Raw genomic sequence first — 72,089 nt, forward strand, 5'->3', positions numbered from 1 at the left:
GAGGATTTGTCTGCCCTAGAGTGTCATTTGCTGCGGGAAACGAGACGCCGTTGCGTCGTCTGCTACCAGAACCGAAGAAAGGTGGATCATCTGTTACACGCTGTATGCTGCAAGTGAAACGATAGAAAACAAAGTTGCATTTGGAACTTCTGCTATTCAACAAGGGGAGCAATTGATGACCTGTGCTTTACTTGGAAGTGCCAATTCACTCTAAAGCGTCATATGCCTAGGCACGAGGTATCATGTGTCCACAGAGCAGCCACTTGCAGCCAATTTTGTTTTCTATACCAGGGAAAGTGTTCTTAACGGGATTCTCTCCCATTCTTAGACGGTTGATAGTTTAAAAAAAAGGCCGTCCTGAAAGCCCAGAAAATGGCAGTTCCAACAAGGGTACAGGCACCAAGCTAGGCCTATTAGGCACGGACCTATATATCAGATTTTTAAACTGGTGCTTATCGCAGCCAAGCGCAGCGCGTCTCGCGTTCGTCGCCGACGAATCATTATTGTTATTTCCTTTGATTGTCAAAACACATCATAAAACTTTGTGGGAGCATTCATTTTGACCGTACAAGCCAAAACTGTGAAGTTCTGAAAATTGGGGCCATGTCTCCTTTTCAGAAAGTTTATTTGATTAACACTTTTTTTATTATTAAATTTATGAATATTGCATACAAATTATAACGTCTCTTAAATTTTTACAAAAACTTGAAACACTCACTGTGTCTGGCAACCATTTCAAAGCTACCCAAACCATCCGAAACACCTGAAGGTTCAAGCGTTCTTCTGAAACTTCCCGAAACCCAAGATTCTGAAAAAAATTTCTTCGCATCATCAGTGCATAATGTTGATCAGCAAAATGGATAATGCTTTCTTATGCCTTGGTTATCTTGCAGCCTTCGACGCTCAGCTGCTTAGGCCGTGATAGACCTGCACATCCAGAATGGGCACCTACAGCAGCAGAACAGGGAACTGCAAGTCTGTTGGGCAGGTGCTCGGGCACGTGGCGTCTCTCAAGCACCAGGGAGAGCAGGCGAGGCCCGGGGAACAGGCGACGCCCCAGGAACTGGCCAGGCCTGAACCACCCGAGCTGTTCCTGATGCCTCTCCGGAACATGGAACAGCTTAGTGCTGCAGAAGTGCAGCTGAAGAACTTCACCAACAGTATACTGCCGGTATTTATGTGTCCTCTTTTTCACAATATTGAGGGGCATAAGGCTGCGATTCTTACTTTGTGGTTTAACTTGGGTTATCTGAAGATTTATGCAAATGGGGTTGGAATGTGGACTGAAGCCTTTTACCGTAATATTTCAAATGGATGCCCACCCAAACTATGTTTTAAGCACAGTCGGTGGCAAATTAAAAATGAGTAAGTTGCCCTACTTTCAATATGGGCCTTCTGTTATTTATAACAGCAGAGTGCATGCACAGCCAATGCACAATGGAAGGCTATTTATTGTAAGGGGTACCCTTAAACTGAACCCTGCGATAGAATTGTGTCAAGGTGACTCAACGCCAGTTGCACGTTTTGCAAGTCAGCTTTAGTAGCCTGCGTAAAGTTTTTGCAATTGTTAAACTTAGTTTCATAGAGGCTACTGAAGGGAGAAATGATGGACGGTGGCCACCAAAAATGAAATATTTGTGCATCATTACATTTTTGAACAGTTCTTTCCACCCGAAGGTCGTGTAGACAAGAGGCCTTCATGTGCATCCTCATTGAACGGCATTTTATGTCTTTTTCAACTGCCGCTTCTTGAAATATTTTTAAGTAAAACATTTCACAACGGGGGAAGTAAAATCGCCCAACACATTTGCCTTTGGGTGCTTACAATATGTCGGCCTGCAAATAATCATAAATCATGCTGATTTGCTACGACACTTCTGCCCGTTTTATCCTTAGAAGTTAAATTCCGCACCTGCAACAACTCTCGCCGTGAGTATGTGTGCGGAGCACGCACAAACCTGCCTGCGTGCTTTTTGTGTTTAATGCTTGCTTGACAGAAGGATCGAGATGCTGTAGTATATATTGGGCTTCTTTTGGTTTTGTTCCTGTTCTCACTTGAGGCTATAGTCAAGAGATCTAAATATTTAGGGCGATAAATTCATTTGTGCTTTCGGCATCTGCTACAGAAGTAAAGGTACATGCTTGAAAATAACTTTTAGCCTGGTCTAAAATTGCTTTTGAGCGTGCCCACCATATGCGTATGCCCAAACAAATTTGTAAGGGGTTGCCAGGTAAATCTTAATTAATTCCATCTTTACTTTACATTAGTAGTGCATTTCCAAAATGAGATGTTAAGCAGTCCTAACCGAAGGTCACCCTATGAGAGGAAATCACATTCTCCAAGGTGAAAGAGTAACTGTCATTGCATCCGCCACTTTATTCAGGGGTTGTGAGTGCATGTGTAGCTGTGTCTCCAGGCATAGCATACGGTAGTCGCACAAGCGATTATTACTCGAGGCGAGCTTGAGCTGAGTAAGTTGGTTCATTGGCTTACAGGGCCACAACTGAGTCAGCACAAAACAAAAATATGGAAAGGTAACTACTCATACTGTGCTGCTGTTGCCATTTTTCGCAACTATGATGACGGTTTTGGTCAATTCCTGCCTTTTTATGTCTTTTTCAATTCCAGTCTTCGTAAAGTCGCAAAATAGGTGATAAATTTGTAGGGTGACTAGCCGGCAGCTAGACTAAGCTTTAACAGTCAAGATGCGCAGGGTCTTGAATGCACTGTTTTGAGAACCACATACATTATTAAAATTACCGAGTGGATGCTGATGGGCAATGAGAATCCATCAAAACGTTTGCAAAATTTGAACGTTGCAACAAATTGGACTGACTAATGAGATTTAGCGGAGTATGGAGGGAAATATTTTAATCTTTGTGGTTTCGTCTAAGACAGGTAGAGTTGCCATATATTCTTATATTTTTTAGCCTCTCTCTAGTAAATATTGTAACATTTTGATGCATGTATAGTGTGGCTTGCTGCATTTACCTGGGCATTCACATTCTCTTACTTGAGACATGTTCATACCATTGTATCTGCATATAAATAACTTTATTGACATATTGAGAACACATTTTGTCTTTCTAGGAGGAGCAGCTCGTGTCTCTAGGAGACAGCAAGAACCTGCAGAAGGTGGTGCGAGAGATAGTGGGACGCCTGTTCTCAAAGCAAGTCCAGGAGCAGTTCTTCGGTCCTTCTCGGCTACCAAGAAAAGTCAAGGTTCAAGGACGCCATGATGTGTAAGGTGGTCATCGGTAATGCATATTCTTTACTAGCTATTAAATTGATGGTATCTCTATTGGAGCTCAATAGACAAGCACAATCTTTGAAATATGTTGACAATTAAAGGGAAACTAAAACACTTCTTGACAAAAAAAACGAGTTATAGGTGACTTCTGGCATATTTTTGTCCTGTGAATCTGAATATCGCTTTCGCTTTCGTTTTCCTCGAAGGTGTAACTAGACGCGAGAAAACACGAAAAGCTCAGAGCAGTCGTAACGTCGTACTAGGATCTTTGGGGCGCCAAGCACGTGTCGCTCGTGTGGGCGGCGCGTGCAATTGCAAGCTTGCCAGTTGTATTTTTCCACACTGACGCCAGTTGTGGCGTCTATTTCTGACCTTTTTACAAATACAAGAGTTCACGTGCATAGGTTTGACAGGAGCTGAAGATGAGCGAAAGCAGAAATTCCGAAAACTCCCAGCATGACGTCACGCCCCGGGAAGGAGGAGCTTCAGCTGTACTTTAGAAATTAATTTCTGCAGCCTCCGTGCACCAGATTGAAAAAATAAACTGGATATTCGTGATCCTGGAGGCCATATCAAGACTATTTTGGTGTTCTTCCTCAAATACAGAACAGCTTCAGTTTCCCGTTAAGTCTTGCAATATGCAAAATTTAAGTCGTCAATTCCTGTCGTTTTTTTTTTTTTAAATTTGACTTGCATTATCTATTATGAATATCTCCTGTGTTAGCATTCTCGGAACCTTCATACTGAAAAGCAGCGTTTTGAAGGAACTGTGAAAAAAGGTTTTTGTTGGTCTTGTCTTGTTATCCGGTTAGTTTCCAGGTTGAAAATCTAATGACGACCATTTAGAGGCCTTGGTCTGTAGAGTGTCAGTTGGGGAAGTTTTGCTCTTTTTTTTTAACCACTCATCTCTGCACTCCACCCCTTCTCGCCCCCCGCCCCGTCTCGCCCCCCATTTCAGATTAATAGGATGTTGCGTGAAATAACCATATACCTCCATAGAATCTGCACCTTAGCGTGGTAGCCAAACCCACAATCTCCACCTCTGTGGTGCTCTCTTTCTGTTACCTTTGAATTGCAGGCTAGGTGAGGGACCTATATTTCAGTGATGTGATTGCTGCGCCCATTGTGCCAAACTGCGCCAAGGAGCTAACCCTGCTACATCCTGCTACATTTTGCCAAAATACGGGTAATCTGCGCCAAGCCTGCGCCAAAAGACCAATTTTTGTCGTCTTTCAAAACCGAAACTAAACTGAGTACCGTAATTGAGCATGCGTGAGCTAGGTGGCGCAAGCGGCCGCCCGACAAAAAGTACCCTGTATCAATCGTCCATCCGGTCGTACATAGTTTTTCCCGCCGTCTCTCGTTTCACGCTTTCGTCGTCTCATGTGTCTCGTCTCGCGTCTTGGAGCACCCAAAACACTGTTTTGGGTGCTCCAAAAGTCACTTTTGCTGCTCCAAAACACTGTTTTGCCTGCTCCAAAGGCGACATTTGCTGCTCCAAAGCATAGTTTTGGCTGCTCCAAAAGGTTCTCCAAAACGGCTTAGGCCAATCACATCACTGATATTTACACGAAGGAAACGCTCACAAACTGCAGTGTGTGAGCAGCAGCCTGTGTGTAGCTAATATGCAAGATATTGGCTTCCCCTATCCCTCAACTAATCTGTGTGATCTGACAATTCTCTTTACAGGTGCCATACAAAGTTGCACTCGTGCAGCGTGGACGCGGTGCAGAAGTGGCTGACGGGCAGGGAGGCGGGCAATGGCAATAGAGTTAAAAAGACGGACACTCCACTGGTGGTTCCAACCGCCTTTGACGATGAGGGACACTCTGGCTGAGGAGCTAGCTGCTATGGATGCACGAGTCACAATAAAGAATGTCACGGTAAAAAAAATTTTGTATGTTCCCTTCTTGTACTACCCACAATATGCATCTGGGCGACAGATGAATGGGACATGTCGTCTCAACGACTATACAATAATTGCCATGAGTATACTGTATACATGGAGGAAGTCAATTGTTCACACAGAATTGTTTCTTAAAATTGCACAAATACTAAACCGGCTTTTTTCAGTTCAAGTCCAAAAAACATGTTAAAAACGGTCAGCACCTATAAAAGATATGAAAACCAATAAAATAGTTTGGACTGAGAAATTTAGCATTTCCACGTTTAAGTCAATTTGATCTACTGAGAAGTTAGCTGTTCAAAAATTCAGTAGGATGTCATTCCTGGGCTTTAAAGCCCGACACAGCTAGCATTCTGCTGGGTACACTGAATGACGCATACGCTGGTGCTGATCCGCAATTTCGCAGGCACTGACCCGCAAGTACGCTGGCACTGATCTGTTTTTATGCTGGGACTAATCCGCAATTGGACTGGCTCTGACCCGGAAACACGCTGGCACACTGATGGTTTCCTACCGTACCACCGGTTCCATGCCGGGGATCTGTGTCGTGAGCTCACTGGGAACATCCCGTATTCCCGGCATCCCGGTTTCCCAATAAGGTCCCGGTACCGGCCGGATTCCGGCATTGGGCCCGGCCGATGTCGCCCCTTGGGGCGTTTCCGGTACTGGCCGGTATCGCTATCCCGGCAGGCCAATACCGCCCCATCCCCAACCCGGCGTGTTGTACTACTTGGGAAGGCCCGGCCAGGATGATTCAGTCTAGTCGCCCCTCCTTCTACTATCCCCTCCCTTCTTTCACCCTTGTCTCCTCCTCCTTTTCACTCTTCTCATTTCTCTTCTTTCCTTTTCAACTTCTTTGGCGGCAAGGGCTAACCTTGGGTGGTGACAAATACTCTCGTCCAGATCCACACTTGGTTATAGTTTCTGGGTAGCGCTAATAGAGTAATGCTTCCAGCAAAGCCATATTTGTTATGGGGTGTTACCTATTCCCTCGTTGGGCTCCGTGGTGGGCGGCGCGCCACAGATTCTGAACACCATTTGCCTTTTTATGGCTCCCCTATCTTCTAAACCCCGAGCAGAGCGACCCCCAAAAAGGGTTCGCCCCGCTCCCCCTACTTTTGAAAAAGCCAAAGAACCCAACACCTTTTCACGATTTTTTGTACTTCATGCTGCGAACGACTCTCTACCGTTATCAAAGATGTCACCTTTCCTTGTCTTTAAGGTCCTAGAGCAGACGATCGGAAAGAATTACAAGGCAAAAAAACTTGCTGGAGACCTCCTCGTTGAGATAGAAAACAAAACTCAAAGCACAGCGTTACTGAAGTTGAGTAGCTTAGGCGAACACCAAGTTTGTGTAACCCCGCACCGGTCTTTGAATACTGTCCGCGGCGTCATCTCTGAGGATGACCTCCTTCAGTGTACTGAAGAAGAAATCCTTGAAGGGCTGCGTCGGAGTGCTGTTGTGGCCGTGCGGCGAATCACGCTACGACGAGACGGACAGGAGATACCAACCCGACACCTAGTCCTGACTTTTGAACTCCACTCTCTGCCTTCCACTGTGAAGGCAGGGTATCTAAACTGCAGAGTTCGTCCTTTCGTTGCAAACCCACAGCGGTGCTTTCGTTGCCAGCGTTTTGGGCATGGCTCCCGAAACTGCCGCGGCCGAGAAACTTGTGCGAAATGTAGTGCCACTGACCACGTCGCTGACATATGTGAAAACGACCATAAATGCATAAACTGTGGCGGACCACACCCCGCATTTTCACGCACATGTCCGAAATGGAAGGAAGAAAAGGATATAATTACATTTAAGGTCAAACACAATCTCAGCTACCAAGACACTAGAGAACAGCTTGCCTTCAAGGCAAGGGGTTCATATGCCGAGGCAGTGCGAAGGGGACCCCCATTGTCTATGGCATCCGTGGAGACGCAGACTTCCCCGGAAGACCTGTCACCTCCACAAGGGTCCTTTTACGTACGTCCGAAGACAGTGGGCAACCCACTGCCTTCATGCTCCAATGAGTGTATTGTGCCCTCTAAGGAGGGTGCTGCACCCTCCAAGGAGCCAGACGTGTCGTCACCGGCACTAGCTGGCCCTTCTGGCCGGGGTCGGGGGCTGCCTCCCCGTGCCTCTGGCAGCTCTTCAAAGCCTGGGCGGTCAGATTCACCTCTACCGCCCAAAGGACCCAAGGTCTCATTGGATGAGAAGATGGATGTGAGCGTCCCACTCTCCGATGAGGACCTTCCTCTCTCTCAAACAGGCTCTGTTTCCTCGGCTTCCTGCGAGGCTGGAGGACGGCCTAAAGGCACTGCAAAAAAGAAAACCATCCCACGGATTGTGGCACCAAAAGACACATAAACTACATTTCACAATTTTTGCGTAAAACACTTATTGAGGCGTTTACTTTATTGAAGATAAATGTCTTTCTTCCTTCAGTGGAACTGTAGAGGTCTCCTGTCTAACTACGATGATGTGAGCGATCTTTTAGAGGATCACCGGCCCATCGCATGTTGCTCACAGGAAACGCACCTAAAAACCACCCACACCAATGTTTTAAAACACTTCCAGGTGTTTCGTAGGGACCGTACACATGCAGCTCACGCAGCTGGAGGTGTTGCGGTGGTTGTCCAACGTTCAATTCCTTCTAACGAGGTAGCCCTGCAGACTTCCCTTGAGGCGGTGGCTACACGTATTTTGTTAGATCGAATAATTACAGTCTGCTCATTGTATGTACCTCCCAATTATCAGTTACATATGGAGGAGCTAGAAGACCTTGTTAATCAACTTCCTTCACCTTTTTTTACTTTTAGGAGATTTTAATGCACACAATCCCCTGTGGGGTAGTGAGAGACGGGATTCTAGAGGGGCCCTTGTTGAACGTTTTTTTGCTTTCTGCGGGATTGTGCCTGCTGAACACAAATGAATCTACATATTTTAGGTCAGCAACTCACACTTTCACTTCCATTGACCTAGCTATTCGTCACCCATCATTATTCCCATTGCTTTCATGGGAGGTCATACCGAATCCTCACGGAAGTGACCACTTTCCCATCATCTTAGAATTTAACCATCTTCCCATGACAGTCCCAACACGCTGTCCTCGTTGGAAATTCGAAAATGCCAACTGGCCTACCTTTAAAGAATCATCTCTTTTTGCATGCACATCACTTGACGATCTCGATATCAATAAAGCCACTCAACATATCACTCAGCACATTTTACAAGCTGCTATTCTCTCCATCCCCATGACGTCCTCGCATATGCCCAGGAGACCAAAGCCCTGGTGGAACAAAGAGTGCCGTTTGGCCAAAAAAGAACAAAATCGAGCGTGGGGTATATTTAGGCGCTACCCTGCAACACACAATCTTATTGAATTTAAGAGAAAAAGGTCCCAGGTGAGGTGGATTAGAAGGCAAGCTAAGAAAAAAAGTTTTAGAGGGTACGCTTCTTCAATTAACAGCACTGTATCTGCGAAGGAAGTCTGGGATCGCGTACATAAAATTGACGGCTCTTACCGGGCATTCACTGTCCCACTCTTGAGTCGGAATGGAGTTTGTTCTGCAAGCCTTGAGGAACAGGCCAACATCCTCGGTGAACACTTCGAGTATGTCTCCAGTTCGGAACATTACACCCTAACGTTCCAGCGATACAAGATCAATGCAGAAAAAAAAGCTGTTATCACATCAGGTGGCACGCACGAACCCTACAATACTCAATTTACATTATACGAACTTCAAATGGCACTTCTTTGTTCCAAACAAACTGCCCCTGGACCAGATGGTATTCATTATAAAATGCTCGAACATCTTCATCCATCCACTATGGAGCTAATTTTGTACCTTTTTAATAGAGTTTGCCTCGAGGGCCACTTTCCATCCTCCTGGAAGACCGCTGTGGTTGTACCAGTGCTGAAGCCCGGCGAAGATCCCTCTTGTGCATCTAGCTACAGACCAATAGCTCTAACTAGCTGTCTTTCCAAGACATTAGAAAGGATGATTAACAAGAGACTCATGTTTTTATAGAACGAAACAGCTGCCTTGATAAGTTCCAGTGTGGCTTTCGGTCAGCACGGTCCACTGTCGATCATCTCGTCCGCTTTGAGACCTTCGTACGTGAGGCGTTTGTCAACAGACAACAGTGTCTCCCTATCTTCTTTGATTTGGAAAAAGCATACGACACAGCCTGGCGTTACGGCAGTCTGCAAGATTTATTCGATCTTGGTTTCCGTGGCCGAATGTTGAGTGCCATACAGAGTTACCAGCAGCACCGTACGTTCCGCGTGAGGCTGGGAAAAACTCTCTCTATGGAGTTTTTACAGGAGAATGGAGTCCCTCAGGGGGGGTGTACTGAGTGTCACTCTTTTTATCGTCAAACTTAATTCCATTGGCCGTGTAATTTCTTCTTCGGTGCAATATTCCTTATATGTTGATGATCTCCAGATCTCAGTTTCATCCTGTAATCTCTCAATTTGTGAGCGTCGCGTTCAACTTGCGGTCAATAATTGGGTCAGATGGGCCGATACGAATGGGTTTAAATTTTCTCCCGAAAAAACAGCTTGTGTCAACTTTTCTCGTCGACGTGGTGCTCTTCAGGAACCGTCTTTGAACATTTATGGTTCTCCTATTGTTGTAAAAAATGAGCACAAGTTTTTGGGCCTTGTGTTCGATTCCAAGTTGACTTTCGTTCCACACATTAAGAGATTAAAACTCAAGTGCCTTAAATCTCTAAACATCCTTAAGGTCTTGTCACATGCGTCATGGGGCTCTGACCGACTGTGTCTGCTGCGTATCTATCACTCAGTCTTTCGCTCCGAGCTTGATTATGGTTGTATTGTCTATAACTCTGCTCGGGCATTAGTTCTAAAGATGTTAGATCCTATTCATCATCAAGGACTGCGACTGGCTACTGGTTCATTTTGTACCTCCCCAGTGCTTAGCCTTTACGCGGAAGCAAACGAATTGTCCCTTGAGTATAGGAGGTTTTCCCTGGGTTTTATGTACTCTGTCAGGGTTCGCTCGGTCGCGGAGCACCCCGTTCGAGATAATATTGAGACGATCAAGTTCAAACGCACATTTGAAAACAAACCTTCCACAGTCCCCCCTTTTTCTATGAGGAATAATACTGCAGCACAATCCGTTGGGATAGATGCAAAGCCTCAGTTGGTCCAATACCCTCCGTATATAGCTCCATGGAACAACTGCCAGATACATTGCGACCTTACACTGACCAAGTATAACAAAAAGAATGTCCCACAGGAAGTCATAAGGCAGAACTTCTTTGAGCTTCAGACCAAATATCACGAGTATGCCAGTTTTTATACAGACGGGACAAAAAAAGACTCCGTAGTAGGCTGTGCTATGGTGGGACCATCGGCAAATCAGGTGAAGAGAATAAATTCAAAAGCCTCTATACTAACAGCACAGCTTTATGGCTTGTTGTTAGCTGTTGATTACATAATCAAAAAACGCCTTTCTCACGCTGTAATCTACACCGACTCTTTAAGCTCTCTGAAGGCTGTCGCATCAATGAACCGTGTAAAAAACCCACTGGTTTCCGAGTTAAAGTACAAGATAATCCTGGCTGCAACGAAGAATTTTGACATAGTCTGATGCTGGGTTCCTAGCCATGTTGGCATTCCTGGAAATGAAGCAGCTGATAGTGCAGCCAGTTCTGCTAATGATAGAGAAATTGACACACACCAAATACCCTACAAAGACTACCACAATTCTCTGAAACGTTGCATCAAAACAAAGTGGCAGCTGCAGTGGAACGGCGAAACCAGCAACAAACTACATGCAATCAAACCTCTTCTAGGCGAGTGGGAGAGCGCCCGACGTTGGGAGCGCTTTTATGAAGTCGTATTGTGTAGGCTACGAATCGGTCATACTCGTCTTACAATGGACACCTCTTGAGCGGGGAGGATGCCCCTGAATGTGTGCACTGCAACCTACCTCTAAGTATTATGCACATACTCATTGAATGCCCTATGTATGACCAATGCCGGTATAAACACTACTCACTGCTTTATAAAGAACACATTCCACTACACCTTGCCCTACTACTAGGTGACGAACCGCTCATTCCATATAGTTGTGTTTTTAATTTCCTCACAGATATCGGCCTTCTACACCGACTGTGATTTTACTTTCTATCCTAAACTCATTGTCATATTGTTTACCACACTTATACACATTCATGTTCATGGTTTTATTATATATTTCGCTACTATAGCTCTTTCCTCTTCTTAAACCCGAATTGCAATAGTCTAAGCTTGGCGCAATATAGCCTTAGTTGCTGATGCGCCATAAACCCCCAATCAATCAACCATTTTGATAAAGATATCGGATCGGGCTGAAAATTTTGCATCTGGTTGTGACTTCTAGCGCTACCTTTGGGCGAAGAATGAGCGATCGGCGATGCCGAGTTTATTTTTGCGATAAAAAAGACCGTGTAAATTTTCTTTTGTGACACACTGCATATATATATATATATATCTTTCTCAGATTGGTTTGCACGGTATATCGCAAAATAAAAATACCTAAAAAGAGGAGGAGGAGGAGGAGAGAGAGGGTACTGATGAGGAGGAGGGACATACCCTCCTATCCGTACCCTCCACTCCTCCTCAAGAGCTGCGCTCTAATTCGGCGTTACAGGGTGTTGTAAACGTCTTTCATTTTTTAAATATTAATCTTGATCTCCTGAATTTGTTGCTAGGGTCTCCAGAAAAAGAAGATTGAGAGGCTAGTCGTTGTAAAGAATGTTTTGTGTAACTGAGGAGTGCCAAGCCTCCCTTTTGCGCTGGCCAATGCGCGTGAGTATGTTACTGCGGTCGATCTTACCAAAATTAAGACTTTTTTTAGGGAGGGGGGGGGTTGAAGGGGGTGGATTGTGGCGTAGTGAATAAAAAACAACAACCGCATCTCCACATGGTGAATAATGTTGATAGGGGCGAAGCTCTGGTGGTGCTTGTCTGCGCAGACGCTGAGCCGCAGCATGCCGAGTCTTTCGTTCGTTTTCATCCATGTCACGCTCCGGTCAAATGCTCAAATGCGTATATAACCACGTTCCATACCACACATTCTCTTTCTGACATGGATGAAAACGAACGAAAGGCTCGGCATGCTGCGGCTCACCGTCTGCGCAGACAAGCACCACCAGAGCTTCGACCCAATCAACATCATTCACCACGTGGAGATGCGGTTGTTTTTTTAGAGCGCAGCTCTTAGGGGCCCGTTCCCGGATTGAGCGGCGTCGCCGTCGCCGTCGGCGTCGCCGTCGCCGTCGGCGTAACCAAGGTCATCCCAAGGTCACTTAACCCCAAGGTCATCCCAACGTCACGTGACCGCAAGGTCACCCCAAGGTCACGTGACCCCTCCCCAAGGGTCATCGGCGGTCACTTGACAGCCCAAGGTCACACCAAGGTCACGTGACCCCCGGGGTCACGTGACCCCCGATGACGTCATCAGTGACGTCACTGATAACGTCACCGGCATCCGCATCGTCATCGTCATCATCACTGATGACATCACCGGCATCCGCATCGTCATTCTCATCATCACTGATGACGTCATCAGTGACATCACTGATGACGTCACCGGCATCCGCATCGTCATCGTCATCATCACTGATGACGTCACCGGCATCCGCATCGTCATCGTCATCATTGCTGATGATGTCACCGGCATCCGCATCGTCATCGTCATCATCGCTGATGACGTCATCAGTGACGTCACTGATGACGTCACCGGCATGCGCACCGTCATCATTATCGCTAAAGACGTCATCAGTGACGTCACTGATGACGTCACCGGCATCCACATCGTCATCGTCATCATCACTGATGATGTCACCGGCATCCGCATCGTCATTGCCATCATCACTGATGACGTTATCAGTGACGTCACTGATGACGTCATCGGCATCCGCATCGTCATCGTCTTCATCGCTGATGACGACATCAGTGACGTCACTGATGACGTCACCGTCATCCTCATCGTCATTGTCATCATCACTGATGGCGTCATCAGTGACGTCACTGATGACGTCACCGGCATCCGGATCGTCATCGTCATCATCGTTAATGACATCATAAGGACGTCACTGATGACGTCACCGGCATCCGCATCGTCATCGTCATCATCACTGATGACGTTATCAGTGACGTCACTGATGACGTCACCGGCATCCGCATCGTCATCGTCATCATCACTGACATCACCGGCATCCGCATCGTCATCGTTATCATCGCTGATGACGTCATTAGTGACGTCACTGATGACGTCACCGGCATCCACATCGTCATCGTCATCATCACTGATGACGTCATCAGTGACGTCACTGATGACGTCACCGGCATCCGCATCGTCATCGTCATCATCACTGATGACGTCACCGCCATCCGCATCGTCATTGTCATCATCACTGATGATGTCATCGGTATCCGCATCGTCATCGTTACTGATGACGTCATCGGCATTGTCATCGTCACGTGACCTCCCTAGGTCACGTGACCCCCACCCAAGGTCACTTGACCCCCCCCCCAGTACCCTTCCCTCCTCCTCACGAGCTGCGCTCTAATTCGGCGTTACAGGGAGTTGTAAACGGCTTTCTCTTTTTTTTTGCCCTACACGAGCACGGGAGCACGTGGTCACGTGCTCGTGAGCACGTGAGCGCGTGAGCTCACAAGCAGGAGCACGTGCACCCGACGGCGGACGGACATACGGTCATGGCTAGCCCCTAAGGACCTTCGCCCCTAATACAAGGGTTTGCAACGAAACTGTTATAGAAATATGTCAGAAAATTACTTTACATTTACTCTAACAAATATGAAAATATTCCGTTAGAAAATTACTGGTAAATCCCATTTGGAAAAACGTACAAGAAACATACCTGCTGCATGTACAGTTCTGGTATGACACCAACTTAATTTCTTGTTATTACGGATGCAGCCAGTTTGGTTTGGCGTTCTGCATAACTGGAGATATCGCCACCGCTATGGCTCCGCGTCTCTTTATACTGGCAGCCAGTTTGCTTGCAATATGATTTGATGCGGCTGGTATGATTTTGCGTCCGATGACCTAGGCGACCGACATCTTTCCAACACAACGCTTAAACCTCAGGACCATCGGTATCACCAAATCCTACATGCAGAGAGGCGATTGTAATCTTCCAACAAAACGTCCATCATTTACCACCGGTATCGCTACATATACCATACACGTTGAAACGGAACATAGACCGACGTTGAACTCCTCACACAAATTCCTCAGTCAACTCTTCACAGCCACGTCTTGGGGCGACTGTCTCGATAATGTGCACCACAAGTATTCGACAGCCGCACCAGCCGTACCGCATAGCAGAGCCAACGTGCACGGCTACAAACCGATCGTGACACCAAGCCGAGGATACCGCGTCACCGGTCGACAGCGGCAAACGGCCCGTTGCTCCTAGCGTGACTCGTACACGGCCAACTCGGCGTCTTTTCATGGTTCCTCTCGTCGCAACCAGCTGCAACACCATGATTCCTCAAGCGAAACCGGCGTCGGGTAAAAGCGAAACGTAGTGCGGCCGCCCAGTGACTTCCGCTTCCGCTGCTCGGTTTCCCCGCTTCCCGGCTTCCCCAGCTCCCGTTGTCACGGAGAAGATGGCGGAGACGTAGCGGCGTGGGGGACGTCGACTCGTTCGCTGTACGGGACAGACGTTTGGCGGTCCGTTTCTACTGCCTCTCTGGTTCTCAACTCCACGGCGCCTCTCATCTCAGGCAGCACAAAACGTCGTGGGAACGTCGAGAAAAGGTCCCTGACGTCCGTGACGTCCCGCGTGACTTTGATCACGTTTTTTCGATGTTGAGGTGACGTCCTTGTATAAAGTTCCATTAGAGTCCAATAAATGACGTTGTGACGAGGTTGTATTTCAACTCAAACGTCGTCAACGTTCCCACGACGATGATGCACGGCGTTCAGGCAACGTCTAAGGCTCACGTTTCTTTGACGTTCAAGTGAAGTTCATAAATGACGTTCCATTATCGTCCTGTCCATGACGTGCTCTCGACGTCATGTTTCAACTTCTACGTCGTCATCGTCGCCACGACGTCAATACAAGACGTTTTAGCAACGTCGAACACTCACGTTTCTTAGACGTTAAAGTGAAGTCCATATAGTGATGTTACATTATTGTTCCGTCACTGACGTTTCAGCGACGTCGCGTTCACACCTAACTGTCGTAAAAAACGTCATCCAGAACGTACTGGCAACGTCGCCCATACAAAAATGGTCTCTGGACGTCTATGGAAAATCCTATGGAAAGCTATCACCCTCTATGGACATCTATGGCCACCCATAAAAACCCATAAAACTAGCTATAGCCGGCTATAGCAAATTCTATGTCACGAAGGCTAAAAATCTGCGACCTTTATGTTTTCTTTAGGCGGCTATAGAATATTTTATATTCCTGAAGCTATAGCACCGAGGCTATTAAATTTTCTGTAGCCCACTATAGCAAATTCTATGTCACGAAGGCTAAAGACTTGCGACCATTAATTTTTTTAGGCGGCTATAGAAGACTGTATGTACCTGAAGCTATAGACCCGAGGCTATTAAATTTTTTGTAGCCAGCTATAGACAACTGTACTACCCCAAAATCTTTAGACCCACAGCCATTAAATGTTCTGTAGCCAGCTATAGACAACTGTTCAACCTCAAAGCTTTAGTACCGCAGCCATTACATTTTCCGTAGCCGGCTATAAAATTTGTATAACTTTGATGCTTAGACCAGCGACCATTCAGCTTTCTGCAGCCGGCTATACAAGTTTGTACATCCCCAAGCTATAGAACCACGACTATTAATTTCCTGTACACAGCTATAAAAAAGTGTAGATCCCCAAAGCTATAGACCTGTGACAGTTGCATTTGCTGCGGACGGCTATACAAGGTGTTCAAAATCAAGTCTAAAATATTTATATAAATATGTCAAAACTGGCGCGCAAAATTCGTTTTTCCGCCTATGTTATACTCACAGGCTGACACAAATTGCGAGTATAATTACAGCTGTCAATTATCCGAACATAAACACTGGTTCAGTTTTTATGATCACTGAAGCTATAGATACTCTCGGATTAAAGCTGCTTTGGTTACCCATAATAAATCATACACCACCGAAGCTATAAGCCCTCAAGCATATAAAAGCTAGTGGTAAAATATCTTGAGACGAATCTTTGGCCACGCTTTAGTTGTATGTTTAAACTCATATACCGTTTGAGGAATATAGACACTCAAGAATCAGATTTGTTTTAGTCTCCTATACCGACTATTTTAAGAGATAAGCTGGTTCTCCCAATAAAAGCAGGTTAAATAATTATAAATTAAACTTTGCAATGTACGCTTAGTGTTTTTTTTTGTTTTTATCATCACAAAAAACAAGGTCATGAAAAAGGTAGTGTGACAAGTATGGCCTATCCTGGAACCAGGGAAAATTTAACTACTGCATGTAATGATACCCAGAAGGCTTGATGCTGTCATTGTTTCCTGATTTTATTGAACATAATTTTTACACCAATCCACACTCAAATATATTTTAAAAAACACTTAGTCCTATGCATAAACTTTCAGATTTTACCAATATAAAATTGCACAACCTTTCTCTTTCCTTAAAAAAACACAATGAAAGATAAGGATTAAAGGTGAACAGGAAAATGCTGCAAAAACAAGCACCTGAGAAGGATAAAATTAAGTTTGGGTCAAACGCAGATACTGAACACACAAATACGCCACCACACAAACCCAGTCAGTCGTAGAAGCTGTTTCTCTTTGTGGTAGCAGGTGAATTAACAGAATGAAATTAAATTTATAGCATACACATATTGTTTCTCTAGACCACAACTGATTTATCTGTTAAATGCACATAAACTTACCCAAGCCACAAAGAAATGATGTAAAAGATGTTCAGACATACCCCAAAAGGGACAAATGTAACTGTATGCGGATTTTTAGATGTTACTGAAAATAAATTTTATACTGAACCAGGATCCCAAATATATATATGGAACCACTTCCCTAAACAAATATAAAGTGCAGTGAGAAAAAATCTCAACAATGAAAGCAAGCCAAAATGTAAAGAATGACATGCAGTGATATGAAGGTAGTCAAAGCAAGCTATACTTATTTTCCCCTTAACAAAAAGAAAAGCAAATTTCTAATAGAAAAACAAAGCTTTTCACATATGAAGTGTGTAGTTTGAGAAAAAAACTGATCTTGAATGAACATACTGTACTCTTTGGACTAAGGTGCCGGCCCGGTGTACAGTCATCAAGAGTCAATTTCAGCTAAAATTTTTTTCCCTTTTATAGTGTGCACTCAATGTGTATTACGCAGGGCCCATTTTCGGCTAAACGATGTTTACCCCTAGATAATTCAGACCTAGTCGTTAGTTCGCTCGTTGAGGCATCACGACCGTGGTCGAAGAAAGACCGTTGGTAGTCATTATTGCGCTCAAACTTTTTAACAACCAAAGCATGGGCAACCAAAGCCAGACCCACAATTTCTTCTTGAGGCAACGTGCTTGTCGCCAGTCATCCACAAGGGCATTGAGGACAAGAGAAACACAGTGCCAGCATGACAAGCACTAAGTTTTCCTCATTGTATGTACATTTTCCCAAACAATGTGAAATACCAACATTTAAACATGTGTAGTCGGATGACTATAGTCCTGAAAATACAGTACAAATACCTGAATTCTCTATTTAAGTTAGTAATTCTCCGTACGAAAACAAGCTTTTTCTATTGCGATTTTTAGGTCTGAACGTTAAAATAAGTGTACAGTCGCCGACCGTTTCTTCGGACTCCGATAATTCGGGCTTGTTCGATATTTCGGACCTAAGGGAGGAACCGTGAATTACCCCATGGAAATAGTGCATATTCACGACCAACGTTTCGGAGAGCTTGAAGCCCGAAAGTTCGATTATTCGGACAAAGTCGTCCCGAACGATCAGCGGGAAACACCACCGGGAAGCGGCCATTTTGATTTCTATGTTGGCTGCAAATGAACTGACTTGGTTTGGCAGCGCTACTTGAGTACTCCTGAGTCCTATCGCTACGTGACGCTATGCTAGCCCTTTTTTTCATTTAGCTGCACGTCATCATCATCCTCATTATCATTTTGCTTTGTTTCCTTCCATCCCTTCGCGCCTCCACCCCACTTTCGCGTCACCAGGCGCCATTTTGCGCTCGTGCATTTTCGCCTCTGTTCTCGTTCGGAAAACGCTGGTTTGGAAGGTCATGGCCCCATCTGTTGTTCTGCCGCCGCGATGAGTCGTTAAGAAGCACAGGAAGTACTCGTTTGTAACACTAGAAAAGAAAGCAGCGATTCTCAAGCCAACAGAAAGTTGCCAAACGCAAACGGAGGCGTAACGTAAAACAAAGCTTGCAGGCGTAACCTGAAGCACGGCACTATTTACGACTTTCTTAAACCCACTTGGAGGTAATAAAGGCAAGTTTTTCAATCTCCTGATTTTTCGGCGTGCTCTATTATTCGGACAATTTTACGGTCCTTGCGAAGTCCGAATAATCGGTCGGCGACTTAGTGACAAAAACTACATGGTATCTGTACAAAAAATGCACTAAACTATACTCCGCGACAACTTTTCTTGGCAATGCAGTGGAAGGTACAGGCCCGCGTCCCCTCTCCTATTTTGAGTGTACGCAGGCTCTCCTCCTCCCCCATTTCTGGGGAGAGGAGGAGAGCCCGTGCACACTCAAAATGGGAGAGGGGACGCGGGCCTGTACCTTCCACTGCATTGCCAAGAAAAGTTGTCGCGGAGTATAGTTCAATAATCAATGTTCTTTTACAGAGGTGAAGCATACATCTGGCCGTGCACAACAAATGCAACACACTTGTGACTTACACGCTGAATGTCTACGATTCGGTAATGGAACTCAGTAACCAGCATGTGCATGCGTGCAAACGTAGGGCTAAACTTGACTACTCTGGCTTTCACATTCCGCAGGAAAAAATACACGGTCCTTTCACAGTCGCAGCTTGACATACACACACCACACATGACTAGCACACATTCAATGATACCAAATGAGCCATCATCAAGATAAGCAACACAGTTTATACGACTGCACTTATTCAAGGAGTGGGCAATGTACCTTGTTCCCTGAATCAGCACTTTCTTGTATTTCATAACTGTACATGTGGACATGCCCATGCTCCTGATGCAGTCCTCCTCCACAGACACAAGCTTTCGCGACCCAGTTTCAATGGTGACTGCACCGACATGATTTTGAACATTAAACAGTCTCTTGTAACATCGAGTGAGGCTTTCGAAAAATTAAAAAATTTCTGTTTTTGCAAACGAAAGCCCTATGCGAGTTCACTAAGGAAGGCAAGAACTGACAAAGCAGTAGCTTTCTGCAGATTTGCTGGGGCACATATTGGGTTCCATGGAAACTCTTTTTTTTTATAATACGGCTCATGTTTTCAAATGGAAACAAAGAAAAGCCCCACAATGGACCCCACTGTCGCACGCTGTCACACAGATGTAAAATCAAGTGCTTGTTGTCTGTCATTTGAGCGATTCCGTACAGGTTCTGGTACGCTTTAACAAACAGTAAAACCTCAGCTTCAATAGTGGCGAGCCTATCAAGTGCCACTACAGCAGCCAGGAGTGCATGCCTTATGCTACTAAGCCTACACCAGTTTCGAAAGTATTGTGCAGGCAGCAGGCTATTCAGAACAAATGGCGAGCAGTACAGAAGCCACGCCCTCCATTCTGTGGCTTTCCAGAACTTACGCTGGCACAGTGAACGTGGCAGGCGCGAGAACTCGTAGGGCGGGGTCACATTCTTGAGACGAGCATCGATCACCGACAGCTTTTTTCCCATGTGAAAGCTCTTACGCGAGTGGGCACCTTTGAACCAAGGTTTGTGGTGGCCCTAACCACACCCAGACAGACTGCATGCATGTCGTCCACCACGGTGTTGTTGGTAATGCTAAAATATAGCATTAGTGGCAACACCGTGGTCCCAAGCACATTGACTTTGCATCTTTCTCAAAGTCCTCATCCATTCTTTTTCTAACCTTCCTGACCTCATACACACGAGCATGGCCTCTTCCTTGTGGAATGACATGGCCTAGGTGGAAGCACCAAGGACACCCATACTCCCCATCAAATTGTGTTTGGTTGTGCAACATACACCTTGCCACAGTATCCACAGTGCACGGACCGGGATAGGCCTTGGTCAAATGGCTAACACCATCGCTGTCGACCCAACTAAAACCATTGGTGCTAAGGTCATTCATTGCTTGACAAAATGGCACCAAGAAGCACTGCATGTTTGGCTTGTTTGGCACAAACCACAAACCTGCCAGGAGAATGTTATTCAGTCTTTCTTTAAACGGGTGTTAATTTACCATCAACTCTAGTGGCCATACACTGTAAGCTGAAGATTTAAAAATTGGCACCCCGTCAGTGTTCCATGTCAGCGTGACATCATCAGGGCCCAGCGGCAGCTGATTATAAGCAGGGCTCTGAGCGATGTCACTGACATCAAACATCAGGCCGAGGTTCTCAGGCAAGGGGCCTTTCTTGCAAGGAGGTTTCAGAGCTCAGCCTTTCAATCTAAGCTCAGAAAGTATGAGCCTCCACGCAACAGGACCTCTCCTGAGTGCTCGACACCACACACACAATCTAGCTCATCGGTTTCTCCGACTCCAATGTAGCTAGTACATGTAGGGCAATATAAGTGAGTTGTAAGAGGCTGCTCTTGTTTTGTGAAATATTTTTTAAAGAGATACTTTGTCGCAGGTAGTTCGCTGCCTTCTGGAAGATGGTACTGTAGCAATTTCAGGAGGCTCTCCGTTGCCTCTTTGGAGCCATGGTGTCGCAAGACGTGAGCCATAAGCAAAAGGAGGCTCTCCTCGTGGGTCACCAGAGCCCCAGGAAACAAGGGCTGCCTCTGGAAGAACAAAATGCCTTCTGCATTGCACAGTGTTCTGAAATCAATCATGTTGCACTATGCAAAAAGTAGACCTACATCTTTTGCAAAATATTAGCCTCTAATATTCAAAAACCGATGTATTTTGTTTCATCTGTAGCCTCCCAAAGTATGTATATAAGAAAACATGGAATAATATAAAATTAAAAGTTCCTCAGCATTAGGTTATGCACCGACTTAAAAGTCAAAGCTTAACAATAATTACCAAGAAACTGCAATCCTAGGGTGTCTAAAGCAGCTCTGGGCAGTCCCTTAATTATTTTAGCTCCCATTCTCGCCAAACCGATAAAACAATTGTTAGGAAATACACACCGAATCACTTCAATATTTATTCAAATTTTACAAGGGTTCATTCAGTTTTTCACTCAGATTTACTTGGTTTTGAAGCAAGACCTACTTTGTTTTGAGCGGGTCTGGACTTTAAAATTTTGTCTTCACCATGTTTCACTATAAGTCAAAAGCTCACTACAATAAAATATCTTTTAATTAATGCAACAAAATTATGTTTGTTTTCGTGCAATGCCAGAAGTGTTGCTTCAAGCATCCACGATGCTCCGTGAATGGACTTCATTGGTCGTATTGAGAAATGCTATGAATTCAAGCTTCGACTGTGCTCAACAAACATTTTGAGGCAACGCCGGTTGCACCATGGTAGCCCGAGCTCTAGCTGAGGCTACACAATCGCGAAGACACATGTCGAAGCGCATGCACTTTCTATACACCAACTCATGCTTACAAACAAACCGGAGCGCTCCTAGCGGACGCCACCGGCGCCGCGCATGCGCGGTGGACGGTGAGCAAGAAGCCCGCCGTTGCCCATAAACAAACCGTTGAGTTGTGTTGTTTTCGGCGTAGGTGGGAGTCCCTGTGCTCCTTTTCACGTTGGAATTGTTGATTCTACGTCCTCCTAACAATGTCTGACTTCTTGAGCGGCTTCAGCAAAATTAACGAGGCAAAACGTTGCGTGAATAATGTGACTTGCGGCGATTCATTTCACGCGGACGCCGCAGAATGGGCGCTAAAGCCTGACTCGCACAATGATATTCTGCTCGCTACTTTCAGTCGCGACGTCGCTCGGGCTGCAAAAGCGTGGACCGTAGCTGAGATGGTAAACGTCGATACTGAAAACCGCAAGTAGAATCGGGCATTACAAATCGGTGATGGCCACTGGTAACAATGATCAATATCTTCTTGTATCTACTGTTTATACTTAGCCTACTTACCCCAACCAACCTTTAAGAGTGTTTTGAGGCCTGCACTTAGTTCTTATTGCAATTACCAGGTCAACATTTGGTTTACGGGCCGCTGTCGTTTGAACGAGCTGACGACAAAAAGCAGACACGTTTGAAAGAGCAGACGACAGTTCCAACGCTTGCGCAATGGAGTGCGGGCAAGAAGCACCGTGTCCCGCGTCAACAAACCATTGGAATGTCACGTTGTCGGCGTCTGTGTGAATCTGCATATTCTGTTTTGCGTTGAACTTGTCTATTCTACGTCCTAATAGCAACGTCTTACCACTTTAATCGCCTGAGCGAAATTATCAAGCCTCGTTACTCCACTAAACTTTGCGTAAATCATTTGTTGTGCGGCGATTCATTCGCATGAACGCCGCAGAATGGGCGCCAAAACCATGATGAGATTTTTCTAGATATTTTCGGTCGCGACGTCGCTCGTGCTGCAAAAGTGTAGAAGGTAGCGGCGATGATCGAAGTCCATACTGAAATTCGGAAGCGGGTACAGATCAAGCGTAACAAGTCGGTGATGGCCACTGGTACCAATGATCAAAATCTTGTATCTACTCTTTACACCGAGCCTACTTTAGTCATTTTGAGGCCTGCAATTACTTCTTATTGCTATCACCGGGTCAAAGTTTGGTCTACGGGCCGCTCTTGTCTGAACGAGCAGACGACAAAAAGCAAGCTCGAAAGAGGAGACGAAAGTTCGAACGATCATGCGGCCGTGTCAATTTGAAGACTCACTGAACCCACGGGTTCAGTGAGTCTTTTTGACTGGACAACTTGGCAGTTTTCTCTCATTCATGTTGGAACAAAACAAATACATCTGGCGACCACAAAGTGTGGCCCGCACAGGCAATCGTAGTTCGACAGCGTCTGGCTTACCCTTTTCACGGCTACTATCCACGTACTTGGACGAACGGAGCGGGCAGAAACACATGAAAACTGATCCTCAAACCATTCCAGACTCTTTTGGTACAGCCCCCGTCGCAGCATTTTGACGAGAACGCAGGTTTTTTGTCTGGTTTGTGCGAAAAGAACACAAGAATGCATGTCTCGCACGGCGGCTCCTGCCCACCGCCCAAGACCGGAAGTGCGACCGACGCGCCACCGCCGCGGCGTGACTTAGGAGACTTGAGTTCGTGTATACAATAGCTGCGTTTGATTTACTTGCACCTTCTGCACCAGTACAGAAAAGTGTAGGGCAATGTAGGTTGTATCTCAATACACATACCGGAAGTGGACTGCCCCACGTTTTTCTGGACCGGTGCAGGAGGTGCAAGTAAAGCGAACGCAGCTACTGTTCACTCTCAAGGGGCCATGCTGATCTTTAATTTACTTATTTTTCATGTATGATGCTCGCATTTAATATAATGGTGTATTTCTCAGTGGTGACCTCAAATATGCAATTAGTTTTCAGATGGCTTTACTAGATCCTGAGTTATCAATGAATTTGTCATTTTAATTAGGTCCTCCTTACGGGTTGTTAGCGTAAAATTCTTCAGTATATAGCAGACATTTTTTAAGAATTGCATTCACCAAGACATGTTTTGTGCGGTGATGCTATTTTAAGCCTGATGTAATGAAAATTACATTGGTAAAAAAAACATTTGCAATCAAGTTGCACAAAATGGGAGGCTATATGTTTTTGAGACTAATTAATTAAAATTATTTTATGACATATAAAGCAATAAAAATAGCATCACCGCACAAAGCATGTCTTGGTGAATGCAATTCTACAAAAAATTCTGATATATTCTGAAAACTTTTACGCTAACGACCCGTAAAATGGAGCCCATTAAAGTTAAAATTTATTGATAACACAGGATCTAGTAAGGCTACCTGAAAACTAATTGCATATTTGAAATCCTCACTGAGATATACAACAGTATACTAAACTTCAACACGATAAAAAGAAAATAAAAAAAAGTTAAAACTAGTCATTAAAGGGGCGATGCAACAATATTAAATTCGAAAGAATTTGCAGTTTTAAATTTGTACATTGTTTATCTCACCGAAAGGAACAAAAAAAAAAATCGCGTCATTCTGTGGAAATATCGCGATTCCGTTGCGTAATAGCAAAGAAAGGAATTTGAATATTTTGCGATTTGCAGCTGCGTGGTGGCGGCCGCGGGAACTAAGGCACGACACACAATGGGTACGATGCAAGAGGTTGGCAAGATGTGCCATTTTGTGCTAAATCTAATGCCCTATTTGATAAATATTGTCTTTTCAGCATGAGTAAACACGTCAAAAACCTCATGTCATTGACAAAGTTGTCTTATATTCAGCTTTAGTGGCGCCATGTTCTCTTTTGCAAAGCAGTTCGTGCTTTTAAAACGGTGGCCTTACAGGTGGAACTTTGTAGGGACTTCGGTGTTAGTGCTTGTTGTTGTTGACGTCATTGTCTCTGTCGTCGCACTAGAGATGGGTAAAGCTGTCTTTTCTCTCGTCAATGCGGGCACGACCGAACACGCAGAAGGAAAAGATGAAGAGAGAACGACCTGAGAATTAGCGTGAGGACGAGCCGGCCGAGGTTTTGTTGCTTTTTGAAAATTGTTATCCAGTATTTTAAAAGATTGTTCAATTTAAACTGAAACGAAAGCTAACGCAATTGTCTGGCTGTACAAGCAGAGCATAACAGTCCTAACTTCACCTTTTAGTGAGCACTTGTGGCGGTAGTAGATGGCATTCGCAATGCCAATAACTAAGCCCTTTTTTCCTAATCTCTTCTCGCCTGCGTCCTCAGGTACATGACGGCAGCGTTTGGCCCACGTTACATGGACATGACACAGCTACCGCTTTCACTTCTTTGCAAATTGAGGGCGAAAAGGCGTACATAGGGCTCTGCTGGCATAGTCAGAGTATTGCCTTCATTTTCATCCCACTTTAACAGAGTCAATGCCTTAAAACGCTCCGAACCAGCCTTCACCCATCGACTATCACTGCAGTGGAACGGGCTTCTGGTGGGTGCTAGCATAGGTATATTGTTTAGAAGACATAACAGTACCCGGTATAAAGGAAATAAAAAAAATTAACATATTTCTAGTTTCGTGATGTGGAGTAACAGTTCATACATACAACACACTTTATGTTACAGACTAAATAGCAAAAAAGAAATACACCATTGGGTCTTGTTGGGGTGAATCCCTCACGTTGGACCTGAAACAGCAGGTTGTGGAGGTTGTCTCGTAGGAGTGTTCTGCTCAAAGGTGAGAGGACCAGCTTTTAATGCAGGATTTGCAGTGCCTCCCAAATCTTCTCCTTGCCATCCTGCAAGGCTCGTGGAGGCTGGCAACAGGGCAGGCTCAGGACTTGCTGTTGGTTTAGGGGCTACAGCAAGCATCTCGGCATTAGCTGAACTGTAAATAAATTCACCATTTTCACTATCAATGGGGAAGCTATCAGTAACTTGCAAAGTGGCCGACGTAAACGAGAGCTGCAAGCACTTTTAGGGCACCGTAAAGGCACCTACTCGTGTTTACACAAACTGATGCACCCCTAGCGTAGTCGCGCAGGTGCGACACGTTGTTGACAGAAGTATGGCATCCTATTTCAGCAAACCATCGTGATGTGCTATAGCTGACATCAAAATGAGCCGTGAAGTGAAGTGAAGTGGTCAAAGCGATAAGAACAAGGCTCATTAAACAATAAAAATTTGGGTGGTATGGCAAACGGAGGCTCGCACAGCAAGGGTGGCACAGAGCAAGTGCTAGTGAGTCAGTAATGGCCATGAGATAGAGTAGGCAATGCCATGTCACCTTGCATCTGCTCTTTAAATTTTGCTGATTTATATCCACCCACAAGCTCACAAGTCTTTGAAGGCCTGCAGTTAATTTGTGCTTTGCAAACAGGGTTTGAATGTGAAGATGCTTAGAACATAGAGTGTTCCAAATCAGCTACTGGGGTTCGTATGCTCATGATAAAATATCCAAAATATTTTTCACTACAACCAGTATGTCTGCATGAATTAAGGGAATTAATTGAAGAGCTTTGGACAGAGGGGGTCCTAATCTGACAATGACCACTTCATTTTTGTTGCCTTTACTCACATTTTCCTAAAAAAATAGGGATACAGGATACACTTATGTAAGAGCTAGTTTTGTCACCTCATAGTTCTTTTGGTGCGCCCCTAGTCTACTAAACTCTGTGGCATATTGACTAGAATGCAAGTTTCTAATAGTTTTGTCACAACACAAAGGTAATGCCTAGCCTTCCCAATTTTTTTTTACTCAACTTTCAAAATTGAAGGTGCCCAAAACACTACCATTGAGACACAATGTAGAAGAGTATATTGGTATATGCCGGATGTTAACTATGTGATAAGAAAACTGTCACAAAAAGTTAAATATACCAAATGCATCAGCAGCAAGTGGAGGCTATGACCACTTTGCTTCCTTGCTTCAATCCCAATATTATCATTCAGCTTGTAGGAAAAAAGTTTACGATGAACCAATCATGCTTAGGTTACATGATAGTGCCATTTGGAAGTCATAAAAAGCAAAATGAAGTAATAAAAAAATATACTGTCAAGACCGGTTATAACTAAGTCAACAAGAATCAGAACTCGCTTCACTATATCCCCTTCTTCGTTATATCTGAACTCATACAAATAACATGAAAAACAAAGGGAACACGGGCTGTCGCGGGCACATGTTTATCGAGCCTGCTGAAAGCGGTCGAGGATTCCCTGCACGCGTCCTCTGCTACATCGGAGCTGCTTTTCGCCAACTACGAGAAGCTGCGATTGGAAAAAAGATCCTGATACGTACGGACGGTGTTGACCGCTCCGACGGCCACCTCGGAGGACGCCGGGCGGTGGACAGAATTTTTTACGTTTATGTGCACTCTGTCGAGGATGGCACGCTTTTGATTCAAGGAGGTTGCCTTCATCTTTACCGTCGAGGTGCCGGCAGTGCCGAGACTCTCCATCGTTGAGTCGCTATGGTTCACAAAATCGGTACTTGAGCGAAGTAGAGTTTCACGCAAGAGCGACCTCACCGACTAGACGCAGACACGGATCACGAAGCAAACGAAGAAGCGCACACGGCGCCGAGTTCGCACTCAAGCTTGTCTGTTGTCAGTATAGAGAGCCTAGATTTAAGAGATGAGGCAACTGCTCGATCGAGGTGACGTAGTCTGTGGGGCACATTCGCAAAAAGCTGCAGCATACAAGCATTGAAAACTCAAAAGCGTTCGCCTTCTGCAAACGCGTCCGCCTCTGGTGCCACGCGACAATCAAATGCAGGCGTACTTACTGCTCCCTCTCTTTAATCTATGCTCTCTCCGTCATCTCTGCCGGTACTTTGTCGCTAGCGCTCCGCCTTTATAAGCATGTCACGACGGCTTCTCTGCGTGCGATGCAGTAAAGCAGCTTCCCAGGCAAGGAGCGGCGAGCAGACGACGTTGCAACGACTGCAGCCGGTGGCCTTTCCAGCATCTTCAGCAGCCTGTTCTGGGTGGCTTCTTGGCCGTGGCAGTAAAGTGCAGCGGTCCGAGACTTAGTAAACTCCGAATTTTATTATTTTTTTTTAATTATCACAAAATTTTTTTTTCCTATATCCACGGGAGCCGCTCAACTTCCTTCGCTAAAAACAGACACAAATGCATTGAGAAAGTGCAAACGGGAATGGGAAATCGTGATCACTTTGCTGTAGCCGCTCTTTTGTTAATATTAGCTTCGTTATAACCGGTCTCGATAATATACCCAAGAGCAGTTGAAGCTAGAACAAACCTACAAGGCAACTATCTCGCCTCAGAGTAGGTGCAACCATAAAATGCTTTGTGGGTATGGGGAAAGAGGGGGGGGGGGGGGAAGGGGTAGGTTAGCAGCAAAATTAACTTCAAGTAATGTGAAAATATTATCTTACTCTGATGGTAACCTGGATCCCTCTCTCTGCTTCCGAGTGTTGACAAGAAACTACAGCCGTCATGGTTGGCCATGACGGCTGTAGTTTCATAACATTATATTGCAACAGACCATAGCATTAAATTGCAAGCTTCACCCTTGGTAGTGTACGACTGGTGGCAGCTGATAAAAGCCGTTTGCTCTACCAACGTCTAACCCCTGGTTAGCTCAGTTGGTTGAGCGCTCCACTTGTAATGGAGAGGTCCCGGGTTCAATACCCGGACTAGGCGGATTTTTTCGGTCGCGCACCAGTCACCTAGCTGTGTTTGGAGATTTATGTTTGTCCTTTGTTCCCCCTTGTTCCCCTTCTCCAGGGATTATTTTCGTCATGGTTGGCCCTCACTTTCTAATAATGACATGTATACCGAATGGTTTTGTGACAAGCTGATTTGTAACTAGCCCTTAGGCCCCCTGCCCACTTTTTCTTTTCTCCCACTTCACGGAAATCTGTCACTTGGCACGTGACGCTATAGTCCGTTACAACTAAAGAAGGTAGGGTAAGGAAAAGGAAAGTAGGGGAGCGGGAAGCAGACAGAAGGCTAAAGAGAAAAACGTTTCCCCCTATCGTCTCCAGCGCTCCATCTGCTTCCTCCTCTCTGGCTATCCTTACCCTCACCTTAACTTCTTGAGTTGCAACAGACTATAGACGATCCTGGGGGGGGCATGCCTCTACAGTTGTGTGGTATGGGCTACACAAGCTTGTACAATTGCTAGTACCATAACCTTATGTTAACACATAGCCTTACAAGGTCGGATAAGAGTTTTTTCTCATGCCGCAGGGAGATGAGCACAGGGGTCGAGTGAGCATCATTTATTCATAAGCCCTCACACGTTTCTAACGAACAAACAATTAAGTGGTAAGGCACACAACTGCACAAGATGTGCGGACAAGGACTTCACCAGTGCACCGAAACAAGCTCAGAAAGCGTTCGGTGGTGGCTTAGAGGGCTGTAGCACTGCTTCTTAAGCGCCTTGTCGCTCTCGGCTTTGTATGGCATGACACCTCCTGGGAAAACAATACCAACTTCGTTTCTCCTAAGCTTCAGAGAGTCACCACGATGTGTGCTAAGTGGCACTGATGCATTTTTCGTGTTTGGGGGCAGTGAGTATATCTGCGCAAGTATACCTGCCAGCCCGTAGGTACACTTCCCAAAACGAGGCAGGTATACTTCCCGACACTGAGGTTGACAAAACAAGTGTCGATAAAATGTGGGCCGCTTAACCATATATTGACCGCGCCATAGGCTATCGATTCCTAGTGATCGATGGCTGCCGAGCGCCGTCAAGAAATTAAACTTAGTGCGGAGAATTATGTTACACAATCTAGTGGATGGCCGAAGAACTCTAGTTTCGGTTTCAACGTACGCTTAAGCTTTATCACAAGCCGGTAGGCTGTCGAAGATAGTAATAGGAAAGGTGCTGCCACTTGTCTAACATGGCTAACTGCTTGCATCAGTCTTCGTAACAAAGATGACATTATTTACAGAATTCAACTGTATTATGGCATATGTTTTAGGCCAAGATCTCTGGGGATACTTTGAATAATGTTATAAGTGTTGCTAACTGATGGTTGTCGGTATGCATTCCTATAATTTCTAAGGCTGTCCGAGTCGGCGTGGACGTTTTACGTTCCCAACAAGGTGCACAAAATATCCAAATATGAGGGAACTGTAATCGAGGCCATGGCAAACCAAGGTAGAACACAAGGAAAGCATTCTGCTGGAAATGTGAGGTTGAGGTGTACTACCTGTGTTTCACCAATGTAAGCATTCCTTCGTTGAAAAGCACACGATTTTCAAAAGCTAACTCTCCGACAAACCGAAAATAGACAATGTCAGTTAGATTGCATAGAGTACACTACCTTTCAGACATAACAGTCGTGGGTGTGGGGCACATTTTCTGTATTCTGAATTTTTCTTATTTGTTGTTTAATTTGACATAGCTGTAGAAATTTCGGCGTTTATATGCCTTCTGCACATAAACTGTGCTTTCAAAATTCGAAAATCTTTTTTTAACATTATATTAACCCGTCTTTAAAAAAAAAATCTAATTGGCCATGTTTTCATGTGTCATATTGCTCCATACACAACTTAGCAAAATAAAAGCTTTTGCGCGGATCCTTTAAATATTGCTACTTTTCCCATGATCAGGAAACAGCTAAACGTGTGTCAGAGAAAAGCTGATGTTCCAATAAATATTTTTCAATAAATTCCACGGGCCCCATTTTTTAACGTGAAACATTCTTTGGCTCTACATTTGGTTTTCAGTGAAGTCGCGCCGTAACCTCGCAACAGCTGAGCTCCAAGCTGATTGCTTGACAGAAGCCATGTGGTTGTAGCCATGGAGCCATGGAAACGACTCAAACTAGACCCTTCACTAAAGGGGGAGCAAGGCTAAAAAGTGATCTTCCTTCCAAGTACTGATTGTGCCCGATGGTGCTTGGCTTTGGTGATCAGACGAAAACTAGCGTTTTTTTAGCATGGTATGGCAAAGGATAATAAGAGCATGATTGAAGGAAAATGCAAAGATTAAAACTTAGGCTTGCTTCAGACGGGGTAATTTCTCGCAGCAACTCGACGTCGCAACACCAGCAACACGGGCCGCCCACACTCACACGCAGCAACCAATTACAATGATTTGCCATCATCATCATTAAATTTTACTTTTCGTTCACTATTCAAACACACAGTTGCACCCTATAAACACGTTTCTATACCTTTAAATGCCATTGAGAATAGTAGCTCATCTTTCTGAAACGGTTTATTCTCAAAAATGGTTGACTCCAAACACGAACGAAGTCTTTACTTGTCATCACCACCGGTATGGACTTTCACGCAAAAATATTGCATCCCTGATTGGCTGCTCTCGCTTCAAACGTCTCCAAGTTCTCCGAGTCGCTCGTCCGTTTCAAGCCAGACGCAATGTGAGCAATTTGTGTTGCACCAGGGAAAGCTAGGGAGCTCGCCAGCAACACCGAAATTGCTGGGAAAGTTGCCCAGTATGCGTCCTCTTTTTTGCTCTCTTTTTTTTCTTGTGCACTTTTTACTTTATCATGAACCAGTACCAACTAGCTCAGCGTTCAACCCTGATGCTTAGAAATGACCCTATCCCAGAATTACACCCTCTTTAGGCAAATCTAGAAACCCTGCACAGAAATGTGTGCAAAAGGCACCATCAAGGTGGCAAGGCCATTGTATAATGCTGCCTACACCCTCATGTGGTGTAGTACAAGCTCCGCCGCAGGGATGGGCAGCTACCAAAGAGGTGCGGCAAGACCTACGTATCACTGAGCTGCTTTCTTTTGTACAATTTTGAAGAAGAAAAGGTGAACTATATTTCAGCGATCGGCTTTCCATTTTTAGCGTCTTTTGCAGACACAGCTTTGCAGCATTTCCAACTCTGCTTGAAGAGGGCGTAATTTCGGGATGTGTCTATAAGGACACCTGACTGGCAGTTGTGGCAACATGTTTCACATAACTGCCCAACAATTGCCTACAATTTGCCATACATTTTTCCCTGTGGCTGTGACACCATGTCTTTGCATATATCTACAGATTGAAAACAATTACCTGGCCGAGTCATTCAGCACCAGATGCTGCTGTTTGTAGCGATGTGCTGAACGCCTGGGGACACTACCAGTGCCAGATTGGAGGTACATTTTTTACGCCCCGCCTGCTCCATCTAAAACAAAAATCTGGGTAATTTGCACATAATGAATGCACACAACAATCATATGAAAGACCAGCCCACACGCTGAAAATCATTAGCTGCGTTCGATTTACTTACATCTCCTGCACCGGTGCAGAAAAGTGTAGGGCGGTGTACTTCCTGCCATATCTGAATACACATGCCGGAAGTAGACTGCCCTACACTTTTCTGCAGCGGTGCAGGAGGTTTAGGTCAATCGAACGCAGCTAACGCTTCAACAGCAATGCGATATGCACTATGTTGTGCAGCTCCACCAGAAGTTGCTATATGCATGACAGCGCGGAGAGCTCATGCCATTTGGGTCACCCTTTTTGGGATGGCATGTGTCCTCCCGCCCGCATTCACGCCGCTCCGCGGCGACAGCCTGCGGCTGCACATTACAAAACTATAAACCCACTTGCCCCCCCCCCCCCCCCCCCGAACACGCCGCTTGGAGGCGTCCAGCCGACAACCGAAGTCCCGCTTTGGTGCCTAGAACGCGTCTCCGACTGGAGTGTTTACCCCGCCCAAAAAAGTGGTCCCTCCATTCGAGCCTAGTGACATCATAGAAGTGTCTTGATGCCGCCAGTCGCGATCCTGGTGGCGTCCCAATAGTTCTGGTGGATGTGGCAGACGCCTGTTCTGCTGCAGGTCGCACTCCAGGGTGGCAATACATGGAAGCGCCGCAGCCAGAAGTTGGGACACTGCGACGACAGCGACACTCGCGTTCGCTCATGCTTTTCGCCAGCATTTCTTCGGCCAACCGCCAGGATCACGACCTCCGACAGCATGACACTCCGGGTCCTGCGACGTTATTTGTTGCCACTTTTGGACCACTTTTGATGTATGGGCAGCAACAGGACGCTGAACACACCAGACGGAGACGCGCTCCAGGCACCATAGTACCGCTGTCCCCCACTGCACCTCCGGAAAGGGAGTGCCATACCATTTAGTTCCGCAAAGTTTCGTCGACAACGTTCTTTTTCCTTCTTTCAATGATAATTGCAATAAAGAAACGTCATCAATATCGCCGAATGCTCGACAAAAAAAAATGTTAGGAAAGAAGGGAAAAAAAGTAAACCCACTCTGGCTCGAACGTGTATATAGAAGACTCCTTTCCACTACGCTACGCTACAGCTACAAAACACTTCTTCTGAGAATTCGTTTAATACGAGGCCCAACAAGTTTCGCGTAGTGCGTATAGCCATTTCCGGTCGAGGTGCATGGCGTAGTGCGTACAGCATTAAGGCCGAACCGCATGTAAGCGACTTAGCAAGCGACACGACGAGCGACGGCGACAGTGACGAGAGTCGTCAGCGACAAGCGACGGAGATTTCTCACTGTCACCCATCGCGTCGCTGTTTTTTGGATTTCTAGAAAAGGTCGATCATCGCTCCCGTCGTTTTCACGCGGTTCATTGTCGGTCGGTCGGTCACTCGCACGACGAGGCAAACCGTATGAAAGCGACGGGAGTAAGCGACCAGAGCTATGAGCGACGATTTCTAGAAATCCAAAAACCGAGGGACGCGACGAGCGACCGTGAGAACTTCGTCGCTCGTCGCTGACTCTCGTCGCTGCCACCTTCGCTCGTCTCGTCGCTCGCTATATCGCTTACATGCGATTCATCCTTCAAGCGAGTCGTCGCCGTTAGCCTCGTCGCTCGCCAAGTCGCTTGCATGAGTCTTGTTGGCTGCGTAAAACACACCCAGCGAAAAAAGAGCACTCACTTTTGTGCAAGCCGGGAACGTAAACGCCAACGACGTCGAGGATCCCAGCCGTTCTTTTCAAATTGAAGCTGCAGCGTGCAATGCGTTAGCGTAACCTAACGCGAGCATTATTTACTTTAAACGGTCTCAAAACAGGCCTGCTGTCAACACATCACTGTTATCACAACGTGCTGCGAGACGCTGACGGGCTGATGCTGCGGAGCACGTGTTCTGGCTGGCAAAAGAGCTGGGTGATAAACTAGACGCCTCTTGGGACAAACCGGACACCCGCTCCTGACGTCCCGCGTCTCTGACGGATGAAAGCGCCGCCTTTATTGCATGTAGCGACGATTCTTTGAACTGCTTTGGTGGAGCAGCGCCCTGTAGTTTTCACAAGTGGCGCTGCAACATATTGGTGATAGAACTCGCACGGATTCAGGCCGACATTATGTTGAACGTTCACTATCTAAAATGTGCACGGGTAGAAGCAAACAAAGCAATACATTTGCAGTGCTTAGGCTGGATATGTTGATCTAGCCAGACCTGCAAGTGGTTCACGTTGTGAATTAAACATTTTGCTGGTGCACGGGTTCACGTTATGGATAAGGCACTTTCCCGGTGCTGTGTATGAACGCCTGCATGTGGTTGCTAATGTAAACCACGCAGTAGCGAGCTAACAACAATGAACGCCTGCATGGCGTAACAAGATGCACACTTTTACATTCTTGTACAGCCTTGACAACGTTGTTCATAAAAAATTGACGCCGAACTTAAAGGAAGTTTAGCCAGCGCACGCTTCCGACAGGGACCGGCCAGAAAATCGCATGTGAAACACAGTGATGAACGCTGGAGGCTGTTTCACACACAGCGACTGCAGGAATTGTGCGGAAAAAATCGGGACAGCCTACACGGCGAATTGTCCGTTGTTTGGCGATTGTCGGTGAGAAAGACATCCCACGAGCGATTGCTTTGCAATTTTTTTGATCAAAAGTTTCTTGAACAAAGCCCGAGACATTTCAAGCGATCGTAACGAGTAGCAGGGCCGCTGCGACGGTGCAACTGTGCGGTTAGTCGCACAGTGGCAAAAATCGCAATGATTTGGGGAAACAATTGCAGCACGTGAAACAGGCCAACTTCTAAGAAGCCTTCCTGTCTATCTGCTCTGATGGGGAGTGGAACTAAAAGCGCCAGCGCAAGCTGTGGAGGAGGACGCCTGAAGTCCTAGCTGTACTGCGTGCATTCATGTGCTCACGAGCTCGGCAGGTACGTTAAGGACTCCGTGGTTAAGGGGCACGGAGCTCAGAACTGGGCCACTGGTCCGCAGTGTCATCCCGTGAAACGGGGGCGTTCGCCAAAAAGTCAATCGACCAAGTCACCAAGACACCAATGAACCAAGAGTCGCTTGTACACACCTCGCTAGGCCTACTCTCTAACGGCTCCAGCAATTCTACCTTGATGGTGATTAACTCACGGGGTTCGTGACTTAATTAATTTTCCAAACAAGGACCGGAAAGCTGCAGAGCCATATGATGTAAGTACACGTGTGTTATAAAGCCACATGTGCATTTCCCGTGGCCGGCCGGTTTGCCTTTCAGCTTTTTCCGTGTGAGGTTCGGATAGATCGATATGTATTTATTTATACATTAAGGTACACGTTGTTGCAATCATCAGTTCATCGAGAAATATTCGTTAGTCTTCGAGGCATTTCACGTGATGAAAGGTTGTCCGGGAAAAGTGCTTCGATAAAACGTTTGTTGATGAAACGACACTCCGAAGCGTTTACTCTATAAAGTACAGAAACAGAAGGACGACCACTCCTCTGTCGTTCAGTTTCTGTTCCTACCTCCGAGGTGAAAACTACAGGGGGCAAACTATCGTCGTTCTAACACTGGGTCATAAAGACTTTTTTTTCCTTCCTTCACACTGCACAACGGCGGAGCAAAGGATCACTTCGAATAGTTTAAACGCGTACTGACAGACACCTGGCATTTCAAATCTATACATTTTAAGCTGCTCCAGCAGTTGACATTTTTAATATGCTCTAAGAGAGCGAAAATAATAAATTAGCAATATATTGACATTTTTGTGCTAAAGCAGGGCGCACGATGCTCTAAAAAAAGATACCGTCTGCCAACACTGGTGTCAAACATTCTGGTCTAACCGTCCAGCGGTCAAATCCAATCAAGGAGTGTTTTTGTTTGCACGTGTGTACCTTGTCTTTTGTCAATTTATTATCTTTCATCTCGGTTATTCTTGACGGCACTTGCTGTTTGCAAAAATGAGCCACCTTTTAGTTAGATGGGTAAATACCGGAAGGACTCGCGTGTATGATGTAGTTAGCCTAAGGGACTTAGTAGATACTAAAATAGGCGCATTAATTTTGCAAAATTCGAGGGATTCGAATATATTCAACAAAGAAGAACAAGTCAGGTGGGAGGGAAAAAAACACCCAGCGAGGATCGTGGCTATCAGTACGTTTGCTCCGATTCTTTAATAAATTAAGTTGTAATCCTCATGATTTGTTAGCCTTCAATTTCATTTTTTCTCTTTGAACAGGTAGCCCCGCGCAGATGGAAAAGAAATGCAAGCTAATGATCAAAGGAGCTTTCAATGGAGCCGGTGACCAGGTAGTACGTATGCACGTTACTCATACCTGTCAGATACTTGCTTTGATGTTAACGGGTTCCGAGTCCCACCAGAAAGAGAGAGGGACGGATGATAAAAGCGCGGCTTCCTAATCCAAATGTTGCTTAAACTAAAAAAAAAAAATGAAATCAACAAGAATAACGTTTCTTTTTTTCAAGATGCAACCTAGGTGCATTACGAGTTCCAGTGCCTTTCTTCCAAAACCAAGCTGTGGTAAAAAATAAAAAAAAGGTAAGCTATCACTTTATAACTTCAGCACTGGTAATTTCAGTTTCAATAATCTCAGGTTCAGAACTATATTTCATTTCAGCTTAAGTCCACATGCAGCCGATGCTACAAGCGCAAGCTCCGGGCTTTCAGCGTCGCTGCCAAGCATGCGCGCTTGTCCAGTGCAAGTACTGTTCAGGGCCACATGCTCGTGATTGTAGCTTCGGGTGTTTCTGGACTTAAGCTGAAACGAAGTATAGAGAAGGTCTGTGCTGTAACGAACCATACAAAATTCCCAGTGTGCACAGTGCTATTCTTGGGTACTATCAGGTTCGAATGAACTACAAACAGCAGAGTGTGTGGCCAATGACACATGCTGCACCTCCTGTCGGCTTCTGTAAACTGATAACGCGGGTAAAACTGCGTGTTGGAGGGTAGGGCGCTGCATTGGTGGGCTCCCCACTCCAATGGGTTTGACCCTTACCCAGTACAACCCAAGTTTCAAAGCTGTGCCGGTGATGCGCTGGAAATTCCGTCATAGCTTAGAGGTCGCCGCGGGCGTAGAACTGCACGCTTGAATCGTTCGTCAGGCCGAACAAGTGTCAGCCACGCTGAGCACTTGGGAAAACGAACGGGCCCGTGTTTCCTTCCGGTGGATTTCCTGGGTGGCGAGGTCTATAACCGTCTTTCCAAGAAGCCATTCTGCGCAGAACAAAGTGTTGAAACAACACAAAACGAACAATTACTCTGCCGCAGATTGTGGTAGTGGCCATAGCCTCCACTGTAAAATTGCTTGCCGACGGGTTCGTGTACCGTGCGGCTAACTCGGCGAGTGCGCATTCCGGAGCTCGCTCCTGGGTCGACCAAGTCCATCTGTTGCACAAGCGAAGGAATCCAAAGCTCGAGGCGGGATTGCCATATACCCTACCTGCAGTGGCGTCACAAGGGGGGGGGGGGGGGAGGGGGCGGACCACCCCGGGTGCAGCGCTCAGGGGGGTGTCGCGGCGGGCCACGCGAGAGCGGAGGGGAGGGGGGGGGGGGAGAGTCGCGGCGGGCCACGCGAGAGCAGGGAGGGATGTCGCGGCGGTCTACCGCCCCGGGTGCCGCTGACCCTTGTGAGGCCACCGCCTACCTGCGCTCCGCAACGGCCGCGTATACCGCGTGCGACTCGATGTAAGCATCTGCGTCTGATATCTATCGCGGTCAAGCAAGACGAAGACGAGGCTCAAGAAGAGCACGCGCGCGCCCGTGTGGTCACACTCCGATTCCAAAACGCCATAAGCAATGGCTCCCTTCTTTCCGCCTTGAACTGTACATAGCGTAAATAAACGGAGATTTAAAATACAAAACGCCATTGCTTATGGAGTTTTGGAATCAGAATGTGACCGCTATCGCTGGTGCGCGCATGCTCTTCGTGAGCCTCGTCTTCGTCTTGCTTGACCGCGATATATGTCAGTGTCCCATTCCGTCTACATGCAACGAGCTCTAGGGACTGATCGGTCCTCGGAGGGGGCGGCAGCTCAGCAAGCAAGCCCGCTTGAACCATTCGCGCCTCAAGGCAAGCTGGACAGCTACAAGCCCACCTATATGTCTACCGCCTCATGCCTGACCACGTCGTGACGCGACATAACTAATGAAAAGTCTTGCTGTCACTGCCACGACCGGCCAGAGTGAAGTCAGAAAAGTCCTATAAATCTCCTTCTTAGCTTTTTTGGAACGACCCACCTGAAGGGAGAAGTGTTCCTCTGCCCATCGTTGATTGTTGGGATGACGCGAAGCAAAAAGCCGTCTCGGCCCAGCAAATACAAATCGTAGTACTCATTAATTCGCATGCCAGCGTTTCCGGTGTCAACTGCTACTGCAACGAGTTCTGGCTGTTTCCCTTCCTGCCAGTCGTTATCCTATCTTCCAGCAAACATGCGGTGCCACTCCTCTGCCTCCGAAGACAACTTTCTTACATCTTACCGACGCTCCTCGCCACCACCCCGGTTGCATCACCTCCTCCCAACCACTATTTTGGGGTGTGGAGAGAGTGCGCCCTCAACCTCGTTTTTCGGGTCCTTTCGGTTTTGACACGAGGAGACACCTGCTGAGCTATCCTGTGAGACAAGTTGCCAAACTTCCAACAGAGTTTGTCTAACGGGCATCGTTAGCGTTAGTGGACAACCCGCTCAACGAATCCGTGGGACTTCCTGAAGACGACTAAAAGCAAAGACATACCGACTGGGCCCAACGTTGGATGCGCCAGTTGTGGTCTTGTTTTTGTGATCTCGCTTTATAAGAATCGCCCCCTATCGGTATTCACTTCCTTCATCTCCCAGGGAGTGACACGAGACAATGAGATGACAGCGAATGGGTTCACTGTACTTCCCTGTTGCCCATCGTTCAGAACCGGCAATCTGGGTCCGTTGACCCTTGTTGTTGCCCTTAGTTCAGAGCTCGCAGTCGGAGTCCGTGTCCAGGCCTGCGAATCGTCTTTCCCACGCCAGAGCTGCATTGGCCAGCTGTTCTGGGCTATCATAGCCCGAGTCTCACCGCGCCGCTGTGGACACTCCGGGATCGTCATGGCCCAGGTTGGTATGGCCAGGGCTCGCCGTTCCCAGCGGTACTCGTGGGAACCCCGCTCGTGGACCGCTCCGGGGTTGCCATGGGGCAGACCAGCCAGACCGGCTCCGTCATTCCTGCCCTGCCCTGCCCCCAGCCTCGATCGGCACGCTCTGTCTGGCGCCAGCTCGTGTCTTCTCGGTCGACCGCCTGTCACGTGCCCTCCACCCCGTCTTCCATGCTCGTCTCCTACAACGTGTGTATTTGTGGAGCATGACCACAGCGTCCTGCTCTCTCGTAACTTGTGCAGTACATTTTTTGCTGTAATTTGCGTTGTGATTTCCTTGTGAACAGTATAGCAAAAACTGTACAACACTTGAGGCAGGAGAACAAGAGGGAACCTAACATTGCTGTTGACATCTAAATGAAGTCAATTACTTGGCAAACTTTTATATATCAGCTCCCAGCGTGTGGCGCTGGTATTGGCAATATGCAGGTACACCAGCTTCCTCATTCGCAACACATTTTAGCAAAGTTCAGTAACGTTATCATTGACAAGTCACATTTTGCCGGCAGTTTGTTTGTGCACCGAAGACCTGGGGAGCTTGATTAACAGCAGTTATCGCAACCATGCAGACGTCCTTGTGAAGGACTGCGAGTGCATGGCTGCTGTAAAATAGTGAAACAGCGTGGATGGGAAATAACACGTATATTGCCAGAGAGCCTCTGTGCAAAAAAAAAATAATGAACAGATAGCGAACACAAATGCTGCAATCGATAAAAGCAAATGCCTCAACCCCACTGTGTAAGAAAAAAAAAATTCTGTAAAAGTTCGGAGGGAGTATAATGCTGCATTCATGTTCAACTGACACTCGCGCGCAGCAAGCAGGTTGCTCCTGTTGCATGCGGCAAGCTTCGTATCGTGGCTCGTGCCGAGCCAAGGAGAGTGGCTGTGCAGCGTCGAAGCTTGGGTTGTGCTGGGCGAGGGTCAAACACACTGGATTACGACGCACCCCACAGTTTTATCAGTATCCAGAGGTCTCCAGGAGGTGCCGCATATGTTGACGGCCATGCACTCCGCTGTTCGCTTTTCAGTCGAACCCGATAGTACCTGCATGTCATTCTGGACGTATGCTTGAATTCCCCAAAGTGAACATTCTGTATACGTAAGCAAAATAATGTGCTTTTTAATTTGCCGTGGTTGCTCCACATCAAGATTTATGGTTAAAAAGGCAGAAGGGCGGGTTAGCGGATCAGCAGGGCAAATCAATTTTTGGAACAATTTATCTGCAGGATGTATTCAGGTGCGGCTTAGGAGAGGTATGTTCTGGGAACAGCACCATCTTTGTGTCTGCGATGGCAGACAGCTACGCCGTCGTGCAGCCTCACTGCTTGGCAATTCTTCCTGTGACACCCCGCACGAGCGATGGACGCTCTACACCAGTTGCGGTTTATATTCACAACTCCAGCGCGCCGCTCGCCCTCCCGCGGACGAACGGAGAACCGGAGGAGCGGGGACGGCAGTGATGGTGGCGGCGCTGAAATGGTGGCAGGGACTGTCGGCCTTGATGCGTGAAGCCGTTTTAACGAAAATAGTGAGCGAGTTGGAAAAGGAATTCTTGTGCTCCACCTTGCAACAGCCTTGCACGAAGGACCGGGATGTCTAATTTCATTAGGGACTTTTCGGGTATCTCATGCGCTGCGGATTTCTGGTCTTGTGCATGGCCGCCAGCTCAATCTGTGTTCAGCATGACAGAAAACGCTACCGCTAATAATGAAGAACTTTATAGTAAGGTCTATGAAAAGTCTATTCTTTGCCATAAGTCGGAGAAAACTCGTCGCGCAACGATATGTCGAGCAATACAAATCGAGAATGGGCTTGCGTTTTAAGACCGTTACAAGGAACATGACCATTTATTCCAAGCAGTTTAAAAAGACAGAATACCCGTACTTGCTTTCAGGTAATTACAAAGCAAATAAAAAATGCTCGAATCATTTCAAGTGCGACTGTGTTAGCCAGCCGTTCGTAAGGAGAGCTTAGAACGCGCAGTTTTGGGCAGAGGGCCCGCAATGTTGCAAATAACACGGTACAAAAAATGTATGGTATATTAAAATATTCATTTTTGATAGAGGAATAAATTAAACCCCTAAACACGCCGATTATGTTAATAGGCATTTTTTGCATAGCGTACGACACCTCTAAACTTCAGTTGGACGTACAGCGCACTGACGTTCAACCGGCGCTACCAACTTTCACAAGCGGCTTAATAGCGAGTTGTGCAACTTATTAAAATAGCTTAAGTAAGTGTAAATGACCATAAAAAAATGTAATCCGGTTTTTTCGGCTTTACTGCAAAACCTCGGTGTTTTTTTGTTTTTTTCGGTACTCTTTGATGCATAATTTAGCTGTTTATTATGTCATATTGCGCCGCCATCAAGCCTCTCGTAAAAGTTGGGGCCGCCAGCTTGATGTCGGAGGGCTGCACGGCGAACTGAAGTTTTGGAGTGTGGTATATATAACAAGAAGTGTACGGACTACAACATTTTTTTTAGAGTGATGAGCACGGCAACGCTTTTGGCGCGCACTGAAAATTGTGCTTTAACGACGCACCGCGAGCTTGCGGTTGTAATGCTACACTGCATGTAACAAACTTTCTATCAATAACAATAGAGCAGTTTGGTTACGTGTTGCAATACACAAAAACTGGGACGGTGAGCAGCGAGTTGTGAGGCTGTGATGCGAAGGCACCAATACTATGAACGCTGCTCTTCCGAAGCTTGACGGTCACCGTGCACGGCTCTCTTTTTAGAGCACAAATGGCCAGGCAAAGCGCAAACATATCTTCATCACCCTCAAAAATATTCTGCCACAAACAGTAACGTGGCCGCTGCTAAAACGCGCTTGCTCATCTAAAAGCTTCGCAATTTGAAGTTTCTGCAACTTCTTAATAAGAGCATGCTCCTTTTCCTAACGTGCATTGGCATCTCCGTCACCCTAACCGCTTCCCTAACCTCTTTGCATTTGTTGACAAATAAGTAAATTTTAGCGCGCTGAACAGCGTCGGCGATCAGGCGCACGGGATATCCTCGAAAATCTATCCCCGTCTCTTCCGCCATCTTGGAATTACCGCCCCGCCGCCTAAAAGGTGTTGGAGTTGCGAATAGTTGTATAGTTGCGGCAACATGACAATGTTGTTTTCGGCAAGAAGTCCTTCACCGCTGGGCCCTTATGGTGGACAGCAGACTGGAATGCAGACGCTACGAGTAGATGGATCTGCAGCATCAATTCGTCTGGTAAACCGCCGAAATATCTCGTCTAAGACAGCAAGCTGCGGCCGCAGGTGAAAATGACTGACACCCAAATTTACCTCATTGTAAGGACAGGTTTTGTCCCGTGCCTGCAATTCTTTTAAACGGTCGTAACCTCTAGTGGATGGGTTCAGGAGTTGTCAGTGAAAGCAGTGAGTGCGGAGAGCTCAATCGTCGTCTCGGAGGGGAGGTTGACTTATGATGATTTACTTCTAGAATGTGAATCGTTCTCTGATATGTCCAACTACATAGTGTGCTTTTTTTCGGGCCTGCATCGGCGCCGTTTGCTTTTGGCAGGCATTAATTTTATTTCACATGTTTCAACAGCGGGCTATAGGCCTGTCTTGCTAGTCAAGTTCAGTCGCGATTAAGGATTACCAAGATACCTGTATGCAAGCTTTTTACCGGAGGAGCAGTGGCAAACCAGCATGGAAATTGATGATCCCATTCATGAGCATGTTTTCTTTTGAGTCATAGCAATCTTCAAGCTCTTTGGTTGGCGGTGATAAAAACAGCTGCATGACGTATTCCACGAGGAGTTGAGTCTATCATGCTACTCAGTGCTGCACGGTTCTTAGACAGGCACTAAAGAGTGTTTTGAGATCCTCGTTTTAAGGTCATAACTCAATCTTCGAGCTCTGAGCATCCTAAAAGACCCGAAATTACATTCATGCGTGGCCAATTTGCATATTAAAGTGCAATAAAAATTTTGCAACACTTACCGTTGCTGCAGAATGACAGATGGCGCTACTGAACCTTCTTGTGCATAGTCGACCGGCGCTCGTCAGCCACTTGCAAGCGATGAGTTCCCGCGTGGACGAGTGGCCGACCAGTCCCGCTTGTCCACGCGGGAACCCATCACTTGCAAGTGACCGACGAGCGCCGTTTGTCGTTCGACCATATTTAGCAAGGTTCGGTAGCGCCTTCTGTCATTCTTTTACCGCTTTTTTAATACGCAAATTGACCGCGCATGCATGTAATTTCGAGTTTCTTGAGCTGCTTAGAGCTCATAGATCGAGTTATTACCATAAAAAGAGGATCTCCAAATGCACTTTAGTGCCCCATAAAGGGAACGATTAACCTTCTAAAAGTAAGTCAAGCAAAGGTGTGCACATATTCCAGAGTCGTGGGGGCATCATAAGCCCGCCTCACCTGCGAGACTACAATCGCGCTCCCTGCATTCACTGCTTTCATTGACTCCTGGACCCATCTGCTTGTGGTTACGGGCGTTTAAAGGGCTTGCTTGCGAGTGACAAAATTTGTCCTTGGGGTGGCGTAAACCTGGATGTCTGTCATTTTCACTCATGGCTGCAGCTTGCTGTCTAGGATGAGATCTTTTAGGGGTAGACCGAACGAATCCACACCACAGATTTCAACCTTTTCCTCGTAGCGCACGTATTCCCGCTCACTGTCCGCCATAGGAGCCCAACAGTAAAGAACCACTTACCGAAAACAACACTGTTATGGTGCCGCAGCTATACACTGCACCGTAACACCGCAGCTGCGTAGAGCGTCCCTTCCTTGTGCGGGGTCTCACCGGATGAACTGCTGGGCAGTGTGGGCTATCGCATACACACAGATGGCGCTGCTCCCACAATGCGCCACTTCTAAGCCGCGCGTGAGACACCTTATGTGAAGATTATTTTTTTTATTTTTTCAGGTGGAGTATTGTGAGAACTGTGCTGCACTAGAGCAAGAGAAGAAATCCCTCAAGAGTGACATCGATCACTTCCAGGAGGAAAATACGAGACTAAAAGCCATTGTGGACTATGCGACTTCACAAAGAGATGTAGTTGAAGGTAAGTAAGGCTCTGCTTGTGCAAGTTAACTCGAGCCGGACACCTTCTAACGTGGGATATTTTACATGTAGTGACTACAGGGCAATGTGAACAGTGCCCAGGCAGCACAAGATATTGTGCCGACATTGGTCTCAGCATGGTTAAGGTGGCCCCATATGGGCCCAGCTTGACCAGTCTAGAGCCAGCATTCATGATGCCGGCACTAAACTGGCTACATGACGGCAACATTGGCCGTTTCAGCCAGCGTCCAACCAATATTGCGGCATCCCGGCTACATGACGGCAACATTGGCCGTTTCTGCCAGCTTACAAAAGATATTGCTGCATCCCGGCTACATGTCAGCTACATGACGGGAACATTGGCCGTTTCTGCCAGCTTCCAAAAGATATTGCTGCATCCTGGCTACATGACGGCAACATTGGCCGTTTCTGCCAGCTTCCAAAAGATATTGCTGCATCCCGGCTACATGACGGCCACATGACGGCAACATTTGCCGTTTCTGCCAGCTTTCAAAATATATTGCTGAAAATATATGAAGTTCTATATCGGGCTCTGTTTTGCAAAAACCGAATGACGGCACTGCACCAGCCAAGTCGCGGCAACATCGCCGGGATTCTTCCATATGTTCTAGGAATATTTAGACACATAAGCAGTTTTGCCTATAAACCTTAACCACCAGACTTTACAATTTGAATTGATTGATGTTTCTCTCATCTTCGAGCGCTGCTCTTAGGCGTCCGTTTCTGGCTTGAGCGGCGTTGCCGTCGGCGTAACAGTAAAGTTTCGGCGTAACACATTTTCGTGACGCGCCACAAAAAAGCGTTACGCCGACGTGTTGCGCGACGCGTCACGAAAAAGTGTTACGCGATGCCGACGCGTTACGCGACGCGTCACGACAAAGTGTTAGGCGACGCCGACACGTTACGCGATGCCTCACGAAAAAGTGTTACGCGACGCCGACGCGTCACGAAAAAGCGTTACGTGGAAACGTTACGCGACGCCGAGGCGTCACGAAAAAGCGTTACGCCTACGCGTTACGCGACGCCGAGGCGTCACGAAAAAGCGTTACGCATACGCGTTACGCGACGCCGAGGCGTCACGAAAAAGCGTTACGCCTACGCGTTACGCGACGCCGAGGCGTCACAAAAAAGCGTTACACTGGCGCCGAGGCGTCGTGGAACGCATCGTCATAACGTTTTTTTGGGACGCCTCGGCCTCGGCGTCACGTAACGCTTTTTCGTAACACCTTGGCGTCGCGTAAGGCGTCCGCATAACGCTCTTTCGTGACGCGTCGGCGTAACGCTTGTTTGTGACACCTCGGCGTCGTGTAACGCGTCGGCATAACGCTTTTTTGTGATGCGTCGGCGTAGCGCTTTTCGTGACACGTCAGCGTCGCGTAACGCTTTTTCGTCACGCCTTTGCGTCGCATAACAAAAAAGCGTTACGCCGACGGCGACCGTAACGGTAGCCGTAACGCGTCGGCGTGACGCGTCGCCGTCGGCGTAACCGCGCGGTGCAGTATGGGAAACGTGCCATAATGCACCGCGGTGCCGCGCGTGTTGCATTATGCGACGTCTCCCACAATGCACCAAGCGACAGGGAGGAGGAGGAGAAGGGGGAGGAGGGAGGAGGAGGAGGGACAAGGATGAAAAAGAGGCAGGAGGAAGAGGGCTCCCCCCTGACAGCTCCCCCCGCCTCCCCTCTACCTACGTCACTGGTGTATGAAAATCTCAAATAACCCGCTGCTACTGAGCCCCGCAACTCGACCAAAACTTCAGACAAAAAAAAAAAAAAATAGAAATACAAATAATTTTTAAGCAAAGCATAAAAACTCAAAACAAATATTCAATAATTAATTAAGATATTGCATATCCTCACATATAAAAAAAAAATCAAGTTAAATTAAGATGTCGAACACCCTGTTCCTTTTTTTTCTTTTTTGCACATAAGTTGACGTAGATTTCAGTCAGCAAACAAAGGTTATCATGGAACGTATAACAGGAGAAGAAGCTGGGACATTATGTCTGCTCGCCCAAAAAATTGACTTCAAACTGCGTAGAGAACAAGATAACTCCAGTAATGGCTGGCCATGGTAGCGACACCGGCCACCGAAATATAAGCTGCAGTAGAGTTGGGTCGAAACCGAAACTATATGCCGCAGTCGTATACTTGTCCGATCCAAAGCCACAGCCAATCCAAAGTCTAATCCAAAGCCACAAGCAGCTTCTGAAGTCGGGATTCTATTCCGTTCCGTCCGTGCAGACAAAGGCCTGTTTGAACCTTCAACGTGCGTGGGTCAAATGATTGTTTAGGTAAGTTTTCTCGATTTCATATTCATAATGCATGCCCGAAGAGTATCATCTACATGTGCTGGATGATCTTCCGAGCACCGTAGCTTACGTTGCCACCGTAATTCGGATGATATTTAACTTTTTCGACGCTTGAGCGGTCTGTGCGATTTCGTGTCGAGTCGCAGTTCTTTCTACGGGATGCTGGCTGCCTTCGGGAAACGATCGCTATCGCTTGTGGAGGCTGTTCGTTCAAGCCTTGCGTAAATGCTAGCCGCTATCTTGAGAATCCCGTGGATCTTCTGCGATACCGGAGCACTGCAGAGACGCTGATCAGATTGTTTCGAAAGTTCGCGTTGCTATCTTCGGACACGCTGTAAGTGCCAGGCGCGCTAAACTGAGCTGTGCTGTCAAACGCTTGGATACGGATCTTAGAACGAACGCATTGAATGTGTTCAGGACGGCGACACGCGTGAAGAATTGTATGGTTTTTACTTTGACGTGTCGTCTTGTCCTTTCTCACGCTTGCGACAACGTATCTCGGTCAGCGCGCGCTGGCTTTTTGAGCTGCGTCCAGCGGGATGGCGCGGTTGGGGTGCTGGCGTTTAGCGGGTTTCAGCGGGTTGTTAGAACACGCTCCAAGCCGGGCGTCGTCGTAGCGCTCGCTTACGGCGTGTGCCCCGCGCCGGCCTGCTCTGCGTGTCGTCGGTGTTCAGGCGCGCGGGCCCAGAGTTGCTTAAAAGTGTTGACAGGACCCTGTTAAGCTCGTCACTTCCCTTGTTTTCTCCCTTACGGGCCCTGCATATGGGTCTAGCCTTGCGAGCCACCCAGAGTACTACTACTGTAGCTAATGAAGATTATTATTGTTTGCCTTAATGGCGTTTTAGTTTACCCCAGTCATATTCGTGACTTCTAGAACCCAGGGGTGCACACATACTTTACATGGCTGAGGAAAGAGGTTATATGTAAGAAGTGATAGAGTGCAGGCGAGCTGGTAATTAATCGACATCTTGTAAACCCTGAGATGTTTGTTCGTTCTTTTAGCGTTCTCCATATCAGTGTTTACAAGATATAGGTTATACGATTTGATTAAAATGCTCAAGAAAGTTGCAGTGTAGAAATCACACACCTGGCAGGTGCTCTCGCTTGTATAGTGGACAGCTCGCAATGAAAACTCGCACGGCTGTCCCTTTTCACACTCCGAAGACAGAAGCTTTGCCATGGTCAGCACATTAACATTCTGTGGTGCTTAGCTGGTGGGGGCAGTAATGTAGGAAGGGGGAGGGGGGCGGCAGGCAAACAATTTTCAAGATGCAATTGCTTCCGCCCCCCCCCCCCCCACGCACACACACACAGATGTTCAAAACTTCCGCTGCTGCCGCACCCAAACAGCTCGGGGGGGGGGGGGGGGGGGGGGGGTGCGGTGCCCTTGGTATCCCTTCGGCGCCGCCGGCCAGTGTTTGCATTGCCCAGTGGCGGCTGTTTAAGGGGAGGGGGGGGGGGGGAGGCTGCAAAACACATTCCTTGCCCCCCTGGTTGGTACGCCCATGCCAGGGACTTTTCAAGCATTCCCTCATCTAGTAGTGTTGAAAATGTTCAGAAGACGTGTATAGTCTTGCTGAGGTCATGGGGGCAGTGGCATAGGAAAGGGGGGTTCTTTTTTTTAATAATATTGTTTACTGGAAATGACTGATTTTCCTGTGGCCCCCCCCCCCCTTTTCCTATGCCACTGCCCCCATCACCTAAGCACAAGACAATACACGTCAGAAATTGCACGCTGCTCTAGTTTCTTTTATTTCTTTCGTCGATAAAAATATTTAACCCTACAAAAAAAATTATCGCCAGAACTTTTTTTCTTTTCTTTCGTTTTTTTTTTGGGGGGGGGGGTGGGGTGATGTGTTTGGGATTCTCTAAGTTTTGGAGTGGGTACAAGATACCCACCCCTTTCCCCTAACCCCTCCCTCCCCCTGCAACAAACACATACACATACATTGATCGCCTGTGTCCGATCCCCGTGGCGTGAGTACCGTTTAATCTGAAGTGCACCACCCAATGCTAATTAATTTTGTTTTAATAGAAGCAAAAACATTTGCTTGAAATTATTATAATTCTGAAACCAGAACCACCAATATTTTTATAAACTCGTCGAGGCTCAAAGCCAGTGTTATTCACAACACAAAGTTGAGAACTTCTAAACCACTCTGTTCACAGCGCGACAAAATCGCACCACACGCGAAGTGCAGATAAATAAAATCCAACACACTCAACGGCTTCGTGACAACGCCTTCGTACCCTAATCTCCTAGTACCCCCGTACAGCGTCCGCGCCTCCGCAAGCAATCCGCACTCACACTAGAGTCTACTCACACACTTTGTGTGCGGATAAGAATCCAACACAATCCGCAGTGCGGATAAGAATCCAAAATTATTCACACTCGGAGTGCGGATAAGAATCCAAAATTATTCACACTCGGAGTGCGGATTAGAATCCACCACTATCCACACTCGGTGTGCGAATAGGGACAGCCACAAGCCAACTCCCATACCTGCCAGGCGCTCTTGCTTGTACAGTGGAGACACATTCAAATCAAGGAGATCCAGCTTTGAATGTGAAGGCTTCCTACTTCAACTTTTAAATACTTGAGCTTCTGTTAAAGTTGAAGAGAGTCTCTTAAAGCATTTTTGGAACCATGTCCAAAACCCAGTGCTGGGCACAATTTTAGTCTAAAAGGCTGGTCCACACTGTTGCTACCCGCTAGGACTGAGTGATAAAACCAGTCTTCAAGCCTCTTGTGACTGCTTATGATCGTGCTGCGCAGCAGCAATGTTATTCGTAAGCAACTTAACACCCTGTTTTGTTTAACTTGGTCATAGTCGGTTGCAACAGTGTGAACCAGCTTTAACACCTTAGGTGATTATAATCAACAGTAGCTTCAGGATAAACTTGTGCATTGTACTACCCCAAAGTATTTTGACCACATCTCCGGTGTTGATTCTTGATTTCTATCCCAGCACTACAGAACACGTCAAAAGGCTTGTTGATTGCTGTGCATGTGCCTATCAAGCGAGCTGTGCTATTTCTAGGTGGTGTTTTGAAGTTCCCGGGATCTTTTAAGGCACCGGTAGGTGTCTAAGCTCCACATGCACACTGTTCTTAATACAATTACTTCATGCAGAAGTTAATTTTTCTTATTTGGTTGAGTTTAATGGTGGTGTCGTCATGGTCTTTGCACTGTCGACGACAAGAGAAGTGTCATGTTGCACTTGTTCTTTTGTTGATCCGTGAAGCAAGTTCTGGTTTCTTTTTTGTTCCAGAATGTCAGTCTGAGTCTTATTCATGATGTTGCAGCAAGTCTGTATGATGACGAAAAAACTGCAGGTGACTAGAAGCTGCCGATGAGCTGCCAGTCCGGATGGCAGCTATCAACACTGCAAGGGCCTGCAGGCGCATCAGCTCTCCTCCCGTTCCTCTACTGCCATTGGAGACAGGATGCTTAGTAAAAAGGTGAAACAGGGCCCTTGCACTGTTTCCACAGCGCCGTGCTGGATTTATCTCACATTTTGATTTTCAAAACAAACAACATTACAAACTGTAAAATACCGAACAAACGCCCACTCTAAATTGGAGATAATCATAGAGAGTTGGGGGTTGAGCACTTGGTAGGTACGATAGTTGGTAAGTGTCCATGGTCCCTTGCTTGGTCTGTGCACGGAATTACGAATAGCTGCATTTGCGGAGCTTGTTAATTATGCAAACACAAAAAAACAAAGCGTGACCTTTTTTTTTTTTTTACAAAGAAGCATTCTGAAAAGTGTTTGATTAGCATTGGCTGTTCCTAAAGCCTTCAATTTACTCTTCTGAGTTAGAACAAAAGAGCAACCAATCTTTTCTTGTACACCACTTTCTGTGGCAATAAAAAGAAAGCTAAGGGGGGGGGGGGGGGGGGCAGGCAGGCAGGTGCAAATGGCTCGTGTGTTAGCGCACCACGTAGTTCTGGACTTCTTTTGGTCTCGGTTTGGGTTTTGGCATGTCAACCACGCAGTTGCTAGAGTGCATCTCTTTTGTACGAGGATTGCAGTTCAGGGAGTTGAATTGGGATTGCCGAGCATGGCAGGCACATTCACATCTCTTTACTTTCGGGTTACCCTGCACTGCCCGAAGGCATTATTGCAGGGGGGGGGGGGTGAGGAGAGGGGAGGTATGTAGTCAGTCGTGAAGGTAGAAATACGCTCGTGCATATGTACCAAAAAAAAAACAAGAAATGCAGGCACACAGGTAAACACATTAAAAAACAAAAGCGAGCCCAGAATAAGATAAAAGCCACATTGGTTGCTCACATTCTATAGTCGGTGACAGGTCAATAAGGAAGTGGAAGCTGCTCCCACCTTTTTCCACTATAGCAGACTGAACCCTAGAGAGGAGGCGCCCTCCTTTCCAGCGTTTGCTCTGCTAAAGGGGAAAGAGGTGGGAGGAGCTTTCACTTCATTCTTGACCTGTCACCGACTATAGGTACCTGCCAACGTTCCATGTTTTTGGACGTAAGCCAACACTTTGACCAGTAGGATGAATTGGGCTGTTGTATATTGGGTGTATCAAGGAGCGGCCAGGATCTTTAAATCGACTGCAAAATTCGGTTTCTTAACCTATCGCACTACGACTTTGTGCAGCGTTGCTCAGGGATGGTGCATTTTTTTTTGTAAAATTTGCAAAGAGCGATCTTACCTGAGGAAAAAGTAAGGAAAGAAAAAGGCTTAGCTCCTATGGAAATGCGGCGAAGCCAAAGGTCTTCAAACAATATGGCGCCGTTTCACTAGAGAGACAAAAGATGGCACAAGGGGTCACGACACCAACTGCGCCAACGTACGAGCATACGGCGCCGAAAGCTGGCGTCTTTAGCAGACAATCTTTTCGACTCAAAAGTGGCACGAGCTTTTCTGATATCAGTTGCCAATGCAATATTTTATTATCCTTACTGATAAAACATTTTGAATGGGCACATAATCGATGAGAAAAGTGGTTTGTTGGGATATTTTGACTGTTTTTTTTCGGAGTACCGATGTCATCTGCTTTGCAGTTCCTTGTTGTTACCGCGCCTGTTTTTGTTTCTGCGACTGTCGCCGCCTGCGGAATGCACTCTACTTTTGAGTTGAAAAGATTTTCTGCTAAAGACGCCAGCTTTAAGTGCCGTATGCTCGTTCGTTAGCGCAGTTGGCATTGTGGCCGCTTGTGCCATCTCTTGTCTCCCGTGCGAAATGGTGCCGTATTGTTTGAAAACCTTTGCCTTCGCCGCATTTCCATAGGAGCTAAGCCTTTTCCTTTCTTTACTTTTTCCTCAGGTAAGTTTGCTCTTTGCAAATTTTACAAAAAAGTGCTCCATCTGTGGGCAACGCTGCACAAGTCATAGCGCGATAGGTTAAGAAACCGAATTTTCCGGTCAATTTAAAGAGCCTGGCCACTCCTTGATACACCCAGTAGTAACCACATATGTGTGCAGGTCACTCATGCAGTTGTTAATGACCATTGCTACCCAACTCAACCTCGTGCAGGGTGTCTATGAACTGGAAAAATGGTAATGTTGAGGAAGTTGGCGATTGCAAAAGCCTGAAGATTTCCACCCTAATCACCATCGATCAGGGATATTCAGCGTTCCTTTATCTGAATGTCAGCAAAAGACACGTGTGGTGTGACACATAAACCTTCCTACTCAGGAACTCAGCCAGCTTGCCAATGTAAATCTCTGCTTGGAAACTATAGTCTTGGGAGAATCCAGAGATACAATTTCATCTCGAAATGTATGAAAAACACAAACTTCTGTACTCTAAATGAAGTGCTGCTGCTTATGGCAGTGCTGCTTATGGCAGATTTGTGGAACTGTTTCATAGTGCGACAGGTTGTCTCTAGAGCTACCCATTTGCTCCTGAATGGACTTTCCATGGGATTTTTTTACAGGCTGTGAACATCATGGCTATTGAGGTAGTTTCTGGTGCGGGGAAGAGAATATTCCTCAGCCTGACAGTCCACAGAAGCTTTAGCAGCCAGGATTTTGGATGTTGCGAGAGCAATGACGTTTGCCTTTAGCTCATATTTTTTGCCAGAAGTTGTACAACCAACCGCCAGGGTCGTCTCATCCGACAGCAGGACATGCCGGCTACTGTATCGTCATTTAATGCTGTCGCTTAGAGACCACCTTTAATGAGTGGGTGGTATAGAATGCTAGAACGCAGAGGTGCATTCCAGACACCATGCTGTAGCATCTGCTGCTGGGATGTTCTGATTGGTTCTCATTGCAGTCATTACGATTTTCTTTTCTTCAGTGGGAGCTCATGAAGGTGGCACTGTGCACAGAAGGACAGTGTGGCTGACAGTGAGCTGCCCAAGACAACCTGCTGGCTCTCGTGACCATCTCCGAAAGCCTCTGGATGGGCTAATTGACAGGCGTGCCTGGACATTTATAAACGGTAAACACAATCTAGACTACCTTTGAATTATGCCTTGGTCTAACTGCTGTTGCCAGGATACCATGTTTGGCTGCTAGAATTGAACTGGATATGCTAAGCGGCACATGTTGCCAAGTAAGGACACGCTGGGACGCTTATCGACAAATTGCGCTTTCCAGTCCATGAGCCACCAAACACCCAGCCAAAGAGATCCCGAGTCAAGTCAAAGTTTTCTGTTAATCTTGCTAGTAGCAGCGTCGTAGTCGTTAATTAAAATGTCGGCGCTGCCCCGCTCATTGCGGCAAACCGAGCAAAGCAGAGCGAAAGAACGGAGATAAAGACTACCAAAAGTGACGTCATTAGCAGGGTCCGACAACCCTTGCTTGCCAATAGGCTGACTTGGAGATGCCAACGATGATGTCACGAAGCTTTGGACAGGTTACATGTGGAAGAAAGGCTCAGTGCACGCCCTGCTATAATTGCTGCACATATTCAAAATAAATGCAGTTTACGTTGACTTTTGCCCAAGTTTAGTGCAATTACTGAATTAACGAGCCAAAATGCTATGTAAGTCTGCTTCTAACTCAGATTTCTTAGAAAGTGCTTCAAGCTCCCTTTAATGCTAGTTTGACTTATTTGCACAAGCCTGTGCCAGTGCACAAACTAGAGCCTATACATTGCTGTACTATTTTACATTTAATTCACTGCCAAAGGAAAAGGTTCAGATACAATTAAGCCCAAGAAGCTAGACCATTAATTTGAATGTGACATACAGTAGACTAATTAATTGAAATTCCAGGAAGCCACGAATTTTGCATGAATTATCAAAAGCTCAAATTATCAGAAGTTCATCTAAATATGTTGCAAGATAAATTATGATTTGCTATATGGATGGCTACACACACAAAACAGATATTTCATGATTTCCTCTGCACAGGCCCATTAATCATAAGCTGGTATGCCATTCATGAAACATTGGTAAAATTTATGACACAAGTTTATTCGACCCTCAAAAATGTTGTTTATCAGGGACTGTTTAGACAGCACATGACACCTCAAAACAAGATTAAGTTTGTTCAACCAGAAAAAAAAGTTGTCCATTAGGGACTGTTAAGCAGGGACCCATGAGTAATGGAAACGGGCATTGTGCTGAAGTTTCTATAGCAACTTGCGTGAACACTGCGATATAAAGCCATGCCGCCACATCACAGCATCCTTGCAAATTGATATGGAAACTGCCGCGCGGCGCCCGTTTTTGCCGCTCATGTGTCCTCTGCTTCAGAGACGTATATAGAGATAGTTTAACCATTCATTTGGATGTATAGAAGGCAAATGAGGAGGCGCCTTTCACTTAAGGTGGGCTGGGCGTGTTCCAGAGCACTTTCACAAATTCGTATGTGGCCAACCAGCAGCCGCGCATAATATCCTGGCAGTGGTTGTGAGAAACAAAATTAATGAGCTCGTCGGAGTAACTCTCGGTGACTGGTGTGCAGTGAAGTTTTGTTCGTGGTCATGCAAAATCACGGTGGAAGATATAGAAAATATAAAAAAACGTGTGCAACCAGCTGAACGATTGACGTAATCCGTACACCAGGCGTCGAAGCGGTCAGACTCCATTTGAGCAAGACAGAAATCAAGCGGAACATTAGTTTCCTACATCCCTTTCACCGCAGCATTTCTTAATGCAAAAAAGTGAAATAAACGTTCCTACCTACCTACCTACCTATATCTACTTGCATAACCATAATCGAAACAGTGCGTGCACCATTTTTTCAACCATGGAGAGTTACTACAATTAACTCTTAGGCACTTATCAAAACCGTTTCTCGCTACCGTAGCTAGGGGATTATTTTCAGCTTCTGGTTGGCCAAGAGAGATTGTCGAACCCTCTATCTGCGTCTGATGCAGGCCTTGGCTCTGCTTGCTCCTTTCATATACCAAGATCTATATGTACGGCTCTGCTCTGCTTTAGCCCTGTAGAGTGTGCTTTTTACTGAGCACCAGTGCACCGCGGGAAAACAAAGCCTGTGAAAGCAAGCTTCACAGGTGCTGCTTCTCCGCAGTGCACCGGTGCTCGGAAAGAAGTGCACTCAACGGGGCCGCGAGAACAAAAAGTATGAATTACACGAAAACGTTGTTCAAATTAAGCGGCTTATGAATACATTGAAAACGTAGCGGGACAGCCCAAGTTTTGAAATTTGTTTGACTTAACCAGAGGTATTAAATCTCCGAGTTTGAATTATCGCGAGCCTACTGTATATTCTATAGGAGCTATGGCTCACTTGATTGTGCTTAATATCACTGAATGGTTATGCAAATTTTAATTTGCTAGTTTTATTTCTCAAGCACCTGTTGTGTTGGGTATTCAAATCAATGCAAGTTTTTACTTTGGTTCAATTTATGGGAGGTTTGTTTTATATATCATGTGCAGTAGAAAGGTGGGGAGCTGGGCTAGGTAGTAAACACGTTGCTTGCTGATGTTAACCATGTATGTCATATACAGCTTGTTGTGATTGTGTATTGATTTCGAATCCTCTTCTGCTCTTTATTTCAGGCTGCTCTTATATGCACCATGAAGATGTCGAAGAGGTCTCCAATTGAAGGACAACTCTAAGCACAAGCATGGAGGGGCTGGCGAGCGCAAGGACAACTGTAATGTAAAATTTCCCCCAACTTAAAGCAAGGCATGCCTTCTTCCAATAAAGGCATTGTGGCAAAACTTCTTAATTGGTTCGTTTGTTCAGCTGTCATCTCTACGAACAGCTGATCTCACACAAGCAAAATCCTGGCAATGAGTAGTAGAGGTTGTGTGCTCTTTTTCTTGTTGAACTCTTGTTGTTTTAGGTAAGGATAAAAAATTATACAAGTTACTATATTGAATGACAGAGCCTGTGAACTCTCCATACCAATCCATACCTCAAAAGTTTCATGTGACTTCGGCTTGCTTGAACATGGAAGTTGTTTGCACTAAATAACGGAGCACTAGACCTTTCTGTCTTCTTGAAGCCCGTAGCTACGAGCCATCCGCAACAATCCTGCACCTCCGATACGTCAGGTGACACCCCTGGCAAAGGTATAGCCCTTCCAGGGGAGTCGCCTGATGTATCGGAGGTGCGGGTGGTACGGATGGCTCGTAACTTCGGCCTTATCTAAGGCCGAAAGGTATAGTGCTTCATTATTTAGTGCCGACAGCTTTCATAATTCCTACGGATAGCCCTTCGTAGTGAGCTACAGACATTCCGTCATTTTACGAAATTATGTGCCTTGTTTTTACAGACTGTCCAGTTTCTAGATTACGGGAAATCTTGCCGGCAATATAAAACCACCAACTTTTACCAATAAAATGGGAAAACGGATAACTGTCTGTTAAGTGGAATATAGACGTTCCGTCATTTTACAAAATTATATGCCTTGTTTTTTACAGACTGTTCGGTTTCTAGATTACGGGAAACCATGCTGGCACTATGGAACCCGCAACTTTTACCCATAAAATTGAGTGAAATTTTTTTGCAGTGCTCCTATACCCCTTGTTCAAGTCGAAGATGGTCAGACATCTCCGATTCCCACTAAAATGAAGCATCCGTTTTCATTGAAAATAGAGTTTCACATTTGATGTCGTAGTACGTCATTCGCATTCTTACGTATTTCAAGAAGACATTTAAATCCCAAAATGGTTCAACGATAACGGCCACAAAACATTTTGAAAGTCGGCTGTAAAACGGTTTCGAAAGACGGCCGAAAAACGGTTGACGACATCGGTCACAAAACGGTTGGCGATATCGGTCTCAAAACTTTCCCCGTGATCGGTTCAAGTTATTGGACCGATCTGGAGCCGGGGTGCAAATCATTATTGGACCGTTATTTCCTAAAACTTTGACCGATATTTGTCCGTTATTGGTCCAATATTTTTGTGCTGCCTGGGTGGCTATGTTTAATCTATGTTAATCGGAGAAGGGCGGGAATTAAAACCTGACAGAAGCTTTCCCCTGGTGCCACGAGTTCCTCAAGTCTCTGTGGTGTTGCGGTAAACAATCAAGCATGCAGCAGACATCTGATGTACAGGGGACAACCAATTGATACTTTACGCTCATGTTACAAGTGAAAAAAAACAAAAAAACGAACCATCGGAGCATGAAAATGTATGCTTCTTGTGTGAGGTGCACAAGATTATCAGGTGCCGTAGAACACCAGCCCCTGGCTGTAGATCCTTTTTGACCTCTTTTTGTTAACTTTTAGCCCTTTCAAAATGCATTGCAAAAGGACCTAACCATGCACCCAATCTCCGAACACTGCCGTGTCCTTCTGCTATAGTAACCGTCACCATGGCAATGGATCGCTACTTGAATGGACGCATGCTGGCACTATTTTCTCTGCTGTTCTTTGCTGAAATCACCGCTTGTCAACTTTGGTTGCTGGTTTGCCTTGCTTGGAGAATCTGGTGGCCATGGTTAATTCTATAGACCAACATGTGGCTCTGATGTCATGCCTCTGCGCAGTGCTGTTGTCGCCACAGCACATGCACAGAAGCTTCAGCTCACTTGAATCTGGTTTCTGCGCTCGCACAGTGCCCACACCTGGTCTGGGCAAATGCGGGCTTGTATTTAAACAGCGTGTCGGTTTATAAGCATGGCTCTCTGACAGGCTGCGCTACGCTCGGTTGCCCCCTGCTTTGCTACGCTCTACTCGGGGAGTATAATATAATCACAGCCTTGAGCTTCGGTCTAGCCTCGTCAAAACCGCCAAAGGTCCGGAGCTAGGCTACTGTATGAAGTGAAAACTGAGAGAGAACGCTGGCAGTCGATTTGATTGCTTCCATCCGAGGCAACCGCCGTCGGCTATAATCACCACTTCGTTTTTCTCAAACGGTGGTCGAACAAAGGGTGTTAAGGCGCTGTTATATTTTGACGTATGGCGCGCACACGCGAGCACTGTCTGAAGTCTGTTCCATCATGCTGGTTGCACCGTCCACGCCAGAAACCTCTTCTGTCTACGCTCATCCTTTTCCTATGGCGCGTTGCTACCAGGCGCATGCGCATGCTACCTCGAGCGTGCACATTTTTTGTTCCTACGAAGCGCCCGTGTCTGACCTTTGGCGAGCGCGCACACAATGTATGCTGGGAGGTTGATCCTGTGGTTTTGGCGTGGCCGACGCGAGATGGCTCCACTCTCATTCCGTGCCGGCGTCGCCCAAGAACGCCGAATGCTGCCAGTCGTGTCGGCTGCGTCAAGGCTTTGGACTCTGGAGTGGCTGGCTTTCACCAACGCAACGTCGCCATGCCGCATGCGCTCCCCCATCTGTTTTGTTGGCGTATAACAGTGCCTTTAATGGTTAGAGGCTTTGGACGCTTGGCTCCTGTGTGCATACATTTGGCAAACTCCTTGTTGCCATGATGATGGTAGCCTATGAGACATACTTTCTAGGGAGGAAGATTACGGTGTTATTCTGGGATCCGGGGCACTCTCAGGCTGCCTCTTGGGCCGAGAACTAAATTTCTTTAAGGCCCATTATTTTAATGGGCCTTACACGAAAAACCGGTTTTTAGTTGTGTTTAATATGGTGTTTTGAGAACTCGGTAAAGTATCGGTGTGCTAAGGAACGGCGGTCTGAGTTTGTACAGGGGAGCGCTGACTAGAGCGCTAAAAATCCCACATGCAATGCTTGTGGCATCATAAGCTGTCTGGATCGAAGTTGCAACGAACCTCTATTATTTCTTCAAGTTTGAGGGTGGCTGGTGTCAGGTGCCATCAGGACACCTGTGCTACAGGTCTAGGACGAGTTACCCTAAAGAAAATAAACCAAAAAATGGTTTGGGGGCTTTGCTTTCCTGGGGAGGCAAGCACAAAGACAAGTCAGTGCTAAGGTAGTGAAGGACGATCAACCAGAGTAAGGCAGCAGTGCACCAACAAAATCTGTTAGCCCAAGATGCAGTGTAAGTGTGCGGCTTATTGACGCTGTAAATCTTCCCTTGCATCTGCATAAAATCGTGGCCGCTAATCATCGTCTTGCTCCCAATGGCCTATTGTGCCAGGGATGGCCCACGTGGGATTGTTATCGTTTCGGACAGCTTGTTTAAGGGGCCCTGCAAGGACGTTTTTACTGCTTTTTAATTTGCACCCAACCTGAGCGCACTGAACGTAGTAACTTAATGAACCTTTTTTTTTGTCGAATTTCGCTTTATTTGAAAAGATATAGGCAAATTAAATATAAAAACAAGCAAAAAATAACCGCCTTCATGACGTCCTTGGTTGCTTCAGTGGCCGTGAACTAGAGGATGGGCTGAGTGAGCTCAGCGAGCGCTCACGGCTGCCGCACTCCGTGTCGACGGCGCGAGAGGGCGCCACTAAAGCATGTTCTGGATAGGCTGTATGCAGCAGTGGGCAGCCAGAGTAGCTTTCCTTACATTTGCTGCGCGATTAAAAAATAATTCGTCATGACACTTCATTGGCCAGAAACGACAGCAAACACGGGGTGAAGATCAGTTCAGAATGGGAGCCACTTCGCGCTGCCAAACCACGAAACGGCCAAACCGCAAGACAAAGCTGCTCGCCGAAGGCATCCGGAGCGCTTAGAGCCGGTCGGATCCTCCAGTCCATACAACAGCAGCGCAGCCGTGTACATCCAGGACTTTTCCGTGTCGGCGCCTGATCCCGCTACTCCTTTCTGGTATGTGCCTCGTTTTCCACCGCTTGGTGGCGGGTATGTCGTCGGGTGATTTCTTGTTTCCGTACTTTATAAACTGCTCTTGTTTCTTTTCTGATCTAAAATACTGAACAAAAACTACTTTTATAAGTAAATCAAATAATTCGCGCCACTTATATTTTGTATTTCGACTAAAAAAGGCTTTTAGCGGCTCTGACCAGTAGTAAGCCCAGGACTTAATAATAATAATACTTTATTTACTGAAAAGAAATATTTTACACAAGATAGCGTACTGGCCCACGAAAGCAGAAATGCTTGTGTGTGGGTCCAGGCAGCCAACAAAACACTGCATACATCATTACACATAAGGAAGAACTGTGCACTATGCAAACGATATCAACCTTTTATCCACAGGTATTACCAGCGAGCGTTTGACACCATTTTTTGACTTTTAGTTTCACCGCGCGAATGGATGTTAAATTACTTAAAGTTTCAGGCAACGCGTTAAATAATGCAGGGATGTAATATTTCCTTTCTTTTTTACCATAATTTGTTAGAACTTTCGGCAACATAAATCTCTCTGTACGCCTTAGATTTCTTTTCTTAACCTCGTATTTGAAATCATTTTTATAATAATTACTTGTTATTGCTACATATTTATGAAATTGATCGAATGAGAGTATGCCAAGTGCCTTCATTTTTTCTTCCAGTTCTAAGCCATCATGGGCTGAACCATATGAAACGTTATTCGCAATATGCTTTATGACCCTATCAATTCCCTCTCTTTTGTATCCTGAACAATTCCCGTATATCGTTATTCCATACCGTAAGATTGACTCCCCTAGAGCTCTGAAAATAGACTGTCGTAATTTTACACAGCATGCACTTTTTAGTTTGTATATATACGCGGATACTAAACGGAGCCTTCTAGTAATATGTTCTAACTGCTGTTTCCAAAGTACGTGCTCATCAAAAAATATACCTAAATATTTGACTGAAGACTCATATGTTAATGGCTTACATCTGCAGACTGATTGATCTTGCTCATGAAGGTGGAGATATATGTTTGTCTTAAGTTCAATGCGCTTATGAGGGTTACGGAAACATACTAGCTTAGTTTTTTTGGTATTTAGAGAAATTTCGTTACTTGAGAACCAATCTATTAATAAGTTTATCTCACTCTGAAAAAGAGGAACCGCTTGCTCGTAGTCATAATGTGGTAATAATAAAACGGTATCGTCGGCATACTGAAACATTCTAGACTGCAACGGTATTGATCCTAGGTCGTTTACATAAATATTAAAAAGCAAGGGGCCTAAGGTGCTGCCCTGCGGCACCCCACATTCGATTCTTACTTTTTCACTTGTGTTGTGACTAATTTTGACCATTTGAAATCGGTCTGTAAAGTAGTTTGTAAAAAATCGGTTAAAAGGACCTCTGAATCCGTGCTTTTCGAGTTTGCGTAATAGAATTTTGTGGTCGAGTGTGCCGAATGCTTTAGATAAATCCACAAACAAGGCAAGCGCTATCTTATTATTTTCAAGTGTCTCATGTACACAGTCGGAGAAATCTTCTAGTAGTGAAATCGTACTTCTTTGTTTTCGGAAGCCATACTGCGCGTCATTTAATAACGAAAATTTGTCGCAAAATCCATTCATGCATTTTTGAACCCATTTCTCTAGGATGTGAGCGATCACAGGTAATATAGATATGGGTCTATAATTTCCAACTTCTTTCTTATTACCATTTTTATAAAGCGGCCTTACTATTGATACTTTTAGCCCTTCTGGAATTTCACCCGTTGTCAAACAGCCGTTGATGATTTTAAGTAGCATTAGTTTTAACTTTGGATAGTTATACTTTAAATCCCGTACACGAATTTCATCTATCCCCGGTACCTTTGTAATTGACATTGAGTTGATAATATCGAACAATTCTTGTTCGCGTAGCTCTGCTAAGTGTGCCGAATTTAAGCAGCCGATCTGTTTAGCTGGATTTTTTCCCACATGCGGCAATATATTCTGCTTTAAGGCTTTTACAGTACTAACAAAACTGCTATTGAAGGACTGCGCCAGTTCCGTGTAGTTTTCTATACTGGGAAAATTATTTTTTATTGTATCGTCAATATTATTTTTTCTTTTTCTACCAATTAACTCATTTACGAGATCCCATGTTTTCCTTGAATTTCCTGCTGAAGCAAATTCGTTTAAGTAATGCTTCTTCTTTGACAATCGAATTCTAGCTGTTACTTTATTTCTGAGTGCACGAAATTCATTTTTAAGATTTTTATCACCGGGATTTTGCTTGCATCTTTGCCATAATTTCTCTTTTTGATGACATAGTTCTAAAATATCATCATTAATCCAAATATTTTCTGGTTTTCTTTTTTTATCTTTTTAATCGTGGAGGAGGTTTTATAAATCTCTTTAAATCTATTTACGAGCAAATTGTAAGTGGTGATATGATCATACATTCCCAATGAATTCCAATCATACGCGCTAATGAGACGGTCTATCTTTTTATCATCTAAGACTGTTTTAAGCACTGTACGGTTGGACGTGTAATGGGCTGGGTTTTCCACTAATACCGCAAGAGCTATACAATAATGATCCGCGACTTTTTGTTTAATCACTGCAGGAACTAATGTCACATTTCCAAGTCTAGTTATTATATGATCAATACATGACTTAGTTATTTTACAACCGTAATATTCTTCTCTCGTGTAATCTAGTATTACGTTCTCTAGACCAAAGGAAGAAAGAACATCTAAATAATTAGAAACTCCGCATTTTGTTTCGTCCGAAATATCAATATTGAAATCACCAGCTAGTAGAATATGATGGTTGTTATCAAAATGGCGAAATAGGACAGAAAATTCCTCACAGAACATGTTTATGTTTAAATGAGGCGGTCGATAAACCGCGCACACAATATATGAAGACGAAGATTTGTGAATCGAGACTGCGCAAACTTCTGCGTGGACCATGGATACGTTTATCCTATCTGAAAACCAATCATTTTTTACAAACATCAATAAACCACCTCCCCTTTTTTCTTCACGACACAGACAATATGAGTTGAAACCAGCCAACGTAAATTCCGAACACGCTTTTTCGTCCACGCTAATTTCGCTCAATATTAATACATCCAGCGATGCCAGTCTTTCAGATAATATAACTTAAAGTTCGTCCCAATGCCTGCGCAAGCTTCGGACATTTACATGCAGAAGGCTAAGCTCTACATTACTGCAGCTACTCTCCGTCTGCACTCGCGCCCTATAAAGGTCCCATTCGCGTATCGAGTCGAAAGTACTCTCCATTGCTACGTTAGTTTAGTTAAATCTCTTTCACTTTCGATACGGATGGCACCAGCGCCTTCTTTCTGCCGTACGAAAATCTTGCCATTTCTCATCCACACAAACTTGTACGCCTTTGCCCTTGCACATTCCCTAGTTTGCCAAAGTAGACCTTTCAGTGTTTTGGTTAAATTCTCGTTAATGTAAATATGTTCATTTCTTAGTGTCACTCGCTTCGTCATCCACAGGTCCCTCGTTTTTCTTTCCGCAAACCTGATAAGAACCGGTGGTATTTTCCCTTCCCTCGACCTAAGTCGGTGGGCAGCCTCAATGTCCTCTGTGTCTGGTTGCGGAAGGTCGAGTTTGGCAGCTAGGTCTTTCAGAACGTCTAATACATTCTCGTTGGGTTGCTGTACGATTCCATGGATCTCTAAGTTTTTTCGCCTGGAGTACTGTTCTGCGTTATCTACTGCTGTTTTCAGGTCTCGAATTTGAACATCCTGCTCCGCCACCCTTGCTTCTAGTTCGCCCGTACTCTTTGTTAGTTCTGTTATTGTAACGCTTTGTGTGTCTAATCTTCGCAGAAGTTCATCATACTTTGCTGACAGGTTAGTGATGGCGGTGTCTATTGCGTCGACTGTTTTCCCGTGGTGATCTAACTTCGCCATTATAGTATCACCTTTACCAGTCTGAGTCTCCAACGCTTTTTCAATAAATTCTATTCTGCTCAAGACGTCCATGAGTCGCTTGCTAATGTCGTCATTTTGAGCTACTATCTTGTCCAGACTCCTCTCGCGAGTGCTCAGTGACGCAGGCTGTGTCGGCGACCCCCCATCTGGCGTCTGTTGGTCGTCAACCACGGTGGACTGACGGGCTGCATGAAGTGTGCATGTATTGCACTTCCATGCGGTACGCCTCTCTGGCGACAGAGCCATCAGAGCCTTTCTCGTCACACCTGAGCACTTTCCAGTATGATAGGCGTGCTGACACTCTGAACATGCCGCAACAATACCATCCAGCGGCAAAGACTTAAGACACGCGATGCATTCACTCTGCGCGGCCATGGCGGACAAAATAGCAGATAAAGGGGCAGACCAGCGAAATGCAATCTGTACACCCCCGCGGAATGCAGAAGGATGAATGCAAGCTTACCTAAAACCCAAAAAGGCACAGCTTAGTACTTGCTCAGTAGCATTTCGCTGGTCTGCGACGTGTTCCCTTGCGATCGGTGCTTAAGTAGGCGGCGAATCCAGAGATGCTCGATGCACCCGTCTGAAGATAACAACGGCGCCCGCACCGCAGTCCGCCGAAACTTGCACGGGTGTGTCATATATCGCGCGCTTCCGGTACCGTGGGTCGCCCCCGTTGGTGGAAGAGGTTTCCGTGTCGTCCGGTTAAAACATGATGCACTGATATTTAGTTACTCTGTCCGTGCCCGCTGACTTGCCCGAACCCCAAGCGACGTGGAAACAGCAAAAAAGGTAGACGCTTAAATGTGATTGCAGGGCCCCTTTAAGCTGTACTAGCTCATTGTGTCCCCGCTATAAGTCCCCGCCCTTAAAAAGCCTCTGACACGGGAAAAAAATGTTTTACATGCTAGGTGCTAAATTGTGTGCCAGAACATCCCCAAACATTTTTGTCACTCTAGAGTTGTGCAGTGTTTATTTTCATTATTATGAAAATAGGAAGTCCAATTCATAATGCCCGCCAGTTCAATGTGGCCTAAGATTGCACCCCAAAATGTCGGAGTGGTCAGAAGGAAGGAATCGACCGACGTCACTAATAATGGGTTTGCCGGAAGTCACGCGAGTTTCGCTTCACATGTTCTCCGCGACCGCAGCAAAGACTTTAGTTTTATTTTTGTGATTTTGGTCTTCTCCACGAGCGATTGTAGAAAACAAAGATTCAGTTAAACTGGCGGGCACTTTGAGTAGGACTTCATATTTCTGGTTTCTATGGAAAAACTGCACGACTCTAGAGAATAATTTTTTTTTGGTGATGTCCTAGTACACCATTCTAATGCCTAGCATGAAAAAAGTTTTTTTTTTTTTTACATGTCCGGTTTTCTGTAGGAGTCATGAGACCATATTTTTTTACTTTCACTAAACACCACATAGAATTGCTCTCTAACATTAATAACTCGATAAACATCCCTTAGTTTTTTATTCTAGGCAATAGATATTTCCAAAAAGAAATTGAGAAATATGAGCGTCTTTAATTCCCTCAACTTGAAGCCAGAACAAGCGACCACGGGGCCTGATGCTTATCTTATGCAGCCAACATTAATCATAGCCACGCGCTGAGGCTGGCAAAGTAGAGGACGCGTGCTAAGCTCCAGGCATTGTCAGAGTTCCGCTATTCTTGTCACCGCAGTCATTGGGCATAAGCCGCTACCCGAGTGTTCGCAGAGGCATTGATTCTTGCAAGCCGAAGTCAAGTGCTCACGCAGTGCTCGTGTCCAATCTATGAGCCGCACTCGACTGTCGTCAGGATACTGATTTTGCTCCTACACTTACATATCAAGCTTTGCAAAGGCAAGACTGAAAAAAATAGTCCCCTTTTATCTTTGCGATTTCACCACAACAAAGAAGCCTTCGAATCAGTGGCAGTTTGTGCGAGTAAACTTGGGCCAGACTAGGACCAGTATGCCTCTGCAACGTCATGAACATTCCAACCCGATATTGTTTCACGATGCCTTTAAAGAACTCCGCAAATTTTTCATATTCACAGATGTGCTTCGAACTCGGCTAAGGACATCAATAGACACAGCTGAATTTGTAGACCGAATATAATGTTGAACACACCTGAACTAGTAACCCATATTTTGTGTCAAAATGCCACTTTGTTGCAATGTCATTGAAGTTTCTGATGTGGTCGTCGCCCATTTTTTAGACTGAAATTCTTTACTGACTACATTAAAAAAAAGGACGTTGGCTATGGAAACAGTGTCACAGTTTGGGCTGTGGAACTTGTTTACAGTTGGGTACCAAGAAGTTCGGTGGTGTGAAATTAATGCCAAAGACGACGCTTTCTCCAGCATGCAAAGCTCTACTTGTCACGTCATGCCAGCTCTGCTTGTCACGTCATGCCATTAAAAAGTGCGGTAAAATTTAAAGTTGGTTTTGGCATTGCGCTTTTCTTAAAACTAATATTGATTTTGGGATAATATATATTTTTCTGCAACGAGTAAAGCACAAGTATTCAGAAAAAGCAGCTGTCTGGATAGCTAAAGCATTGGCATAGTTCCCTTATAAAAACCACTGCATCTTGTGCACTTTACAAAATTCGAATTCTGAACGTGCATACCTGAAATTGGGCATGCAATGTCATTTTATATCTGCTCACTTGTGCGGTCACTCATAGGTGGTGTGCTTATTGCAAAAATTCTGGAAACACGACAGAGCAGGCCACGGGGAGCAGTACTGCCGCCGCAAAGATGAGCTTTGATAGGAAACGAAAACAGATATCCAAGCCAATTTGCACTTTGCAATGCCATTAAATGCAGCCCATGGCTTACATCTTTCTAAAATGGGACAGTCAGCCACTTATTGATTGAAACCACATCTTTAAGCATAATAATTAAAATTAATTTTAATTATTATGCTTAATGATATGGTTTCAATCAATAAGTGTCTGACTGTTGCTATGTATTAGTTTACAATTAACTTAGCTGGATATTATTAATTTTCCTAAATGGACCTTTTGGGAGTGACCAATGAGACGCTAACATTTCTTTGTGCGACACATTGTTCTCATAGGAATTATTTATCCAGCATTCCATGAAACGGCCATATACCGTAAAGTCCCGAGAGATGCCCACCCTCGAAAGATAGCCCATCCCTATTTTTGTTTGATTTGCTATTTTATTTTTAAACACCGAAACATAGCCCACTCCTAGTAATAGTAGTGTTGAGATCAATGATGGCCGCAGCGTAAATGCGGCTAGTTAGCTATGGCGGTATATAAGCAAACATTGCTGACTGGGGAGTACAGTCACCTTTGCTTTGTTGCCCTTCGCCACCGTAACAAGCTTGGAAGGGACACGACCTAAAAATAGAAATTTTTTATACTTTTCTACATTGTACACCGAACGTTAGCCCACTCCATTTTCACCCGATTTTCTCTTGATGTTTAGGTAGGCTATCTCGGGATTTTACAGTAGTTTGATTGTGGCACTTTCGTTTCAATGGCTATCGTCAAATTTTATACAGATAATACCTAACTTGCATTAAAGCAAGGCACTTGAATGCAAACAGCATTGTGTTGCAAGTACCAGCATTTCTGTAATTTATTGTGTATGATTTATTTATCTTCTGATGTCCCAGAACTGACGAGTGCGGTCCAGCACCTAAAGAACCTTCGTGAAGAGATGGAGGACGCTCGGGTGCAAAGAGCGCCTGAAAACCCTGGAGCCCAGACAGAGGTATGTGAAAGTTCTTGAATATTTGGTGCGGAAATGTTATTGATAAAGGACCCCTTGCAAAAACTCTAAAATGTGGTGCGTGAGGCACTGTGACACACCTGTTTGCCTCCTGCCTTGTCCCGCTCCCCCTGGCTCAGGAAAGAGCTACAGTTTCAGAATGAGTCTCGTTTTGAACGGCTTCTCTGAATATTTTCTTCCAAATGAACTACTGTTGTGCCATGTGAACTACTTGTTCTGAAGTGGTGGGAAAGCAATTTTTTTTGGCAGGTCAGTTTACGAAGTTCAGTGTAGACATTCTCAACGAAACTGATGGAAATGGTAAAGTGTCCATCAGTTTTGCTGGGAATGTACCCCCCAATTTTAATTTTAAAGGAAAAAGTATATTTGCTACATTTTACAGTCTCTTACGTACCCAGGTTTGTATGAATGCCGAGCGAGCTCCGCATTCATACATGGTTGTTGTCGCAGCAAATGCCAGCTTGTGTGCAACAAAAATCCCGAGCTTCGCAACGTCTACAGTCCGTCGCAACCTAAGAACGAAGGGCGAAGGTAAGACGGACCGGGGAGGAAGCAGACGGAGTGCTAAAGAGAGAGGGAAGTTTCCCTCTCTCTTCTCCAGCGTTCCGTCTGCTTCCTCCTCCCCGGCCAGTCTTACCCTCGCCCTTCGTTCTTAGGTTGCATCGGACTATAGATTCTGTGCACCTGCTCAACCAAATACTTTCAAATGCCAACAAAAATGGTAAAGTAAAGAGAAAAAAAAAACTATAAAAATCCTTCGGTGGATTTTTAGAGAATGCATTAGCATGACCCTAGGGAGGCGCTAAGGCTGGACCCTTCACTTTTCTGTATTGGCTTTCACTTTTGCTTCCTTTATTTTTTGCTGCACCTTTTTGGCTTCATTATGGGGCCAGCATTAGCATTTCCCAAAAGGGGATGTGTGTGGCGTTTCCCAAGGGTCATGATAACACCTAAGGATCCGGCAATGGATCATCCTTTATTTTCTTTTGCTGCCCACTTGAACCAGCACTAGCACTTGGTTCACCCTCCATTTTGTAGCACAAAGCAAGGCATACGCGCTCCGCACACCTGCAACTTCAGACTCGCCCCAGCATCTTCCGCCCCGTGACGACGCCTCCCTCTCGACTTTGTCCTTCACTACTCTTCTCCTCTCTATGCGGTGCTCTTTCCTTTCCTCTGTTTTGTCTACAGACGAACGCCGTCAGCTTTTTCCTGTCATGTGGGTATTGCCGCGCGCCAAGTACGCCGCGCGGCTGTAGCCTAACCGTTATCGCGCTTGCCTCCCACGCGAAGGGCCAGGGTTCGATTCCTGGCCGCGGCAACGTATTTTTGTTGACACTGTAATGTGATGTTCTGGTGATTTAGAGAACCGTCTAGCTGATTCGAGTTTAGAATGTTCTAAGCGTCGAACCTCCTACGTCGAATGCTCCAGAAGCCAACGCGTGTACAAAAGCGGCTCCGCGTGGCAAGCCGGGATCAGTCTCGCCCCAGCGCTCGGTCCTGCGGTTTCGCCGACTTCGACATCGACGCGCGCGACGCTCTGTTATTATTCTTTTTACCCATTTTATTTTTGGCACAAGTTCGCCACATTAAACGTTTATTTCTTTCTGTTTATTTATTGTTTTTTGGTCACAACCCGTGACAGTATTAATGCTACCGCAGTAATAAAGCATCTCCAGCGTATGGTGTAGGATTGCACTGGAGTGTGGAGATCTCGCCATTCATGCAATTTCAGAGGTAAAACATGGTCTGCCCAGGATGAAGGAACCTGAAATAATGCTTCGTTTAGTCCACGCTTTGCACACGATCTTGCAGCATTTTTCTGGACGGGTCGATCAATGCCATGCCACTCGCTCTTTGGACAGCAAGTTCCCTGAATGCACTGTATGGATTGTTGCATGCCGGGATTTATGGAAGTGGTCGCTCCCTGTCCACCAGTCGCCGTATCGAGTCTCCTTAAAGGAGAGGAAGGTGATTCAGGATCATTCAGGATCAAGTCCAAGAAATGCGCGACGACGACATCATTCAACCCTCAAGAAGTCCATGGGCGTCCCCAGTCGTCCTTGTAAAGAAGAAGGACGGAACCCTGCGGTTCTGCGTGGATTATCGTCGACTAAACGCTGTGACGAAGAAGGACATCTATCCGCTCCCCCGCATCGACGATACGTTAGACCGACTGCGCCACTCCCGATATTTTTCGACGATGGATCTGACGAGTGGCTACTGGCAGATTGAAGTCGACGAACGCGACCGCGAGAAAACTGCCTTCGTCACTCCCGACGGACTGTACGAATTCAAAGTGATGCCGTTCCGGCTTTGTACAGCGCCAGCCACCTACCAGCGTGTCATGGACACCGTGCTAGCAGGTCTGAAATGGCAGAGCTGCCTCGTCTACCTTGACGACGTCGTGGTATTTTCACGAGATTTCGACGATCACCTGAAACGACTTCGAGCAGTGCTTCAAGCCATCAAGACCGCCAGCCTGTCACTCAAGCCGACAAAGTTTCGATTCGCCTAAGATGAACTTAAGTTCCTTGGCCACGTCGTGAGCAACAAAGGTGTTCTCCCGGACCCCGTGAAGACCCGCGCGGTAGCTACATTTACGCCGCCGTCTGACAAGAAGGCCGTGAGGAGATTCCTCAGACTTTGTGCCTACTACAGACGATTTGTTCGGGACTTCGCCAAGCTGTCCGCACCGCTGACACACCTCACGAAGGACGCCGTAAAGTTGGAGTGGACAGAAGAACACCAGAGGTCATTCGACGAACTCTAATGAAGACTCCAGACGCCCCCGATTCTTGGGCACTTCGACCAGTTCACTGATACAGAGATCCACACGGACGCCAGTAACACCGGACTTGGCGCGGTGCTAGTTCAAAGGCAGGACGGGGCAGAGCGAGTCATCGCATACGCGAGTCGGACGCTGTCTAAGGCGGAGAGGAAGTACTCTACAACTGAAAAGGAGTGCCTTTCTGTCGTCTGGGCAATAACAAAGTTTCGTCCATATCTGTATAGAATTCCTTTTCGCGTGGTCACGGATCACCACTCGCTCTGCTGGCTCGCGAATCTGAGAGACCCCTCCGGACGCCTCGCCCGGTGGAGCCTACGACTGCAGGAGTTCGACATGGCCGTTGTGTACAAGTCCGGCCGGAAGCACAATGACGCCGACTGCCTGTCAAGAGCTCCTGTCGAGGCCGGACCTGCCTGTATCGAAGACGACGACGATGAGTGTTTCCTCGGCGCTTTGGACGTCAGCGACATGGCAGCACTCCAACGAGACGACCCTGAACTGCGAACACTCATCGAGCACTTAGAGGGACAAGCGAGTTCGGTTCCCCGTGCTTTCTTAAGAATCCTGCATACATTCTCCATGCGGCAAGGGGTGCTGTACAAGGAGAACTTCGCTAACAACAACACCGCATGGCTTTTGGTTGTTCCTGCCAGCCTTCGAGACGAAATATTCCAAGGATGCCATGACGACCCAACGGCTGGACACCTTGGCTACAGCAGGACGCTCGCCAGGATTCGGGAAAAGTACTACTGGCCGAGGCTACCGAAGACCGTTCACCTATACATTCGATCATGCCACGAGTGTCAGCGACGCAAGAAACCGCCGACGAAGCCGTCAGGACTTCTGCATCCGATTTCTCCCCCGTCTATGCCGTTCCTGCAGATCGGAATAGATTCACTTGGCCCTTTTCCACCGTCGACGTTGGGAAACCGCTGGATTATCGTCGCCACCAATTATCTCATACGGTACGCTGAGACGAAAGCCCTTCCAGCAGGCACGGCTGTTGAAGTCGCCAAGTTTTTCATCAAGTTACAATTGAAAACGAGCGTGTTGGTTAATAGATACAAAACTTGAAAGTATAAAACAGAGAGGACGAGGACCTGTTGTCCTGTTCCCGTCCTCGTCCTCTCTGTTTTATACTTTCTAGTTTTGTATTTCATCAAGTCCATTGTCCTCCGGCACGGCGCCCCTGAAGTCCTCATCACAGACCGTGGATCTTCGTTCATGGCCCAGCTGACGCAAGAGATCCTTCGTCTCAGTGGCACCGGCCATCGTCGCACCACTGCACACCACCCGCAGACCAACGGGCTGACCGAGCGACTCAACAAGACAATCGCCGATATGATCTCTATGTACGTCGACGTAGAGCACAAGACGTGGGACGAGGTGTTGCCCTACGTCACGTTCGCCTACAATACGGCGATTCAGGAGACCACTGGATTCACCCCTTTCCAGCTGGTACATGGTCGGAAGGTAACGACCATGCTGGACGCAATGCTGCCCCATGAGCCATCTGACAATCAGAGCGACGACGGCCAGGCGGTTGCTCAACGCGCCGAAGAAGTCCGCCAGCTCGCCCGACTCATGATTCAAGACCAGCAACGCGTTGACGCGGGCCGCTACAACCTTCGTCGCAGGGACGTTCACTTCCAGCCCGGAGACAGGGTGTGGGTGTGGACGCCCATCCGTCGCCGCGGCCTCAGTGAGAAACTGCTGAAACGGTACTTTGGACCATACAAGGTACTTCGTCGCCTCGGCGAGCTGAACTACGAGGTGATGGCCGACGGAACAAGAACATCATCACGCCGCCCACCGCGACCTGAAGTCGTCCACGTCGTGCGCCTGCAGTTGTACTATGCTCGATAGGACTGTGGACCTTATGTGTTTCGAATAACTCTATAGTTTGCCGTTCTTTTTATGTGCTTTGTTTTGTTGTGTGTTGCATCGGGGCGATGAACGTTTTAAGGGGGGAGTAAAGCCGCGCGCCAAGAACGCAGCGCGGC

The 72,089-nt window shown here is 46.2% G+C and overlaps 1 long non-coding RNA gene across 1 annotated transcript; it reads left to right on the forward strand.

The window, feature by feature from the left end:
• Positions 1 to 46,445: 46,445 nt before the first annotated feature.
• LOC120850272 lies at positions 46,446 to 55,493 on the forward strand. The gene is made up of 4 exons (XR_005718092.2): positions 46,446 to 46,506; positions 49,861 to 49,986; positions 52,797 to 52,940; positions 55,474 to 55,493. It is a non-coding gene; the product is annotated as an uncharacterized LOC120850272 (long non-coding RNA).
• The last annotated feature ends 16,596 nt before the right edge of the window (positions 55,494 to 72,089 follow it).

The sequence above is a fragment of the Ixodes scapularis genome, unplaced genomic scaffold, assembly GCF_016920785.2.
Source record: "Ixodes scapularis isolate PalLabHiFi unplaced genomic scaffold, ASM1692078v2 PGA_scaffold2__306_contigs__length_199485367, whole genome shotgun sequence".
In the NCBI taxonomy this organism is placed as follows: Eukaryota; Metazoa; Arthropoda; class Arachnida; order Ixodida; family Ixodidae; genus Ixodes; species Ixodes scapularis.